The 69,748-nt window shown below is 38.5% G+C and overlaps 7 protein-coding genes, 1 long non-coding RNA gene, 1 other non-coding gene and 1 pseudogene across 11 annotated transcripts in view; 7 read left to right on the forward strand and 3 right to left on the reverse strand.

The window, feature by feature from the left end:
- The first annotated feature begins 9,583 nt into the window (after nt 1-9,583).
- Nucleotides 9,584-11,715, forward strand: LOC103453083 (3-dehydrosphinganine reductase TSC10A). Its single transcript, XM_008392621.4, has 3 exons — nt 9,584-10,435; nt 10,688-10,978; nt 11,473-11,715. The coding sequence occupies exons 1-3, from the start codon at nt 9,757-9,759 to the stop codon at nt 11,478-11,480; spliced, it is 978 nt and encodes a 325-aa protein (XP_008390843.3). The 5' UTR covers nt 9,584-9,756; the 3' UTR covers nt 11,481-11,715.
- Nucleotides 11,716-16,928: 5,213 nt separating this feature from the next.
- LOC103453084 (peroxiredoxin-2F, mitochondrial-like) lies at nt 16,929-18,751 on the forward strand. Its single transcript, XM_008392622.4, has 5 exons — nt 16,929-17,327; nt 17,427-17,456; nt 17,646-17,804; nt 18,226-18,320; nt 18,387-18,751. Exons 1-5 carry the CDS (start codon nt 17,112-17,114, stop codon nt 18,490-18,492), a joined length of 606 nt encoding a protein of 201 aa, XP_008390844.1. The 5' UTR covers nt 16,929-17,111; the 3' UTR covers nt 18,493-18,751.
- Nucleotides 18,752-19,120: 369 nt separating this feature from the next.
- Nucleotides 19,121-22,653, reverse strand: LOC103453085 (E3 ubiquitin-protein ligase RHF1A-like). Its single transcript, XM_008392623.4, has 8 exons — nt 21,942-22,653; nt 21,277-21,323; nt 21,079-21,141; nt 20,884-20,992; nt 20,514-20,800; nt 20,098-20,205; nt 19,665-20,022; nt 19,121-19,444 (listed from the first exon to the last, which is right to left on the reverse strand). The coding sequence occupies exons 1-8, from the start codon at nt 22,083-22,085 to the stop codon at nt 19,433-19,435; spliced, it is 1,128 nt and encodes a 375-aa protein (XP_008390845.1). The 5' UTR covers nt 22,086-22,653; the 3' UTR covers nt 19,121-19,432.
- Nucleotides 22,654-26,576: 3,923 nt separating this feature from the next.
- On the forward strand, nt 26,577-29,066 carry LOC103453086 (DEAD-box ATP-dependent RNA helicase 58, chloroplastic-like). 3 transcript variants are annotated; one of them, XR_011574674.1, is made up of 7 exons: nt 26,577-26,929; nt 27,003-27,116; nt 27,254-27,376; nt 27,513-27,616; nt 27,771-27,926; nt 28,025-28,378; nt 28,641-29,066. XR_011574674.1 is itself a non-coding variant. In XM_070810732.1 (5 exons), exons 1-4 carry the CDS (start codon nt 26,765-26,767, stop codon nt 27,576-27,578), a joined length of 468 nt encoding a protein of 155 aa, XP_070666833.1. In that variant the 5' UTR covers nt 26,577-26,764; the 3' UTR covers nt 27,579-27,616; nt 27,771-28,152. The 3 variants fall into 3 exon arrangements, 1 of the variants encoding a protein (XP_070666833.1); XR_011574675.1 differs by lacking the exon at nt 27,771-27,926 and having other exon boundaries at nt 28,289-28,378; XM_070810732.1 differs by lacking the exon at nt 28,641-29,066 and having other exon boundaries at nt 27,771-28,152.
- A 2,576-nt stretch (nt 29,067-31,642) lies between these two features.
- Nucleotides 31,643-32,646, forward strand: LOC114820378 (protein MIZU-KUSSEI 1-like; annotated as a pseudogene).
- A 9,641-nt stretch (nt 32,647-42,287) lies between these two features.
- Nucleotides 42,288-48,029, reverse strand: LOC103453087 (glucose-1-phosphate adenylyltransferase large subunit 3, chloroplastic/amyloplastic). The gene is made up of 15 exons (XM_029091606.2): nt 47,553-48,029; nt 46,658-46,771; nt 46,087-46,260; nt 45,828-45,920; nt 44,355-44,438; nt 44,207-44,262; nt 44,019-44,112; nt 43,816-43,928; nt 43,641-43,713; nt 43,420-43,500; nt 43,227-43,313; nt 43,025-43,129; nt 42,822-42,928; nt 42,670-42,730; nt 42,288-42,559 (listed from the first exon to the last, which is right to left on the reverse strand). Exons 1-15 carry the CDS (start codon nt 47,778-47,780, stop codon nt 42,458-42,460), a joined length of 1,572 nt encoding a protein of 523 aa, XP_028947439.1. The 5' UTR covers nt 47,781-48,029; the 3' UTR covers nt 42,288-42,457.
- A 4,103-nt stretch (nt 48,030-52,132) lies between these two features.
- On the forward strand, nt 52,133-56,345 carry LOC139190566 (uncharacterized). The gene is made up of 5 exons (XR_011574873.1): nt 52,133-52,387; nt 52,488-52,592; nt 52,694-52,770; nt 52,860-52,970; nt 56,074-56,345. It is a non-coding gene; the product is annotated as an uncharacterized lncRNA (long non-coding RNA).
- On the forward strand, nt 55,563-55,667 carry LOC114820791 (small nucleolar RNA R71). Its single transcript, XR_003768269.2, has one exon. It is a non-coding gene; the product is annotated as a small nucleolar RNA R71 (small nucleolar RNA).
- A 9,468-nt stretch (nt 56,346-65,813) lies between the features above and the next one.
- Nucleotides 65,814-67,949, forward strand: LOC103414645 (uncharacterized GPI-anchored protein At3g06035-like). Its single transcript, XM_008353009.4, has 2 exons — nt 65,814-66,198; nt 67,105-67,949. Exons 1-2 carry the CDS (start codon nt 66,114-66,116, stop codon nt 67,632-67,634), a joined length of 615 nt encoding a protein of 204 aa, XP_008351231.3. The 5' UTR covers nt 65,814-66,113; the 3' UTR covers nt 67,635-67,949.
- A 441-nt stretch (nt 67,950-68,390) lies between these two features.
- Nucleotides 68,391-69,748, reverse strand: part of LOC103453089 (peroxisomal adenine nucleotide carrier 1-like) — a 2,800-nt gene continuing 1,442 nt past the window's right edge. Inside the window, exons 3-5 of the mRNA XM_008392627.4 lie at nt 69,390-69,536; nt 69,124-69,284; nt 68,391-68,982 (exon numbers count right to left, since the gene is read on the reverse strand). Coding sequence (XP_008390849.3) covers nt 68,694-68,982; nt 69,124-69,284; nt 69,390-69,536 — 597 coding nt within the window. The 3' untranslated portion in view covers nt 68,391-68,693. The remainder of the gene's footprint in view (nt 68,983-69,123; nt 69,285-69,389; nt 69,537-69,748) is intronic.

Below are 69,748 nucleotides of genomic sequence, written 5' to 3' on the forward strand. Positions count from 1 at the left end.
AAACTTATAAAGTAACGGAATGTAATTATGTCCATTACAGGAGAGTACGTCTCTTCGTAATCAATTCCAGGTCTTTGTGAAAAACCATGTGCAACGAGTCGTGCTTTATATCTTGCAATCCCATTTTCTCGTTGTGTTTTCTTGTGAATACCCATTTGTAACCCACAGGGTTTACACCAGGCGGGGTTTGGATTACCGGTCCAAAAACACTTCGCCTTTCCAAGGAATTTAATTTTGCCTAGATTGCATATTTCCACTTAGGCCAATCTTGTCTCTATTTGCATTCATCAACAAAGGGGAGCTCAATATCATCGCTTAATATAATATCAGTGGCTACTGCAAATGCGAACATGTCGTCAATGATTATTTCATTTCGATCCCACAATTCGTTAATACTTGCATAATTTATGCATATTTCTTTGCTTTCATGTACTTCTATCTCTTCAGGGACATATGTCTCATCAATGACATTTTCTTTTTCTAGAAGTACAAAATCATGAATTATGGATTTATCATTCATTTTCTTTTCCTAAATGATTTCATTTAGATTCAGCTGTGCCCTCATCTTTCTCTTTGAAGGGGCTGAATCTTTTGAACCTAGGGGTCTACCACGCTTTAGGCGTGCACCAGATGAATCATTTGCTGCTACTTTATTTTGTCCAACAGGGACATCAATTCTTGCAGGTGCATTTGCAGCTAATATATGTGACTTTGTCACTTTCGAAGCATCATTAAATGCATCTGGCATTTGATTAGCCATACTTTGAAGGTGAACGATCATTTTCACTTCATTTTCACATTGAATGCTTCACGGATTAAAATGAAATAAGGTGGGAACAACCCATGTCAACTCTTGTCGTTCTTCTGGAACGGTCTTTTCTCCCCTAACGACGGGAATACTGTCTCATTAAAGCGACAATCAGCAAAATAAGCTGTAAACATATCACCTGTCAAGGGTTCCAAATATCTAATGATAGATGGTGAATCAAAACCCACATAAATTCCCAGTCTACAATGAGGTCCCATTTTAGTGCGTTTTGGCGGTGTAATAGGCACATAAATAGAACAACCAAAAACTCGTAAATGTGAAATGTTTGGCTGATTCCCAAACACGAGTTGCATTGATGAGTATTGGTGGTTAGCTATGGGTCTCAATTGAACCAATGGTGCAACATGTAAGATTGCATGTCCCCATGTAGAGACTGGCAATTTTGTTTTCATGAGCAGAGTGCGAGCTATTAATTGAAGCTGCTTGATAAATGCCTCTGCTAAACCATTTTGAGTATGGACATGAGGAACAGGGTGTTCAACATCAATGCCCAGTGTCATGCAGTAATCATCAAAGGTTTGAGATGTAAATTTGCCAGCGTTATCAAGTTGGATTGACTTAATGGGATGATCAGGGAACTGTGCTTGCAACTTAATTATTTGAGCAAAAAGTCTCGCAAAAGCTACATTTCGAGTAAATAATAGGTAAACCTTGTTGGGTATAAGTGCTCCCCTAGTTGAGTTGTCAAGCTTGATGGTTTTTGATTATTTGTGAATTCTAGGAGTTCACATGTACAAGTTGTACCACTCGTCTTCTGGTAGGTGGAATGAATGGTGAGTTGCTTTCATCACTTGGTTGGTGGTACGAAGATGAGTTCCTTCTTCACCTGGTTGGTGGCATGAGTAGCAAGTTGCCAAATGATATTAAAGTACAGGTTGTACATTTCATCACCTGGTTGGTGGCATGAAGAAGAGTATGAGTTGTACATTTTATCACCTGGTTGGTGGCATGAAGATGAGTTCCTTCTTCACCTGGTTGGTGGCATGAGTAGCAAGTTGCCAAATGATATTAGAGTACTGGTTGTACATTTCATCACCTGGTTGGTGGCATGAAGGAGAGTACGGGTTGTACATTTTATTACCTAGTTTGTGGCATGAAGATGAGTTTCTTCTTCACCTGGTTGGTGGCATGAATGGCAAGTTGCCAAATGATATTAGAGTACGGGTTGTAAATTTCATCACTTGGTTGGTGGCATGAAGACGAGTACGGGTTGTACATTTCATCACCTGGTTGGTGGCATGAAGATGAGTTCCTTCTTCACATTTCATCACCTGGTTGGTGAGAATAAGGGCAAGGTGTCGAGGCACATTGTAGTAAGTGTCGAAGACACAAAGTATGTTGAACGCTTTCGAAGCACAGTTGGCTTATGTATGGATGTGTTGGAATGTATGATGTTTATGTATGAATGTGTTGGAATGTACAATGTTTATGTTGATTGATATGAGTGATGCTTATGAATGTTTTGCTATGCATGAAGGGATCCATGCTTTTGATATGTGAACCATGTTGGTTGTAACACTTAGTATCACATACTTTGTGTCAAAGTACGCATGTTGAAGCTCTGAGTTGAAGTATAAGGGTAGGTCAACGTAGACCAAGTGTTCCAGTGCTAGGAAAGCAAAAGACCCAGAAGAAGTTGTCTGAATTCCCTTTTCTTTAAATATTTGCCGAATGGCTTGTGTGACAAAAGATCTCAAGCGGTTGACAGTCAAAACATTTGTAATGTGTATGCCTTCTTATAATAGCATTTCCTTCAGTACATAGTCCTCCATTTTGAAAGAGTGAGGCTTGGCCCTATAGTCATAATAGTCGATGGTACGTTCACCCTTGGTTGTCTTGATACGAACTTTTATCCCTCTTGTTGTAATGGGCCTGCTGAGAGTAAAAATCATTCCTCTTACCAAGAGACAGATACGTTTGGTGACTTAGCGAGTAGCTAAATGAGGCAGGAGATGATGCAATGGGTGTCTAAATGGCCAATATCTCATCACTTAGTAGAACTTGACTTCCACTTCCCATTTGTTGATAGGGGTTAACCATATGGGGGCTCCCTTGGTATGTCATTGCTTCGGCGAAGGCGTAGTTATAAGCTTGTGCCATCACCTCAGAGTACATCTTCCAAGTGTTGGCATTGATCATGTACTTGAAGAAACAATCACGTAGGCCTGCCGTGAAGGCCTTGAGGGCGGTCTTGTCATCTGCCTCAGCGCAACGAGAATACTCATGGCTGAAGCGACCGGCATACTCTCGTAGTGACTCGTCCGGCTTTTGGAAAATAGTGTACAAGTCATCTGCAGAATGCAAGTGATCGGTCTGGAAGATGTGTTGAGAGAGAAACAGTTTCCTCAATTCCTCAAATGAGTCTACTGTCTCAGGTGGAAGACGGCAATACCTGTTAAGAGCTCTGCTAGAGAGTATGAAGGGGAAGAGAAGACATCGCTCTTCGTCGGTGTGCATTCGATATGCCATGGTGGACTCAAAGAGGTTAAGGTGTTCAATTGGGTCCTCCATTCCAGTATAGAGTTGTAAACCAAGCTTTTGTTTTGTCTTCGCTTGAATAGGGTGTCGAGGATCCTTCTTGTGAGACGGCTAGGCCTGGGTTGGTTCCAGTCAGGTATCTCAGCTTGACGTTCGGCCTTCAACTTGTTTACTTCCTCAATGAGCTGTAGGACAAAGGGGTCCTGAGTGGAGTCATGTACTACTGGAATTTTCTTTCGTAAGTCTTCATCGTCTTTTGGAAGTAGGAAAGTTTGAGCAAGGGCATGTGGTTTTTTCTTGGACTCGCCGTACTGACTTTTAGGGCGAGTATGTTGGAATACCTCAGCGTCCCCCGTACCTTCATGTTCCTCTAGGACCTGTCGTTCATTCCCTAGATTGGCAACTGGCATGAGTCGTGGGAGGGGACTGAGTCTTTCAAAAACCCTTGGGTCATTGATCTTCGAGTATATGTGGATGGGATTCTCTCGACGTTGCTTTAGGAAGTCTTGGCAGTCACAATAAACGGCTTTCGATCCTTCCAACCCTTCTACAAAGAGGTGTATTCCTCCACTTCTTCTACTTCGGGTCGAAGCATCTGGGTTAAGAGAACTCTCATGTTGATCAATGTTTTGATGATTAGCTCGCTCCTCATCAGGGATACCCATGTCGAAGAGAGGTGACCCTCCGTGTTGGGGGGCACCTAGATGATGGTTAATGTCCACAGGGGCAACGAGCTCGCGTGTTTGAGTACGCCTAGTTTCGTGGAGCGTCTCAAAGAGCTTCTCATACTGCTCCTGGAGGACCTCATTCTTTATTGTTATCTTATTGTTCTGAGCTTCTAGCTCATCGACTTTAGCTTAAAGAGCAACCCTCTTTCCTTCATTCTTTCGTTGCTTCACACTAGGTGCAAAATGGGTGTCATTCTGTGTGTTATGGCTTCCTTCGCTCCCCATGTTAGAAAGGGATGCCTGGTCAAAAGAGAATGTACAAATGGTGGAAACCAGCTTGGCAAAGTTGAAGAGAGTGGGAATAAGTGTCGTTTTCACAGATGGCGCCAAATGTTGATGCACAAAATCAGTAAGGACTTTGGTACAACAGAAAGTGTTAAGTTTGTGACATTCGCTAGATTGCTCTGGTCACTAGTATGGATAAGTATGTAAATGGATAGAGACAGGGAAGCAAACACAAGATGTACGTGGTTCACCTAGATTGGCTACGTCCACGGAGTAGAGGAGTTCTCATTAATTGTGAAGAGTTTACACAAGTACATAGGTTCAAGCTTTCCTTTAGTGAGTACTAGTGAATGATTTAGTACAAATGACATTCATAAATATTGTGAGAGAATGATCTCTATTTATAAAAGCGAGTTTCTAGTTTCATTCTGACATTGACACGTGTCGTGTTGTGATTGGCTTCTGATGTTGACACGTGTCGTGCTATGATTGGCTTCTGATGTCGACATGTGTTATGCTGTGATTTGCCTCCTGGTTGGAGGGAAACTCTTCTAGGTCCTTGACAGTATAACGTTGACCGATACTCAATAGTTTCGGGATTGGTTAAGTATGGTACAAACAAATTGTATTATACATACATAAAGACAATTGAGGCACATACTATCATGAACCAGAAGTTCATTGATTCAAAAGTTTATATGCTTTGGCATGATCGTTTGAGTCATCCAGAATCTACCATAATGCGATGATCATTACCAACTATAATGGACATCCATTATTGAGCTGACACATTGTTATCTCAATTGATAACCCTTGTAAGGCTTGTTCCCAAGGGAAGTTGGTAACTAAACCATCACAGCTAAAAGTTGATGATAAATCCCCGTCATTTTTGCAAAGAATTCAAGGGGATATTTGGGGGCCTATTCAACCATCTTGTGGACCATTTCGATATTTTATGGTTTTGGTTTATGCATCTACCCAATGGTCACATGTTTGCCTATTGTCTACTCGAAATATAGCTTTTGCTAGACTTCTTACTCAAATAATTAAGTTGCAAGCACAGTTCCTAGATCACCCCATTAAGTCAATCCGACTTGATAACTTTGGTGAATTTACGTCTCAAACCTTTGATGATTATTGCATGACACTGGGCATTGATGTTGAACACCCTGTTCCTCATATCCATACTTAAAATGGTTTAGTAGAGGCATTTATCAAGCGACTTCAATTAATAGCTCGCACTCTGCTCATGAAAACAAAATTGCCAGTCTCTGCATGGGGCATGCCATCTTACATGCTGCATCATTGGTTTGATTGAGACCCACAGCCAACCACCAATACTCATCAATACAACTCGTGTTTGGGTATCAGCCAAATATTTCACATTTACGAGTTTTTGGTTGTGCTGTTTATGTGCTTATTGCACCGCCACAACGCACTAAAATAGGACCTCAGCGTTGACTGGGAATTTATGTGGGTTTTGATTCACCATCTATTCTTAGATATCTGGAACCCTTGACAGGTGACATATTTACAGCTCGTTTTACTGATTGTCATTTTGATAAGACAGGCTTCCCGTCATTAGGGGAAGAAAATACCATTCTAGAAGAACGGTAAGAGCTAACATAGGTTGATCCCACCTTATCTCATTTTGATCCACGAAGCATTTAATGTGAAAATTAAGTGAAAAGGATCGTTCACCTTCATAGTATTGCTAATCAAATGTCAAATGCATTTAATGATTCTTTGAAAGTTACAAAGTCACATATACCAGCTGCAAATGCACCTACAAGAATTAATGTCCCTGTTGGACAAAATAAAGTGGCAGCGAATGATTCATCTGGTGCACACCTGAAGCGTGGTAGCCCCCATGTTCAAAAGATTCAGCCCATCGAAAGAGAAAGATGATGGCACAGTTGAACCCAAATGAAATCATTCAAGAAAAGAAAATGAATGATAAATCCACAATTCATGATTCTGTACTTCCGAAAAAAAAAAATGTCCTTCATGAGACATATGTCCCTGAAGAGACATATTATCCTGTAATGGATGCAATTACGTTACGTTACTTAATAAGTTTGGTAGTTTCAGAAAAACTTGACATGCGACTTATAGATGTCATGACCGCGTATCTATATGGAGAATTAGATACTAACATATATATGATAGTCCTAGAAGGACTTAAGTTGCCTAAAACAACTAACAAACCATGAATTATGCTCTCAATCAAATTAAGGCGATCATTATGTGAGCTGAAACAATCTGAACGAATGTGGTATAATCGTCTAAGTGAGTATTTGATCAAAGAAGGATATACCAACAATGTCATCTGCCCTTGTGTGTTCATTAAGAAATCAAATACTGGATTTGCTATAGTGGCAATATATGTCGATGATATGAACCTAGTTGGAACCCCTGAAGAGCTCAATAAAACTGCTGAATATCTTAAAAGTGAATTTGAAATGAAAGACCTTAGGAAAACAAAATATTGTCTCGACCTGCAGATCGAGCATTGTGCTAATGGAATTTTGGTCTATCAATCAGCTTACATTGAAAAAATACTGAAGTGATTTGGCATGGACAAGGCTTATCCACTTAGCACTCCAATGGTCGTTCGTTCTTTGGACCTTAAAAATGATCCATTTTGTCTAAAATAAGATAATGAAATAGTCCTTGGTCCAGAAGTACCATATCTGAGTGCAGTATGTGCTTTATTGTATTTAGCATAATGTACTAGACCACATATAGCTTTTTCAGTCAACTTGTTAGCAAGGTATAGCTATGCTCCAACAATTCGTCATTGGAAGGGAGTTAAAGATGTATTACGATACCTTCGTGGAACAACAGACATGAGTCTCTTCTACTCAGGAAATCCACAAATGACCATATTCTTGTTGGATATGCAGACTCTGGTTTCCTTTTTGTTCCGCACAAAGCCCGTTCACAAACTGGATATATGTTCATTAATGGAGATACTGCAATTTCATGGTGCTCAACAAAGCAAACATTAGTTGCTTCATCTTTCAATCACTCGGAAGTAATTGCTTTACATGAAGCAAGTCATGAATGTTCTTGGTTAAGATCAATGATCCATTATATTCGGAATTCATGTGGTATACCTTCAAAAACAGACACTCCAACTGTCATCCATGAAGATAATACAGCCTGTGTTACCCAAATGAATGAAGGATTCATCAAGGGCGACAAGGCTAAACACATATCTCCAAGGCTTTTCAGTGCACATGAGTTTCAGAAGGCTAAAGTTATTGAAGTTAGACAAATCTATTCCAATAAAAATCTGGCAGACTTGTTCACCAAATCTCTACCAAAGTGCACATTTCTGAAGTTATGCAAGGAATCGAATTACTTCAGCTTACCAATTTGAAGAATGCGGAATCATGGGGAGATATGATTTAGGGGGAGCATCCATGATACATGCATGTTGTACTCTTTTTCCTTCGATTAGGATTTTTCCCACTGGGTTTTTCCTATTAAGGTTTTAACAAGGCAACATAAGCATGCTTAACACCATATCAACAATCTGTGTTAAGTTGTACTCTTTTTCCTTCGCTATGGTTTTTTCCCCATTAGGTCTTTCCAAGCAAGGTTTTAACGAGGCAACTGATGTTGATATGTGGGCATCTAAGGGGGAGTGTTGTAAATAGTGGGTATGTATGCCCACATGCATACAGTTAAATTTTCATATGCTTAATAGTGTAATTTGTTTGTTTTCAAGGTAGTTGCTCTATAAATAGAGCATTACGAGTGTTCAAAAGACACAACAAGAAAAGAAAGAGAAAAACAACTATTTCCAAGCAAGGTTTTAACGAGGCAACTGATGTTGATATGTGAGCATCCAAGGGGGAGTGTTGTAAATAGTGGGTATGTATGCCCACATGCTTACAGTAAAATTTTCATATGCTTAATAGTGTAATTTTTTTGTTTTCAAGGTAGTTGCTCTATAAATAGAGCATTACGAGTGTTCAAAAGACACAGCAAGAAAAGAAAGAGAAAAACAACTAATAGCAATAATATTCATCACTTCCTCTGCAATATTTTGTTAGTGTAATATTTTGCGACAGCCTCGCTCCTGTCCTTAGTAAATGTTATCTCTCTAAACTTTTGCCTATTTATAACAAAAACAAGTGGCAAGATCGATTGGCTGCCAAAATAGCCTACTTTGTTTCTCCATCATTGTCTCATTCATAATTTTATTTTATGCTTCCCTCCTTTTGTCTCCAAATTTAGTTTATTTATTTGTAAACCAATCTATTTACGATATAGAAAGATTGAAGATAATGGGATAATAATTTTTGTGCACCCAAAATTGGTATGATCTCTCTGTGGCCCTAATAAAAAATTTGACACATATTAAATTTAAGAAAGGTTAATATAATAATTAAGTGTCAGTGGGTCACAGAGAACCCACACTCATTTTGAATGCAGAAAATTTGGTCTCGAATAATGGAGGGTGGGAGTTACGGTTATGTTCAAGTGAATGATTTTGACTTTTGAGAGCTTGAGAATAGTAAGTTTGGGGCCTAAATAGTCATTTCATATTAGGGGTATAGTCATTTAATAAAAAACTTAAAGCTTAATTTTAGCCATGCACTCTGTAACTCTATTTTGATCTCACTTTACTCATGTAACTAAAAAAGTCACCATTTTACTCCCTGAAACTCAAGATTCGTTCCACTTTGACTCTTGGATTCTCTCTTCTCCCTAAAACTTATAGGTTGCCTTCTGAAACATATGTGGAACTCAACATCGAATAAGACTATGTTACATATGCAATAAACTTGGTTATAAATCTCTATTATGCGTTAACATTCAACAATCAAAGAATATTAAGTTTAAAATAAATTGAAAAGATGAAAAATATATAATAAAAAAAAATTGATTAGTCTGGCACGCCCAAGTCAAACCCACATAAGAAATGAACAAATCTAAGGTAATGTGAAGCGAATTTTGAGTTTTATAGAGACGACTTTCAAGTTTCAGAGGGCATAATAGGATCAAAATCGAGTTACAGGGGCAATATGAGGCGAACTATGAGTTTTAGGGAATAAAGTGGGATTGAAATCGAGTTTCAGAGGTGTAAGCCTAAGTTTAATTGGGAAAGTACTTAGGGTGGGTAGAAAGTATGTAATTAAGGTCTCATATGATTCGCCACTTTGTACTACGTATTATTTTTTAGTTGTAAATGACAGGTATTAGGTTCGAATTCAATTCTCCCTAAAACGAAATCGAATTAAATTATTATTGCTAACCAATTATAAAACTTATTCCAATATAATTATTAATATCATTAGGCCTGGTTGGACAACTTAAGACCCAAACTCTGGCCATATTTCAGTTCCGGTGGGCCAAGGCCTGAAAATGTATTTCCGGTCCGGGTCTGTGCGGCCTATATTTTAGCCGGAGAACACAATATAGTCACTTAACTGAATTACACAACGCAACACTCACACTATCAACGCTTTGGAATCTCCGTCAATGGTGGACCTCTCCTTCCTCGCCCTCCTCCTCCTCCTCCCGCTCGCCCTCCTTTTCCTCATTCTCTACGTCATAGTCCGGCCCTGCCCCGTCAATATCCCAATCAAGAACCGCCACGTGTTCATCACCGGAGGCTCCAGCGGAATCGGTCTCGCCCTGGCCCACCAGGCCGCCACGGAGGGCGCAAGAGTCTCCATCCTCGCGCGCTCCCTCGACAAGCTCGAGGAAGCAAAGAACTACATCCAGCTGTCCACCGGCATCGACGTGTCAATCTTCGCCGCCGACGTCCGCGACTACGACGCCGTTTTGAAGGCAGTGGAGGAGGCGGGTCCCATCGACTTGTTGATCGTGAACCAGGGGGTGTTCGTCGCCGAGGAGCTCGAGAAGCAGGGATTGGATGAGGTGAGGTTCATGGTGGACGTCAATCTGATTGGGAGCTTCAACATGATCAAAGCCGCTCTCCCCGAAATGAAGAAGGGAGAGGACCGTGGGCCCCGCTCGATCGCGCTGATGTCATCCCAGGCCGGCCAGGTCGGAATCTACGGCTACACGGCCTACTCCGCCAGCAAGTTCGGGCTCCGTGGCTTGGGCGAGGCTCTGCAGCAAGAGGTGATTTCTCACGACATTCACGTTTCTCTTGTATTCCCGCCGGACACAGACACCCCTGGTTTCGCTGAAGGTAAAACTGTAAAAGAGTTGTAAATGTTGGACGTGGAATTTGATTGTTTCGCCTTGATTTTTCGTACGAGCGATATTCTACTTTAAACTAATACAAACTGCTAAACATGGGGAGGGGGATTCGAACTTGGATGCATTGGAATGTTAAATGCAGGTAGGGAGATTCGAACTTTGGTGCATTGGGGGGCACATCCGCTCTAGACAACGTGGCTTCGCGTGATTTTGCTCTAATTTTGATATTCAATTGTTGTAGAGAACAAGAGGCGGCCGCCGCTGACTGGCATTATAGCGGAGTCGTCTGGGGCGATGAAAGCCGAAGATGTTGCGAAGAGGGCTTTGGATGGGATTAAGTCCGCTTCTTTTATTGTGCGTTGCAACTTTGAAGGGTTATTGTTGTCTATTGCCACTGCTGGGATGTCTCCTCAGAGGTCGTTCGTTATGGCATTTTTGGAGGTGGTTGCGGGTGGTTTGGTTCGTCTTGTTGCTCTGTGTTTTCAGTGGAGTTGGTATACCAGCATACACAAGTGGCAAGCACAGAGCAAGAGTAAGTATAGTTTCATATCGCGGTTTAACTGATTATGTTTTAGTTTTCGGTTTGATCTTACTGCATTAGAGATTGTATTTCCCACACACAATTGCCAATTGTCTGTATATTTCCTGTTGTTATCCAAACTGCCTAGTTTAATGAATGATGCTGCCGGGTTTAGATGTTTAATGCATTTGAATTACTCGTATTGCGTATCCAACTTTGCAATATGGTCCATGATCGGAGGGAATGCAGGACTAGCACCGGTGTAGCTGACTGAACGGTTGTCATTGCTAGTTAGTAGGAGATGAACTCATGAAAGTGAAATTATTCATCTGTCGTCGTAGAAAATATGCCCGAACAGTGGCATCTTAGATTCTTAAGAACCTCCTTTCCCTCCGATCTAACGCAACAGTCTGGGAATCCGATTCTTTTCTTTTTTCTGTGATGATTTCCTTGCATGTTTAGTTATGAATGAAACTTGACCATTTCCTATGATTTTTTAATTTCAGGGACCTGAGATTCGTGGTGCTTTGTATAGCACTTGGACTGCAGCTGTCGGTTGTGGGTTACTTTGGTCCGTCGAGTCTCTGACCTCATCCAGGGTCGAATCTAGTTGTAGAATAAAACAAGCATCGCTACAAGAATAAGGTAGTTGTAGTAAGAAACAAGATAATTGTAGTAAGAATACTCATGCAAGGTGTTTCCACAAGAATAATATTTCTTAATTGACTATTTAAAACAAAGTTTGGAAAGGGTTTGATTTTGAAATTTAAAATAATAATAACGAATTTAATAAAAAGACCCAAATGACTTTTTTTAAAGCTTGAGATATCCTGAACATATAGGCCGTTGTCAAGACACCTTCTTAGACACCAAAAAGCTTAATTAACCCCAAAATGTCACTTTGAGAGCACTACGCACTGCTTTCTTTATTTCATCACCATAAATTATCTACCTAGTAGAAAAATCTGAAACTTTTACACGAACATCCTTCAATTAGAATTACTTCAAAACTCGTCCATTTGATCAAAAATTGATCAAGAGGAAGTTGAATGTCCTACATTGAGAATATCAATCAAGGTATCAAAATTTCACTAAAATAATCAATAAATTATAACTAAAAGTAAAGTAAAATATATAGCATAATATCGACTCATCAATAGATGTCAGGAGTCTTAGGCTTAGGAATTTGAGACAACTCTTGAGATTTCTTTTGATACACTTTGAATTTTGTTTCTAGTCGATTTATTTCGTTGTTTATATAGATTACATGAGGACGGGTGTAAGCACGGTTGATCAACGAGTTTTTTTTTTTAAATGTGTTGTATTTCATTCCCCGCCAAAAATTCAATATGTTCAGATGAAATTGTTTGTTGCGGAACCGTATCCCCTCCGAACCTAATAAAACTGAGCCTATTACTGAGTAAGGGATTCGAACCATTGAAATTTGATCAAATGACTACAAACAGGGGCCCTCTAATAGTTATAATAATTGTAGCCGTTAAATCAAATTTCAACGGCCCGGATCCCTTACTCAGCAGGCTCAATATATTTGGGTCCGGAGGGATCCCCTTCCGTTTTTTGCCTCGTAATTTTGTTGTCGTAAATACTAAAGACGAGGTGGCATACGAAATTTTGGCTTGGACATTGTTTTAGCGTAAGAAATCATTTCTCCTTACCTGCAATTCACAAATTTGAAACATATGTGACAGTAAATTATTAGTCTAGAAAAAACTTTATGCACACATAGCAAATTATCATTTGTTTACAAGAATGAACGACTTTTTACACGTAAGGAACCAAATATTTTCTATGTTAAAATACAAACTTGTAAATAAATTATTGTAATCAAAAAGACGTTTCGACTAAACCAATACCTAAGAAAAGTTATTTTCCTGCACTTTTCCTTTCATTTTTTAAATTTTACACTGTGTTTGGATGAGGAAATTTAAAATTACTAAAAAAATTCCAAAATGATGGAAATAGAAATGACAGAATTTGTTTTTCTAGAATTAGTGAGTTTTTTTGTTTGATTAACCTAAAAGAATAATGAAATTTTGAATGCGGAATTTCATGTGTAGTCATTAATATGCGGAATTTTAAGCTTACTCTCATAGAAATTAGAAAATGACAAAGATTTACATAGAATTAGACTTGGAAATTGGAGGTCTCAAATTTCAAAATTTTTTTTTCATGCAAAAGTTCTAAATTATTACGTTAATGAATCTAAATAAGAAAATTGGTGCATATGAATTTTAAATTCTGATTTTTTAGAAAATTGGTGCATATGAATTTTAATCTAAATAAGAAAACTGGTGCATATGAATTTTAAATTCTGATTTTTTTTCCGAATTCTAAGTTTATTAGATCAATGACACACCCCGACCGAGATCAAGGCATGCTGGCCGTCACGTGAGAGTGACGTAGCCATGTGCACAGTGCGAAAACAATGAAGATAAGAATTATATGAATAATTAAAAACCGAAACAACTAGAGTGCACTACTAAACAGGAAGTGTTAGGAGTAAGATACAAAAGTAAACACTCCTAATCAGAGCATATAAAGTCTAGGTGCAGTCCAGTAGGACAAGTACTAATTATACAGTACCATAAGATGTTTTACAATTATTTAGATAGGTCAGAACCGTCGAAGTCCTCGCACCCAGCAATTGCAAACTTACTTAAAACCTGGAGGGGAGCAAAACAGAAAACGTGAGTGGGCAAAAACAAATGTTTTACAAAACCATTTCATTTATCAACATATCTAACCCCTCGCTATAAAACATATATAATTTTTCTCAGAATCAAGATATATGCATATACATAAATATATATGAAATTAGAGTAAACTGTCGGTTTACCCCCTGAACTTTCACCTCACTTTCGATTTCCCCCCTGAACTTTTCCATTGGAAAATTAAGGACTCAAACTAATTTTTTTAGCCAATTTGCCCCCTACCGTTAGTTTTTCATATATTCCATCCATATTTCCGTTAAGTGAGACCATGTGCACAACATGTGGGGGTAGTTAAGTTACTTCACTCTTAAAAATGATTAAAAAACTGAAAATAATAAAAAAAGCAAAACTTTCCCTCTATTTTTTCCCGCTAATTCCTATCCTCGATTTTATTTTTCCCTCTCATTCATATGCATGAGAAATGACATATGGTGTTATTGTCTACCATTTTTATTTTCTCTAACAAATTAATAATTTGACAAATGCTAATGGTGCTATTGTCTCAAAAGCAGTGCATTAATATAAGAAACCCTAGTCTTTTTTATGGACATGTTTCTTATATTAATGCACTGCTTTGGAGACAATAACACCATGAGCATTTGTCAAATTATTAATTTGTTAGAGAAAATAAAAATGGTAGTACATGCTTCAAAAAAAGATTAACTTAGCTACTTATGAAGACAATAACACCATATGTTATTTTTCATGCATAGGAATGAGAGGGAAAATTAAAATTGAGGATAGGAATTAGCGGAAAAAAATAGAGGAAAAATTATTATTATTATTATTATTTATTTTCAGTTTTTAATCATTTTTAAATTGAAATGACTTAACTATCCTTACATGTTATGCACATGGTCTCATTTAACGGAAATATGGATGGAATATATGAAAAACTAACGGTAGGGGGCAAATTGGCTAAAAAAATTAGTTTGAGTCCTTAATTTTCCAATAGAAAAATTCAGGGGGGAAATCGAAAGTGAGGTGAAAGTTCAGGGGGTAAACCGACAGTTTACCCTATGAAATTATATCAATTCAAATCATGCTTCACATAATCATATTTATATGTATGCCATGCCAAGATATAACAGAGTAAGCAATTTAGGTAAGAATAATTTCATATAAATATAACATGTTAGCCGAAACCCCTGTGGTAGTCTGTACGGCTGAATTCATAGCTCAAAATCAATCTAGCCAGAGTCACTACAATGACCTATACGGCAACATACTGCACAAGAGTTAGAACCAAAGGAAAAGGTCTGTACGACAATAATGGGTGTGATCTAATTATACTCAATACTACTCTCACATAATAGCTGGGCGATAAATCGCTAGTCACCTACGAGTCGGAACCACCTAAGATGGTCTATGCGACAAGACTGTGCACTTAAATTCGATCCAATATGAGCATATGGTGCGGGAGGTGACATAATAAACAGGTCTGTGCCATATCTCTGGCTAAATCACAATCACCCTAGGTGCAGTTTTATGAGCTCAACATTATTCAATTACATATCACATCATTGACAATTCACATAACCAAACATAACTCACCTGAGCTTGCCTGAGCGTCCACAGCACCATATATATATATATATATATATATATATATATATATATATATATATAAAGCATCATTTACCAATTCATATACGAATTATACTTATATGCATGGCATTTACGACATACTTTCATTTAAACACATATTTCTGGGAAAATATCAAGTATATAAATATATACTGAAAACCAAAAGCCCACTCACTGGTATGTCGAAGGGTCGTAGCCCCCGAGTCTCCCTTGAACACGCTCGTTCTTGGGATAAGTCTCACCTATATGCGAATTAACTATAAAAAACGTTATTTAAAGAACATAGGTAAAACTAGCTAATAACTTCTCATACAATGCTCAATTTTGGTATTTGAATATACCACAATGACCTACACAACTCCACGAACATCCCCATATTTTTAGAATAATTTTCTGACATCCCACCCGCCGCCACGCACCGGCCAAGGCACGGCAATATGCGCCCCCACGCGCGGCCACGTAACAGGCATACTGACGGTATCAGTCAACACCATCAGGAATATTCCGTGGAATATTTCGTCAAATAGTAACAAAATCTGTTAAATTTAACTGACGTCGTGGAATATTCCGTCAAACTTGACGGAATATTCCGTCAAACTTGACGGAATATTCCGTCATCCCTAACCTTGAACCTCCGGCGACCGTCGTCGACGCCTGAAACTGGGTAAAACTTTAAAACACTTATTCTCCTTCGTTTCTTCACCATTTTTCATGAAACTTGAACCATTGGAAAGCTGAAGATGAGAGGAACAACGTTATACCTATTTGAAGCCTCGAAAACCATTGAATCACGCCTGAGCAAGCTCGATAATTTCGGCCAAACTTGTAGTGCTTCGATTTCAGTCCTCCGACGTCCAATTCACTCTATTTTTTCTTCTCCGAGCCTCACAAGGACGTCCTAAAGCTTCCTATGTCCTGAAAATTCCCTGAAACACAAGATTTTACGTGTGCATGAACAATGCACAAAATCGGGGTTAGGGTTTCTCGGGTTTTTCACGGTTTCAAGTCCTAAGAATAGTATAGATGTACTCAGGGGCTTGCAAGGAACGAGAATCTCACCTTTAGAATGTCGATCCGTGCATGAGTGTGAGCTTTGTTACTTGTCCGTACGTGAGGGAAAGAGAGAGAGTCCGAGAGATGAGAGAGCACGGGAGAGAAGAGAGAGGGTGCGTGTGTTATGTGTGAGCTCCACATGGTCACCACCCAACCAAGGAAATAACATCTAAGTCTCCAAAATAAGTCTCACACACACTAAAATTTCAATATCCAAGGATAAAATCGTCATTTTACATCACTGATAATAATAATTTGGGACGGGCTGTGACAATCAAAACAAGATACTCAATACTACGATCTGGTGGTATTCCTTCTCACTTTGAAGTAAGAGGTTTTAGGTTCGAATATCGTGGACAGGGAATTCAATACCAAATTAGGCTACCAATTATATGGTTTCGCCGAACTCTCCCTCTTCTTAATATAAAAATATCGATATACTCCAAAGAAAAAAAAAATCAAAACAAAATCGATGGACAGAAACAAACCGATTCGTGCTGAGGAGAAAATGAGATGCCCATTCCGAAGACCAAAACAACGTTGTTTTTTTTTAATTTTTTTGGAAACTCCAAAACGACGTTGTTTCGCATTTCGGCCCATGAATGATCCAGACGTGACTCCCAGCCCAAGTGAGTAGAACCATCCAGACCGTTATCTTAGGGCTCTCTCCTCTGATAGGTCGTTACAATCGCCACCTTCCTCCAATTGGGGAACAACTTACCAACAAAGCGAAACGAATCGAGTGAGTCGACTCAGCTGCTCAGCACTCAGCAATGGCGTCCACACTTCTGAAGCGAACGAGCTTCTCCGCAATGAAATCAGTGGTCAGAGGCTTCCAAATCGGAGCTCAATCAAGAGCCTACGCGGCGGCTGCAGTCGGGACCGACTTAGTCTCCGCCGCACCCAATGTTTCCCTCCAGAAAGCTCGCACCTGGGACGAAGGTGTCTCCTCCAACTTCGCCACCACTCCTCTCAAAGACATTTTCAAGGTTTTATTTTTCAGTTATTTAATTTTTCTATTAGCTTTCTGGTTTCAGTAAAATTTCAAGATTCTGGAGGCTCAATATTTTGTGAAAATTGTGTTTCAGGGCAAGAAAGTCGTCATCTTTGGACTCCCTGTAAGTTAATCTCTCTGTTTATATCATACGTTTGATGTAATTAGATATATGTTAGTGAGAAATGCCAAATTTAGGGTCAGTAAAACACTGAAAAAATGAGTAAATTATGAATCAAAAGCACTGAACTTTTGAATCTTGTGAGTTTCTAGTAGAGGAATTTATGTGGTTATTTTGTTTTCGATATGTCAGGGTGCCTTCACTGGTGTTTGTTCTGCGCAACACGTGCCTAGTTACAAGAACCAAATTGATAAGTTTAAGGCTAAAGGGGTTGACTCTGTGATTTGTGTAGCTGTGAATGATCCATATGTTATGAAGGGCTGGGCAAACAACCTTGAAGCCAAAGAAGCTGTAAGTTTTCTCTTTATATTGAGTACTGCCCTTTTGTTTTTCGAAATAAGTACGTTTTCAGGTTACGCTGCTCTTAATGATTTCAATTGAATCAAAAGTAGATAGATGGATGTCTGAATCTTCAATCCTAAAATCAAATTCCAAATTGTAGCTAGTTGCATTCCTTGTCTAAGCGGCTAGCTTATAAGAGTTCATGAGTCAGTCTCGAGGCTAACTTACTTGGAGAACAATCGAGGTTTTTATAAAGGTGAATTTTTAATTTCTTTGTTAGTCTCAAGTAGTTTAAGTTGGATTACTCTTTTCACTTGTACATGGTACAAACCGCATCTGGCAATTCCTTCAAAGTTGAGCAACAGTGCTGTATTGATTCAATGTAAATTATTGCATCATCAGTTTTCTTATTTGAAATTTGGTTAAATAGATTGAGTTCTATGGGGACTTCGATGGCAGCTTCCACAAAAGCTTGGAATTGGATAAAGATCTCAGTGGTGCTTTGCTTGGACACCGCTCTCAAAGGTAATAACCATCAGTTGTATTTGTTTTTGTGCTTTGAAATTGAGTGTTTTTGGTCTCTTGATGCAGATGGTCAGCTTATGTGGTCGACGGGAAGGTAAAAACTCTAAATGTGGAGGAAGTCCCATCAGACTTCAAGGTTTCTGGCGGGGATGTAATTTTGGGACAGATCTAGAGCTCTTCGTTTTTATGACAATTTACACAGTGCTTGATCTATATGATGAGACATGTCATCCATCTGCATCCTTAATAATCGAGTTCTGTTGAGTTTAGTTTGTGAATAAGGTTATGAAGAAGCCCGAGTTTCGGCATGATATATCTCAGCTAGTTTGAAGTTTTCGCGTGTTATGTCTTTACGACTGGGGCATGTCCCGCCATTAGCTTTGTTTCCCATTTCATATTTTACCCAAGAATCCAACAATATTTTGCAATCACATTCCCCTGTTTTTGTTTATGTATTCCTAATTTATCCGTCAGGTTTAGTTTGGTTGGTTCGTCGCGCCCACTTTTGGTATGTAGCTTCCAAGGGTTTCATAATTGATCATTTAACTCATTTTGTATGGTGGGAATTGCCGTGGTTTTGGGCGCTGCTCTGTTATGCGACATTGATGGTGCTACCGTAGAAAATACTTTATATGAAGATTGTTGGGGTGCAGATGCCTGCTTAACTGAACTCAAGCAGAAGAAACTTATTCAAGGTCACACCAGTAATCACTTTTGGTTTGAAATCATTAGTTTTTAATTAAATAATTTTATTGATAGCTTCCAGGACGAATGAAAACAAAACTCGCAGGACATGTATGTTATAAAATAAGTTCAAGCAGTTGCGACAACTGCTATATATATATTAGGAATTCCCACCAGAATCCACTTAAATACGAAGCAACAAAGGAAAGGAAAATGTGCAGGTCAGGAGAAATAACTCATCAACTGCGGTTTCTATGTTTGCATAAATAGGCAACGAGCAGGACGCAAAACCAACCAGCGGTTTGGCTCTTCGCATAACGTCACTTGCTGAGGTGTCTAATGCTTGGCAGTTAAAACACAGGCCGTGCACTTTGGAGGTTAAAACACAAACCATTAGGAGTTGAGCCAAATCCAAACTCCGTATGGCATCAGTGTCCGCTCTGCAAGAAAAGCAGGTATACGTTAGGTGTTGCTTCACATGTAATACAAACGGAAATAAAGTTGGGCAAATGAAATGATAATGCACATTTGAGAAGGCTTCTTTGTATCAAAATGTTGTTCTTGGTTCTATATTTTGAAAAAAATGGTTTCAGATTTCAATATTATCTAGCAACAATCAATCAATAAAAAAAAATGGTCCAAAATGTAAATTTATAGAACCTGTGCAGAAGAAACTTCAACTCGGTCTGCCGTAGCAGCTTTGACACCAGAGGGTGCATCTGAACTTTCATCACCAACTCTCCCATTATTATTACAAGAATGAACAATAACAGTCTCTAGCACACCTTTTCCCTTGAAGGATAAGTTTGAAGTCCCTCCTCCGCTAGGGCCAGAAACAGGAGTAGGGGCTCCAGGTTTCTTTGGAGTAAGGTCGAAGCGCTCAAACATTCTTGCAACACCAGCAATTCCTGCATTCATCTCACGTTGAACTCCTTTGCTCAGCTCCTTGACTGAGTTGTTACGAGCAAGTAGCTTTTCCTTAAAGCCTCGAGTGCTTCTTGAGATTGACTCTTTGTATCTTTCACAATTTTCAAATATGAGTATAAGGAGTCAACATCAACTTCAAAGTGAAGTACAGCAGTATAATTTCTACCTTGCTGAGGCAGCAGACAACGTGGATTTGATAGAATCAGGCAAATTGATAGTCTCGGATGGGCTTGGTCTGTGTGGACCATCAGGTGATGGTCGGCCATAAAGCACTCTGGAATGACCAGGAAATGGTAAGCCACCGGAAGATAAAAAGAAGAGATGAATACTATAGACAACAAAGATGACAAAACAAGCTTAAATCATATTCATGTGCCACGAGATAACACCTTCTATCTATGCACTTCATATTATATTGCAAACTACATTCCAGGTGACCAGCACAAGCAGTAACTTTTTGCAAAATATTCATTTTGCATCCATGAGTTGGAACATATATCCACTTCTTGTGTATGTACTAGAATAAAATAAAATTTAAAGTGCATCCACATTAGGGAATAACTTTTGGCCTTAGTTGCATACCTTGGTTTGTAAGGGATATCACTATTGGCAGCAGTACTGCAGATAAAAGATGGTGGAGATTGAATAACTGATGGTCTTTGAGAAGTTGGCGAATCTTTTGGAGAAATTGGGTATGTTTGCTGGAAACCAGGCACATTTTCATGATTGGAAAAAACAAAAACATGGGAAGGACCTAGCCCAGATGATCTCTGTCTTTCCCTTCTGCGAGCATAACGAGCTCTGCTAGAAGCAGCAGCAAGATGCTGCATGATGCGCTCATCCAAATCGGAGTCATCTGAGAAAGATTCCTGAAAAGTTCAAGTTGGCTGTCAATGAAAGCCGTTCTCAGCAAGAAAAATTAAGTATTACCAAATTTGTTATAAAAACTCACGTGCTCAACATCAAAGTCCTCAGATGAATGATAAGTTTGGGGTGCCATGGAAGATGTTTTTCTTGACCTTGAGTTCCTCTCATTTTGTATAGCAGTTAGAAGCCCTTGGCTACGCCAAAAAATAAAAATTTCATTGAAACATAACAGAAAGAAATCAAGAAGTATCACATGCATGAGTTAGAGAAAGTTACATACCAAGCAGGATCCTTCAGGGAAAATAACTGCCAACAAATTGGGCATTCTTTACTTCTTTGTGACCTAAAAGAATATCAAGATCAATAAGAAAAAACCAGTCTCAATTAAGAAACAGCAAATTACAAATTTTCATGGGTAGACCAAGGAGGATGGATATAATTAAGACATTAACCTATATATAACGTAAAGTGGGGTTACCATTCTAATATACAGTGAAGATGATATTCGTGTTTGCAGCTGGTTATCTGAAACAAGAAGAAATTCTAAGGGTTAAACACTCAGATAAACGTCTAAATCTACGAGTGAAATACTTGCAGACAAAGAACATACACAAGATATCTAGTATCCATTCTGTGCTACAGTGATTTGGTACAACAACAAATACAAGATAACTAGTTTTCGTGAAATAACTTTAGCATGATCACAATCATCACTGTGCATTCTCGCTCGTTCATCTCTATTACATCCCACCAAACAATCCGAAAGATTGTTAATAAAGAATATACTTCACCGAATCATCATGCTTTATGATAACAATATACATCAAATCAAACACAAGATTACAGATTGTTTTTCCATCAACCATGTTTCTCAGCAACCGAAAGAACCCCAAAAATTCGGCTAAAATAAAACAAATTATCCTAATTGACAAATAGATCACAGTTTATTTCAGCTACCAAAAAGAATCACACAATCAGAAATCGCAAAAGCAAGCACTATAATCAGACCACCGAAAGCGATCTTAAATTCAAAATCCCAATCAGCATTACAAGACTGACCCAGTAAAGACTGTCAGTTGGGTAAGCACAAAACACTGAGTTCTACAAAAATACACAGGCTTTTCAGGTTTTCAAGGATCATACAGTTGCTGGGTCGTCGCAGTTGAAGGGCTCGAGGCAGATGCTGCAGGAGTCTTCGTTGGAGTCGTCGAGAAGATCCGGGGAGGACGAAGGCGCAGCTGAGACTGGTTTTGGGTTAAGAGAAGAAGAGGGAGCTAAAGACGCCATTTTTTAGCAATGCGGAGGGGAAGAGAGGTTTATGGAGGAGGTGGGGGTGAATGGTGTGAGGAGGAAGAAGAGAGGGAACCCTAGAAAAGTCTTGTTTGGGGGGGGGGGGGGGGTGGGAATGAAAGAGTAAAGGGTCAAAGTAAGGAATTTTAGGGAGGAGAGAGAGGAAAAGAGGATCACAAAACGCAGCAGCAAAGCAAAACACCGATTCACACGCTTTGGTTCGATGGAATCAGATGCTTGATTGATGAGAAAAATATATGGAAATTTAACGAAAAATTTGCGGGCATTATTTATTTTAACAAAAAATTACATTTTAATATTAAAAAATTAATTATAATACTAGTTATTTCATTTTTTATTTTGTCATTATTGTTAAAACTCAAAAGTTTTAAATCATTTTTTTTAGTTTTCCTAAAAATATAACCAGTCTCAATATTATCTAGTTCTTACATTTTTTTTCTTTTTCATTTGGTCATTTGGTTTTGGTTTATTGCTGGCAATGGCAAAGTCAAGTCAAGTTTTCTAGCAACCCACTAACTTTGCAATTTTCTTACCAAAAAACCAAACAAGTCTTATTGTCTAGTGGAAATAACTAAAAACGCGTTCTTACAATTGAAAGTGATGTTCAGCATAATTATTTAAGGGATGTGCTATCTACACATCCCATTTCACTTCTCACACACCCCATGATAATTTATGTCCGTTTATCTTTTTCAATTCATCCGATCTGACGGTCGAAAATTAAAAAGGTGTGTGAGAAGTAAAATACGGTGTGTGGATATCATACCCCTTATTTAAAAGTGCTTAAAAAGTGGGTTCTTACAACAAAGTAATGTTCGGCATAATAATTGCAGCTCATATTTCTAATAAGTGTTTATAAGTAAAATTAACTTAACCAAAAGTAGTGTGGGGGAGGAAATGACAATTTCACACTTCAACTTTCTTATATAGGCAATTACTAGTGAAAATGAGAAGAAAAAACTAGTCCTCTCTGTTGTCTCCCCTAAAAAACCCTAGCCTCCGCCTCTAGCTAAGGCTGGGGGCCGGTGGGCAACCAGTCCCTCATCTCCTTCTTCTCCTAGCCTTCCTCTCTTTCTCTCCTAGCCATCCCGTGTTCAGCCCTCCACCTTCCTGCTCCCATCTCGTGTTCTCCCTCCCGCCCAACCTTCAGATCCATACCTTACCCTCATGTGTCTCCTTGTTTTTAGGTCCGAATCGGTGTTACTGTTTGGTTTTGGTGTGTGGATGCCGGTATCCCACTGGCTGGGTGTAGGGGTGGTTCGGTATGGGATCTCATACCGAAACCCTTGTCCCGATTCCCAAACCGAAATTTTTGGGATTTCCAATTTTAATACCGATTCCAAACCAAATTTTCGGGAATCCCAATTTTCGGGAATCCCGAAATAATTTCGGGATTTCCGGGCAAATCGGGAATCCCAAAATGGTTTTGGGCTTTTGGACCCAATTTGACATAGTTTCATATGCATGCATGCTGCTAATATATAACCAAAGTAACAATCTGCCCACTGCCACAATAATGCCCATTTGAATCCCAAAATGGTTTCATATGCATGCATGTTGCTAATATATAACCAGTCTACCCATTGCCACAATAATCCCAATTTGACGTAGTTTCATACTTTCATAGTATATAACCAATCTGCCCACTGCCCACTGCCTATCTGTGCACAAATCTGTGATAAACAAGTAAATCTACAAATCATTATCATTAAGCTTAATGTTTAAACGAGGACGAGGATCTAAACGTTTTACTGTAAATGCCATTCCCATCCATTTGCATAACATCTACATTTGGTCACTAGCAGTAACTCAATGGGACTCTCACATATTCGTCAATTTCAAGGATGTTGCTCGCTCAACTAATCCTTTCATGAAAAAATTTATATTCACTTTTGTCTAAAATGTTACGATGTTAACAAAAAAGAATTGAAACTGAGTGATCTCGATTCACCCATCCTTTTTATGTGTGTACGTTTCAATAGCGATCAACAAAGAATAGAGGACCTTGTAGCAAAACTAATATCCCAGTCCATATGCAAAGGAACCCTCAAACATGAAAGAAGAAATGAGCAATAATAAAGATGCAACATGAAGGAAGATATGAGCAATAAAGAGATCAAAGCACCAACGAAAGATATGGAGCCAGAATTAAGATAACCTTTTAATAAAATCAAACAAGAAAACAAAAATAGTCAGTTTACGGAATAACAAAACCAAAAATTAAATCTTAAAACCATTTGAAAACTTCAAAGCATAATCTACCAACAGAAATTAGATTTCAAAACACTAAATTAATTACCTAATTTGGGGTGAGAGTGAGACTCGGACTCGGTGTGGTGGTGAGAGAGATCGCGAGAGAAAATCGCCCGAGAGAGAGATTGTGAGAGAGAGCGGTGGCTGTGTGGTGAAGGAAGGCTGTGTGGTGTGGTGGTGGGCCAGTGGTTGGCCAGAATTCGACACAGACAGATGAGAGATGAGGGGTCGGTGAAAGACGCCCAGGGGCTAGGATGTGCTGTGCTTGGAGTTAGATGGATGAAAATGGAACGGAACTGTGAAATGGATCTGACCTAAAACAAATCAACGGCACATATTAAATCTAAAACGGTGAACGGTTCAAATAATTTTCTTATAATTAAAAAATAATATATATATATATATATATTTTGGTTCGGTATGGGAATACCGAAAAAATGAAATGCAAAACCGAATCCCATACCAAAACTTTCGGTTTGGTTTGGGATTTTTGGGATTTTTTTCCAGCCCTAGCTGGGTGTGCCAGATTGTGGTTCCCTTCTTGGTTTCTTTCCCTTTGTTTCGCTTCGGGCGAGTTTTTGTAATTTTAGTTTAATTTAGTTTTCATTGTTTAGTCCTGGTATTCCTAGGAAAATTGCTCTATAGGGTTCCTAGGTCTCCTTAGGTTCTCTAGGAGAGTGCATGTCTGAAGATTGTATACGTTGTTTGGCGTCGAGTTACCCCTAAGTTGTTGGAGATATTTTCAGCTGGTGGTTCAAGCTAGTTTTGCAACGTGTGGAAAGGACTATGGAAGCCATGGTCTCATGCTTTGCCACAGGTTGACGCTCACATCACATCAATGGTTATACGCTACATGTTTGGTGGGTGGAAGATTCCCATGATTTGCTTAGGGATTTCTTTTAATTTGTTTATGTATTGACATTTGGGGATAGTTCCTTTCGTTGTGCGAGACACTTTTTTTCCTAGACTGGGTTCTTCGACAAGGTTTTATCGAGGCCCAATATGCACACTACCCTCAGTTTGTTGTCAATTTGTCCTTGTATTATTGCTTTGTTTGCAATGAATATCAAAATATCGTATTTCTCTCCAAAAAAATAAAAAAAATAAAAAAAACTAACATTTGATGGGGAAAAAAAACCCTCCATTATCCTAACTTTGGTTTTTCTTTTTAAGATGATCCATTAATTAGTGTAGTACTGATCTTGATTCTTCAACGACATGGTAGTTTTTAGTGATAAAAAAAAATGAGATTTTCCAAAATAAAAAGGACTTTGGAAGAAATATTGTGTGAGATCATGATATTCTAGGGTCGGTGTAAGGCTGATTAAAATACAACTACTTTGGAAGTTTGATCATTGACTCAACAACTTTCATCACAATGTTGCACATACGGATCAACGATGCGGCCATCATTTTGTTGCAAAGTAGTGGACGAAGTCCATCGATTTCATTGAGATTGACCATGTTTGTTTCGCAAGGTACGAAAACCTGATCCGATATGGAATCATTCAATTTCCCTATATTCTTGAAATTCCTACAATCTAAAGATTAACGTGCGCCGCAAGTAATCATAGTCCTAAGAGGATGCACTATCTACTCTAGACGTCTCAGGGATTCTCATAGTTTAATACGGATTATCGTAAAAAAACTATTTCTTGACTGGTATAAATACTCATTTAGAGTTCATCTCTAGTAACTTAATTATCGTACACTTATTATTTTGTCTAGTCTTTGAATCTCAAATATTACTTACTAACTTAAGTGTCAGATAACCTTTAACCATCACCTCATTGGTCCTTAAGTTGTTTGTTGTTTTACAAGTAAGCGAGTTTGTGTATCTCCACATTCTAAAAGGTGCGTGAAAATGATTACAACATGTGGTAAAGTGGAAGGGCCTATTGGAATAGGCCAATGATGTTAGATTTGATTAAAGCTTAATGAGGGATGACTCGTCATTGGATTGACCGTCCAACAACTCCAACCAGCAAGATCTCTATTTAGTAGCCTTAGTGGAAGAAATCCGGAGAGGATCTCTTTCCTTCTGCTCCAACCATACTCCTTCAAGCTGACGTGTTTCTCCCTGACCATTTCGCTTCTCACTCCAATTTTCTATTATTTATTACAAAATTAAAAGAAAACGGACACGAATACGACACCGTATCGTTTTTCCGCTTATATACGTTATCTTCCCTCTACAAGGCTCAATGTTTCTCTGTCAATGGCTACGCTTTCAGCTACTCAGCTCCTCCATCTTCCACTCCTACTGCCAACTCGGAATCCCCGCCATGCCCATTTTCCCTTTCCCTCACTAAACCCTAACCCTAGGCTCTTCTCCTTCAACGGCGTCGTATCTAGTTGTCGTCCATTACAGGCCATTCTCAACACTACCCTTGTCGCCACCGATGCCGAATCCGAACAAGAACCCCTCACTGTCTGTTAAATCTGCCAATCCCACGTGCCAACCACATGCTTTACATAATGGAAGAACTAGGGTTCGTCGCGCCGACGCCCGTATGCAGGCTCTGCCGACTCTATTTTTTGGCTGCGACTGCATACTCCACGCGCAGGTCAAAATTTTGGTGCCGTAGGTGTGTTTTGTAGCCAAAGTTTGAATCTTGTTATGTGATTTTTGGTAATTAGACAGGTTCTAGGAAGACGCTGACGTACCTACTTTTGATATTTTCTGCTATGAACACTCGGAGATCGGCTGTTCAAGCTCTCGTTGTGGTCCCCACTGGGGAACTTGGGATGCAAGTAAGACTTTCGGTGTTCGATTCTCTTGCACTGATTAAAAATGGCTGCATTGCATTTGCACTTTGTATGGAGTAAATTATGCTTATTTTGCGTAAGTGAGTTCAAGATGATGAATATATGCGTATTTTATGTGCAAGGTTACGAAGGTTGCTCGGATGTTGGCCGCGAAGCCTAAGGAAGTTGAATTGGAGCAGAAATTGTGTACTATTATGGCGTTTTTAGATGGAGGAATGTTGACCAGGCACAAGAGTTGGTTAAAAGTGCTGCATTTTAGTTTATATTGTTCATTTTGTTTTACATGTTTTCTATGACTTAGGTTTCTGTAGTTGTATGCTGTTACGAAGAGATATTGTATTTGAATGATGTGGTTTAATCGGTGCATCAATGCTGTTTCAGGCGGAGCCCCCTACTATTGTGGTGGCAACCATTGGGAGTTTGTCCAAATGCTTGAGAAACAGATGATTAAGCTTGAATCGATGCTAGTGCTGGTAATTGATGAGGTAATTTGGAATGCAATTTGGGGTTTAATTGCTCATTTAGCTAGTTTTGTGTGGCAGATGAGACTTTTATGAGTAGAGTGATATATTGTCCAAAAGGTTAATCAAGTTTATCTGAGAATAATGAACTAACGTCTTATATTCACTGTTTGGTTAGGTTGATTTCATGCTCAGCTCCAAACAAGTTACTTCTCTTTGAAAACTTTTGACATCCTACTTTTCAATCAATACCCGACAGACTGTTTTTGCTAGTGCTTCCATCCCTTAGCACAGACGATTTTTACATGAATGTATACAACAGAAATGGACCAAGGTTTGCTGATGTAGTTCTAGTTCCATGTCACCTTTATACGGGTTTCATACAATGCTCCCTAGTTTCATGTGTCCTAATAGTATGTATGTGTTTTACAGAATGATGCAATTCATGTCCATGTCAATCCAGTTTAGCCTATGCCGTTATGTTTTTACAGCATAGATTTGTTGTAAGAAAATTCTTAATTATGCAGCCGACTCCATCCTTCTTTCTGGTTTACTTGTCATTGAATCATGTAGTCATGTTATACATCTGCTTTTTCAGTACTTTTTTCAACAATTGTCTTCAGTCACATTACATAAGAGATGTCTTTGTTCATAATGATAGATTTCGAATATGCTAATTCTGTTAATACTTAACAGATATGCCGTAAAAACAGAAGGAACAAAGCCTTGCTGTCCTTATTACAGTCTGATGCACCGCAGTCTTCAATTATTTTTGTTGGAGAGCAGGTTTTCATCACATATCCCTCTTTGTGATTTTGTTTTCATGTTGAAGTAATCATATGGTATTGTCCTGCAGCTGGGCATAACTCCGATTTGAACTTAAGTATTACTCATAATTTTATTAATGGTTTACCCAGAAGGTAAACCTCTAATGAAGATGCCACTTAGGCGTGGTTCATACGCAAGTGCTAGAGATATATCTAAAAATTTAAAGCTTATAATCCGTAATTGTTGATTTAATTTTAAGTTTATATTCTGAATGATATAGGTGGGCTATCCATTCTATTAAGGTAATCTCCAACTAAGCCGGGCAAAGGGCCATAGGCCAAAACGTGGCTCGTTTTGACACAAAACTCATCTCCAATAGAGGGCTGGGCCAAAAAATTTGGGACTCATTGGGCCATAAATCAACCAAATGGCTAGCGAGCTGGAATAAGAAAGACAGCAAGCCAGCCCAATTTTTGAAAGCCCAAATGTGTCTAATGGTAGGTCATCTCCAACCGAAAGGGCTATGTTTAGCCCTTGTTCAGACTATAGATCTTCAAGAAATTTTTTTTTAATGAAAAGTGTCATGCCATATTTGTATACCATCTCCAACCGAAGGGGGCTAAAAAATAACCCCTCAATAATTTATTATTTTAAGTTTGTTCTTTAATTTATTGGTTAATTAAATTAAACTACGATATTAAAATAAGGTTTCCGAACATATTTTGAATGTCACTTGTTGCTAAATGAATAAGCTTGCGGATTTCTTGTCTTTACATAATTTCAATAACTTTTCGGATAGGATTTTGAGTGACACGTGTCGCTAAATTGAGCAACTCTCCATATTTCTTATCTTTATGTAATCTTAATAATTTTTTTGATAGAATTTCGAGTGCCACATGTCGAGAAGTAATTGGTTATGCAAATTTTAGATAGGATTCTTATCTACATCATACTTTTTATCTTCAACTTCCAATGTTAATAAATTGGCTAGATATTGGGGTAGAATTCATACACATTCATCTTTGTCCTCTCCAATATCTCTTGTCATTGTCTAAAATTTGTTATTTCAATTAAAGTTTACAATGAATTCCAACTTTGGGTTCTCTTCGCATTCTAAATGGGGTTTTCATTCAATTTCGAATTGGAAGATAAATGGGCAGAGCGAAGACGAGAAGATGAGAAGTTCGATGAAGAAGACGAAGCATGGCGCAATACAACATTTATGGCAGTAATGGTTGGGGCCATGGCGTGTGAGGAAATTCAAGAACAATCTCAATGGGGTGGTCTGTTGTTTGTCGCTCTTACAAACCATGAAAAAGATAGATCGCACATGAGACTCTGATGAACAACTATTTCAATTCAAACACAATGTAACCATAAGAGGATATCAGACATTGCTTCCGGATGAGGTGTCATGTCTTCAAGTGTTTGCATCATGATGTCCAACATGTCAATCTATACTTTCGGCAGAAGATTGATAGAGCATGTCGCTCTGGTTTCTCACCTCACCAAAAGGTTATTGTTGCACTTCGAATGCTGGCCAATACCTCCCCAACTGATGCGAGCGATGATACATATGGTATGTTTGAGTCTACATGTCTTGATAATCTTGCTCAATTTTGTCACACAATTGTTCAAATTTTCAAAAAGAAGTACCTTCATATCAAGCAGATCTTGCTCGGCTCATTTGCAAAGCTGAAGAATGTGGTTTTTTGGGCATGATATAGTCATTAAATTGCATGCATTGGCAATGGAAAAGCTATCCCACCATATGGCAATGAGGATTTAGCGGAAGATCAAGAAAGCCAACTATTGTGTTAGAGGCGGTTGCCACAGGGATTTGACATGCTTTCTTTGGAGTCCCAGGATCCCAAAATGACATTACAGTACTCATACATTCACCCCTCTTTAATAACCTGACGAATGGTGAATCACCTCAACAAGCGTCAACAATATGTGATATTACCTAGCAGATGACATCTACCTAAAATGGGTGATACTTGTCCAAGCAATTGCAAACCCTGTGGATGGCACCGAAAAGTGGTTTACCTTACAACAAGCGGCGTACCGGAAAGATGTTGAGAGATATTTTGGTATTCTATAAGCTTGATTGAAAATCATTAAAGAACCAATAAGAGGGTGGAGTCAAGATAAATTAAACTTCATCATGATGTCGCGCATTATATTACACAACATAATTGTGGAGGATGAGCAAGATGACTATATTGATGAAAAGTTTGATGACGACTAATATGATCCAAATAGGACAAGGAGGGCTCATGTGAGAATATATGATGGGCCTAATTTGCCTCTGTATGCAAGAACAACTAGCGTATCTTTAAATGAATACATAAGGCGTCATAGGATCATACATTCGCGTATCACAAACAAATACTTACAACAGGATCTTGTTGCACATCTTTGAGCCAAAAGAACAATGGAGTAGGCGTAATAAACCAAATGTTGTTTATGTTTCAATAACTCCCCTAAGTAATACTAGGGTGGAAATTATGTTATTATTTGTTAAATGTTGTTTAAGTTTCAATAACTCCCCCAAGCAGTACTTAAATATTAAAGACTACAATTGAAACTTAAATATTGTTTAAGTTTAATGCAAACATTTTCTTGCATTAAATAAAAGTCAAGACATCACCTTTCATCCACTAGCTTTTCTAGGTAAATGCTTCCAAAGTAAAAAAAGCAAGCGGACTCTTGCTTTTCTTTTGTAGCACTCCATATGGTCTACATCTTTCAATGCAGCCCGTCGAAAGGTGATCTCTCGACATGCTTTTCTTTTATACCACTCCACATGGTCTATGTTTATACCATATTTAGGGCCTTCGTATTTAGACCTCGTATAAATACTCGGGGGACTCAAATGTAATTATGTAATAAAGGAAGGGGTAAATATGTAATTAGGGGAGGAGCCCTTATTCTATAAAAGGGCATTTTCACCCTCACAATCCCTAAGCCTCTCCTATCTAGAACAAAGCTCTCACACTCTCTCCCTCACAAATACTCTCAGAGAAATATAATCAGTGTGGACGTAGCCCAAACCTTGAGGTGAACCACGATACATCTTGTGTTACTTACATTACTTGCAGATTCACGGTCGGATTTACGTTGTTCCAAGACCTCTGGAGTCGTGCATCAACATTTGGCGCCGTCTGTGGGAATCGAAAAGTTGTGTCGATTCTCCTTCATTTTTTCACCTCTACCGTGAATCTGCAAAACCTAGAGACACAGAAAAAGAAAATTGTCCGTGTCCTACAATACGAAACTATGGATTCGAGTGCCTCAGTTCTCTTGTCCTCTCCATCAAAGCTCGAAAACCATCAGGAAACCAATAGCCATATCCAAAAGGGAGGTATTGCTCCTTTCATTGACTCATCATATTTGCAAAAACAATCCCATGTCCCTACTGGTTTCATTTGGCCTGAACGACACTTGGTTGCTGCTCTTGAGGAGCTCAATGAACCATTGGTGGATCTTAAGGGTTTCTTCAAGGGTGATGCTGTGGCAACCGAGCATGCTGCCAAACGTATTAGGGCATCGACGCCAATGGCAGCCTCAGCACCTCATTGCGCCACGACCTGGACGACATCAATGCCGCCGCTACCAAAGCCCTAGATCCCCAGGACCAAGATTCTCAATCTTCTACCTTGCCCACCCCCAAAAAACGACTTCGTCTTGGTGGTTCTGCCTCAGCAACCCCGCCCCTCGAAATCCATAGTCATCGGCATAATCTTCGGCTACCGCTGCGACCACGTATGGTTTGCATCCACCACGACCGCCGCTCCACCAAACCCACCCTCCTCCTCGAGCTCTCGATCTCGACCCACCAGCTCGTCAATGAGATGCAATTAGGGCTCGTCCGCGTGACCCTCGAGTGCAACGAGTCAGACCACTCCTGACCGTCCCCATTTGGACCGTTCATTGCAACGGTCGTAAATTCGGGTTCGCGGCGAGAAGAAAAGCAAGTGAGAAGGTGAAATTGATGCTGAAGTTGATGCAGTCGGTGACGGTCGGAGCCGAGGGTAACGCCTGCTGGGTTCGCGCTTGGGTCAGAGGCGGAGTCACGTCAGGAGGTAATGTACATGATGGCAAATTACGATCACGTGGTGGGGAGCGCTGACTCGGAGTCGTGTTCGAGTCAAGAACTCAGTATCTTCCTGCTCCAGTCCAGGCACTCTTGGGGCTGGAGTACACCAGCTGGTTTTCAGACAGCAGAAAAAAGAAAAAGAGAAAAGAGAAAAGCAGATGTATGCCACCTGCTGGAAAAATGACCTCGGGGAAGGCTAGAACGTGCAGGAAAAGAAAAAAAAACTTCTGTATCAAAAGCTACAGCCTCCCCCAAAGGATAGTTGTGGAGCCATCCATCCATCAGCTTGTCGAAAAAGAAAACAAAAGCAAAAGCAAAGCAGAAAAAAATCGAGAAAAAACAGAAAGGGAGGCACATAGGGACACTGCAAAAGCAAGGAATAAACATCCCACCAGAAAGATGTGATTTACTTTTCTTATTTTTGAATGATGTGTTTTATTTTTCGTATCTTTCTGAGATATCTATATAAACCCCATCAGAGGGTAACAAAAAAAAAAAACGGCAAAGCCCAAAATAAATGGGCTGGCATGTTGTGGAGGGCGAAGCCCATAAGCCCAAAATAGCACCAACCAGGTGACCAAAAGTACGTCCAGTACTCCACAATTAGGCAACCTGCCTCTATTATCACCAACCAGGTGACCTAAAGTACGTCCAGTACTCCAAAATTATTTGGCAACATGCCGCTATTACCACCAACCAGGTGATGAAATGTACAACCCGTACTCCAATATCATTTGGCAACTAGCCATTCATGCCATCAACCAGGTGATGAAATGTACAACCCGTACTCTAATATCATTTGGCAACTAGCCATTCATTCCACCAACCAGGTGATGAAATGTACAACCCGTACTCTCCTTCATGCCACCAACCAGGTGATCAAAAGTACGCCTAGTACTCCAAATTATACATGAGCATTACTCATGTCATTCATACATAAACATTCATGAGCATCACTCATGACAATCATACATAAACATTCATGATCATCATTCATGTCAACATTCATGAGCATCACTCATGTTAACATTCATAAGCATCACTCATGACAACATCCATAAGCATCACTCATGTTAATCAACATAAACATTCATGAGCATCACTCATGACAATCAGCTTCAAAAGCTTCATTTACAGAGCTCTAGCTTTAAAGCTTCATTTGCAAAGCTTCACCTACAAAGCTTCAATGCAGGGTATACAAATACCACATCTGAACAACCGCCACTTCGGCCCATACATGGATTCAATTTTAAGTCTCCAGCCAACAGACTCTATTGACTGAAGACTTGGGGGACTACATTATGTACCATATATTAGGCCTCAACTGGGCCTCATGAAAAATACTTTGGGGACTTAGCCCATTATTTATGTATTAAGGAGCGAGCCCTTATTCTATAAAAGGGACTCCCTCACTTTCATTAGAGAGCACCCATTATTTATGTACTGATGAGCGAGCCCATATTTTATACAAGGGACTTCCTCACCTTCATTAGAGAGCAACGCCGCTAGCTGAGCAACCGCCTCACCGCGAGCATTACTCCTAGCCCATCACTTATATATTGAGAAGCGAGCCCTTATTCTATAAAAGGGACTCCCTCACCTTCATTAGAGAGCAACGTCGCCAGCTGAGCAACCGTCTCACTGCGAGCATCACTCCTAGCCCATCATTCATGTATTGAGGAGCAAACCCTTATTCTATAAAAGGGACTCCTTCACCATCATTAGAGAGCATCGCTGAGCAATTGTCTCGCTACGAGCATCGACTCTAGCCCATCATATATGTATTAAGGAGCGAGCTTTTATTCTATAAAAGGGACTCCCTCACTTCCAACGCCACAAACCGAGCCAACCAAGGCAACATAAGCCACAAGCAGAGCAGCCTCGCAACATGTGCTACTTTTGGTTGAGCATCATTTTGGATTAGGCACCACCTCATACCGAGTATCAGTCCTAGACAACATCTAGTTACTTCAGCCCACACATGGACTGAATTTCAAGTCTCTAGCCAAAAGACTCTATTGACTGAAGACTTGGGGGACTACTGTTTATACCATATTTAGGGCCTCCGTATTTAGACCTCGTATAAATAGTCGGGGGACTCAAATGTAATTATGTAATAAAGGAAGGGGCAAATATGTAATTAGGGGATGAACCCTTATTCTATAAAAGGGCCTCTTCACCCTCACAATCCCTAAGCCTCTCCTATCTAGAGCAAAGCTCTCACACTTTCTTCCTCATAAATACTCTCAGAGAAATATAATCAGTGTGGACGTAGCCCAAACATTGAGGTGAACCACGATACATCTTGTGTTATTTACATTTCTTGCAAATTCACGGTCGGATTTACGTTGTTCCAAGACCTCCGGTTTTGTGCATCAACAGTCTACATCTTCAAACAACATGTGAAGGGAAAACATTTTGTGAGAGTTTTTCATTACTTGTTAAAACGCTAATAGAAATTACTGACACAGAAAAATCTTGTATTTTATTTCATTTTCAATTTAAAGACAATAACAACTTAAATATTAAAGACTTCAACAACTTAAATTTAAAAACTACAACAACTTAAATTTAAAGGCTACAACAAATGATTATAATAATGATCTTCATCCGTCATTGTAGGAGTATAGTCGGATGTTGTAAACAACTCCTGTCGGGCCATAATTTTCCTTTTTTTCCTATCAAAATATGCCTTACTCATTGGAGTATAATTCATACTATCCATTTCCATGTTCTTATCATCCATCTCTTCTTGTATTTGTTTTGCCCGTTCTTTATGTCTACGCTTCATTTCTTCCGCGACAATGACATTTTGCTCCGCCATTAATCGCATTGAGGAGACCATTTCCTCTCGAAAGGTTAACTCTTCATTTTCCATGCCCTTTTCCTTAATTTTCTAGCCTTGTTTCATCTCATAGCCTTAGGTATGGAAGATTGACCTGGAGACGGATTTTCTAGTCTTGTTTCTTCAATGATAGGAGATACTTATTCATCCCCAATTGTATTTGAGGAAACATTTCCGAACACTGACGTAGGACCAAATCTTTCTTGAGGTGAATTTTGAAATAACATCCACTTTTTACAAATTTTCCAACAACCTTGATGAGTAAAGGGTTATTTCATGTCATCCATATACAATTGCTCCGCTTGGCGTTCCTAGAAAATATAATTACAAAAATTAATTTATGAAACTAATATTTAAAAAACTTGTGACAATACTTACTTTGTCGTATAGATTGGCTCTGCTTTCATGTCTCATTTCGGCCGTTATCATGTCTTGATGCCATTTATTCAACCTTGGATGAAGATGTTTTTTCCATTGTGAAGAACAACTCTCATGGTTTCTGGGGTTCGGTGGAGTGATGCCTTTGTAGAACTCATAGTGCTTTTTGGATGTACGAGTCAGATTCCTTCATTTGTTTGAGAAATACCATTGACACTATCTTCCGAAACTCATCTATAAGCCTTGCAAAGAGTTTCCATCTTCTTTTCGGATCCAAACCTTTCTTTTGGTTGAAGATGTGGTCATTTGAAAATTATTGAAAAAATTAAAAGAAAGATTATTGGAGAGGTAAGAGAATAGAATGTGAAGAATTGAAATAAAATGGTATAAGATGGTATGGAATGGTGAAAATGATGCGAGAAATGGCTTAGGTATTTATTAAAAAAAAATTAGAGTTTAAATTTCATCTTTTTTTTTTAATTCCAACGGTTACATGACGTCAACTAGCCGTTTCTAGTTGGCATCAAGATGACATCATGTTTGGCCATCCCCAATTGAGCTGGCCAAAGGGTTATAGGCCAAAACATAGCCCGTTTTGACACAAAACTCATCTTCATATAGGATTGGGGTAAAAAAAATTGGGACGCACTGGGCCATAAATTAGCCAAATGGTTAGCGGGCTGGCCAAAGAAAGCCAACTAGCCCGATTTTTGAAAGCCAAGAATTGAATAGTTGCCTGGCCGTAATTTATTCTTGAATTTTCTTATCAAATTAAAGTAAAGTTGTGTTCTTAATTTGCGAGACATCAAAATAAAAGTTTTAGAGAAATTAAGGGCGTGTTCGGTAACTTAATGCAAAACAATTTTTGAACAACTGTTGTGTAAAACGAAAAGGGCAAATAAAATTTTACATTTTTATGATTTCTTTTGCTAGTTTAATATCTTAGAATGAGTTTTGAGAATAAAAACTTTGAAAACGCATATGGTACCAATACTTATAATGTCATAAAAATATAAACTTGTGTGTTGGTAGTAATGGTGCTATTGGTGGCAGTGATGGTGGTTGAGATGAGAGTGGCAGTGGCAGATCCAGGAAATAATATTAGGGGGGGTCAGTAAGAATAGTGCTTGCAACGCGCAAATTTTTTTTACCAAAAATAGCATGCATATCGCCATTTCATCGAGTCTTGTTAGGCGTGAAGTTATTTGGAAATGTATACTGCACACTTGTTAATGCTTCATTTGCGAGGGTAACTAACATGTTCCAAGACTGCTCCCATATAAATGCTTAACAAATAAACAAATTTATCTTGAACACACTAATAATGTTTGATATCATTGCATCCCATTAATATGTTTGTCCAAAAATGATGATGTTGGAGGGCATGTATGAAGCCAACTCTAATCTTCAAAAGGGCAGCATCCAAGGTATCCATAGACATTCATCGAAGTTCGGAAGGTCAGCAACCAAGGTATCCATGAACGTTCACCGAAGTTCGAGGCATTTGCCACTAGAGACTGGTGTTGGTAGCAATGGTGGTTGGAGTGGTGGTAAGAGTGAGGGTAAATAGTGAAGGTGGTAGTGGCCATGATCAGGGTAATGGGGTGGAGAATGTGGTGGGACGTGGTGGTGGTAATGAAGGTGGCCGCAACAGTGAAACAGCTGAGGTGGTGGTGGCGACGAGGTGCATGTGGTGTAGTCAAGGTGAGATTGTGGCGGTGGTGTTGGCTGCAATAATGAGACCGTAGAGGTGGTGGTGTCCATGGTTGTGACTTGCGAGGGTGATAATGATGGTTGACATGATCACGGTCGTGATACTCTAACTTTGTTTTATAATGTATCTTTTTTTTCTTATTTTGAAAATTGATGTTGGGTATGGTCTGCCACTTTTGGTGTTACGTTATGTTTCAACGTGCAACTTCTTTAATATCAATCTAATCTCAGCCGCCGTATTTGATCCAACTGTCTTAAAACGCAGTGCACAAGACATTTTGCCTAAAAGGGTCCGCTATTCCCAGTTTGAGTTTGCCACTATTTTCTCCCTCCACTTCCTCCAAAAATCAAAATTAACGTTAAATCTTATCACGTGCACACCACCTGACTCTCCTTTGAGGACCAAAGCGTCACTTCGCTAGCCCTTCAGACACAAAAACTATAGAATCATACATATTTGCATATTTTTACATTTTAGAAATTTAAGGTTTTCAATTATTTTAAAGAATGAAGCGTTTGAACTACCCTCACATGTTGTGCACATGCTTCCATTTAACAAAAATTTGGATGGAATGAATGAAAAATTAATAGCATGGGGCAAATTAGCAAAAAACTAAAATAAAATTTAAGTCTATAATTTTTGTAATTACATTTTCTAGGAATGCCAAGCGGAGCAATTGTAAATGAATGACATGAAAAAACCCTTTACTCATCAAGGTTGTTAGGAAATTTGTAAAGGGTGGGTGTTATTTCAAGCTCCACCTCAAGAAATATTTGGTCATACGCCGGTGTTCGGAAATGTGTCCTCAAATACAGTTGGGGATGAAGAAGCTTCCCCTATCATTGAAAAAAAAATTAAGGCTAGAAAATCCGTCTTCGGGTCAATCTTCCATACCTAAGGCTATGACACGAAACAAGGCTAAAAAATTGAAGAAAAAGTTCAAGGAAAATGAGGAGTTAACTTTTCAAGAGGAAATGGCATCCTCGTTGCGATTAATGGCGGATCAAAATGCCATTACCGCTAAAGAAAGGAAGGGTAGACACGAAGAACGGGCAAAACAAATATAAGAAGAGATAGATGATAGGAGCATGGAAATGGACAATATGAATTATACTTCAATGAGTACGGCATATTTTGATAGGAAAATGAGAGAAATTATGGCCCGACGGGAGTTGTTTACAACATCCGACTATACTCCTACAAAGGCGGATAAAGATCATTATTATAATTAGTTGTTGTAGTCTTTAATATTTAAGTTGTAGTCTTTAAATTTAAATTGTAGTTTTAATATTTAAGTTGTACTCTTTAATATTTAAGTTGTTATGGTCTTTAAATTGAAACTTAAACAAGTAATGAAACTTTAACAACATGAAACAAAATACAAGATTTTTCTGTATCAGTAATTTCTATCAGCGTTTTAACAAGTAATGGAAAACTTTCACAAAATGTTTTCCTTTCACATCAACAAGCATGCTGTTTGAAGATGCAGACCATGTGGAGTGCTACAAAAGAAAGGATAAGGATCCTCTCCTGAGCAGATGGAGAGGATCCTCCTGACCAGGCTCATCGGGCCATTCATTTTTTATCCAACGGTTATAATTATTATAACTTTTAGAGGGGCCCCCTGTTTGTAGCCGTTGGATAAAAAATGAACGGCCCGATGGGCCTGGTCAGGAGGATCCTCTCCATCTGCTCAGGAGAGGATCCTGGTCCCAAAAGAAAAGCAAGAGTAGGCTTGCTTTTTGACTTTGGGAACATTTATCTAGAGAAGCTAGTGGATGAAATGTGATGTCTTGCCTTTTATTTAATGCAAGAAAATGCTTGCATTAAATTTAAACAACATTTAAGTTTCAATTGTAGTCTTTAATATTTAAGTACTACTTGGGGGAGTTATTGAAACTTAAACAACATTTAACAAATAACAACATAACCTCCACCTTAGTAATACTTGGGGAAGTTATTAGAACTTAAACAACATTTGGTTTATTATGCCTACCCCATTGTTTTTTTAACCCAAAGATGTGCAACAAGATCCTATTGTAGGTACTTGTTTGTGGTACGCGAACGTATCATCCTATGACGCCTCATGTATTCATTTCAAATTAGGCCCATCATATATTATCGCACTAGCCCTTCTTGACTTATTTGGATCATATTGGTCGTCATCATACTCTCCATCAATATAGTCGTCTCGCTCATCCTCCACAATCATGTTGTGTAATATGATGCACGACATCATGATGAAGTTTAGTTTACCTTGACTCCACCTTCTTGCCAGTTTCTTAATGATTTTTCACTATGCTTGTAGAATACCGAAAGCTCTCTCAACATCTTTCCAGTACGCCTCTTGGTGTAAGGTAAACCACCTTTCGGTGTCATCCACAAGGTTTGCAATTGCTTGGACAAGTGTCGCCCACTCTGGGTAGATGCCATTTGCTAGGTAATACCCCATATTGTACTGACGCCTGTTGAGGTGATTTACCCTCCGTCGGGTCATTAAAGATGGGTGAACGCCCGAGTACTATAATGTTTGGGATCCTATGACTCCAAAGAAAGCATGTCAGATTCATATGTCAAACGAGGTAACCGCTTCTAAAACAATAGTTAGCTTTCTCGATCTTCCACTAAATCCTCTTTACCATCCGGTAGAACAGCTCTTCCACTGCCAATGCATACAATCTAATAACCCTATCATGTCCGGAAAGTCACGTTTTTCAACTTTACGAATGAGCCGAGCAAGATCTGCTTGATTTGGTTCACGAAGGTACTCCTTTTTGTAAATCTGAACAAATTGTGTGACAACATTGTGCAAGATTATCAAGGCATGTAGACTCAGACATACCATATGTTTCATCCATCGCATTAGCTGGAGAGGCATAGGCCAATATTCGAAATGCAATAGTAACCTTTTTATGAGGTAAGAAACCAGAATAGCTTGCTCTATCAATCTTTTTCCGAAAGTATGGATTGACATGTTAGACATCATGAAGCAAACACTCGAAGACATGACGCACCATTCAGAAGCGACGTCTGAAATCCTCTTCTGGGTACACTGTGTTGGAGTTGAAGTAGTTGTTCATCAAAGTTTCATGCAGATCTCTCTTTTTCGTGGTCTGTAAGAGCGACCAACAACAAAGCCACCCAATTGAGATTGTTATTGAGTTTCCTCACATGCCATGGCCCCAGCCATTGCTACCATAAATGTTGTGTTGCGCCATGCTTCGTCTTCTTCATCGGACTCCTCATCTTCTCGTCTCCGCTCAGCCCATTTATCTTCCAGTTTAGAATTGGATGAGGACCCTCAGTTGGAATTCATTGCAAACTTGAATTGAAATAACAAATTTTAGTCAATAACAAGAGATATTGGAGAGGGCAAAGATGAAGGTGCGAATTCTACCCCAATATCTAGCCAATTTATTAACATTGGAAGCTGAAGATAAGAAGTGTCACGTAGATAATAATCTTATCTAAAATTTGTATAACCAATTACATCTCGACACGTGGCAGTCAAAATCCTATCTAAAAAATTATAAGATTACATAAAGATAAGATATATGGAGAGTTACTCACTTTAGCCACACGTGTCATTCGAAATCCTATCCTAAAAATTATTGAGATTATATAAGGATAAGAAATCCAGAAGCTTATTCATTTAGGAACAAGTCACACTCAAAATATGTCCGAAAACCTTATTTTAATATGGTAGTTTAATTCAATTAACCAATAAATTAAAGAACAAACTTAAAATAATAAATTATTGAGGGGCCTGACACTGTTCAATAAAAAAAAATTCTTGTAGGGCTATAATTTGAACGGGGGCTAAACATTGTTCTTTCGGTTGAAGATGATCTACTATATATTTCTTATCTATTTGGTTAGTCTGAGAAGTCATAGAAGGCTGGAAATGCTCCATCAACAACACTATTAATTGATTTCTTGAAGGCTTGGTACAAGGGATATTCAGACATCCTCCTTTTGGAAGAAGACATGAATTTCAATTCACGAGCTGCTTCTCTATCTATAAGTTATATGGTTTTCTCTTCTGGTCTGACTCAGTAAATCATTGTTCAATTCCTCGAAAGTAATATTAGTTCTAACGGAAATGCTCAACAGGAATGAATTTTCTGTTTTCAAGATTCCGAAGTACCTCTTGAAAACATCCAAAATTTCCAATTCTACGACAATATACGCTTGGTCTTTGGTATGCCATTTTCGAGTTGATATCTTGTGATGTATCTGTATTCTATTAACTTACTTTTAGGAAATCTGACAACGTGGAAGTTATCTCCTTGTTTCAACGGATATAGCAGCCAGAGGGGTTGACCTGCCAGACACTACTCATATATACAACTTTGATCTGCCAAGAACTGCTGTTGATTATCTTCATCGAGCTGGAAGAACAGGTAGGAAACCGTTTTCAGACAAGAAATGCTCTGTTACCAACATTATAATGTCCGAGGAGCGGTTTGCTTTGCAAAAATATGAAAACGAGTTGATGTTGAACTGTGAAGAGGTAATTGTATAGAATCAGTGGAAGTCTCAGTCTGTAGCTCTAGGAGTAGATTATGTATCCCTTTCCTCGTACAAGGAAAATAGTACAATGAGAAAGGGTAAAGTGAGAACAATTCCGGTAGATAACCACAAAGCAATCATAAATGCTTCATAGCATAAGAGCATTTGTGGATGCTCGATTAGTCCTTTCTCTTAATCTTCAGGTTTCATGAATATGTAAATCTTTGCACGCTAGACAGTCAATATACATTGTCTTAACTTTTTGATGGACACGCATACAGTTAGACTGAATCATAACTCGTTCTCGGAAGTGGATTCACAGAATTCGCGTGCAAGGGAGTTGTTACTTGATTCGGTTATTTTAGGAACAATGAAATGGCATAGTTGCTTATAGCTGCTTGATGTTTGCAAAATAACAAGGTTTATACACATCCGGAACATGATTGTCTTGCTCTACTGACATGAGTATATATGGTGATTGCTATTGCATTTTCTCTTTAACTTCCATCCTGGTATACCCAAAAACTACAAGGATGGAGGGATGTTTTAGATCACAAGTCCGTCAACAATGGTCGAATTTTTCAATAGGATGGTTATACCAGAGCGGATGTAGAACCCTTCCAACGATCTGTCAGCTTCCTGCACGCCCTGAAAATCCATGCATAAACGTTGAGAACAAATAGACTAATGCGCGTGGACGATTTACAGCCGTTAATTGTTAGAGGTTACTATTAACAGAGACAGAGGGCACGTCGTACCTCCGAGTTTGCAATAACAACGTTCTTCCCGATCCTTGCGTTCTTGTCGATGATGCAGTCTCTGCACATGACATCAAGAGCCATGATAAGCAAATTATTTTGTTGAACACTGTAAAATTCATAAAAGATAGGGAGGTTTAAGCAGGTTGTACTTGATTTTCGTGTTCTCTCCAATTCCGACGGGAACTCTTCCTTCAGCTAACAGCGTCACTCTCTCAGAATCGGTTTCGTAGTAATCAGCACCGAGCATTACTGTATCCTGCGTGCATTTTGACAATTTGCAGTTTGAGTTGCTCTTTCGCGTTGAATTTTAACAGATTGAGATTAACATTCTGTGGAATTTTATGGGACTGACCTTCAAGTGAACGTTCGAGTTTATTCGCGATCTGATGCCGACAACGCTGTGCTCTATGAAGCTGTCAGTTAAGAAACTTCCATGCGATATGATGGAGTCAACAATCTGCACAAAAAGGAGGCAGATTAATGTTTTATATATGTTGGCGTTTCAGTAATTTTGCTGGGAGCTTCAAGTGCATATCAAAGACAGAGCTGACAACCTTGCTGTTGTCAATCTTCGATGGAGGCAAGTTTCTTCTTGAAGTATACATCGGCTTTGCTGCATCGTAGAAACTAAACTTATTTGGCTGAAAGGTCGGGAAAAGAAGGGTACGTTAGATTCTATCTGTTACAGCAGAAGCTGCTTCTGCCACCATAGAAACAACCACCATTCGGAGGATCAGCTTTGCTTACATGCTCAGTGAGGGCAAGGTTGGCCTCGAAGAAGGATCGGATGGTTCCAATGTCTTCCCAGTAATCATTGAAGAGATAAGCCTGCACAGCGTTTTCACATGAAGAAACGTCATGGAATGCTGAATGAACCCTCCAGGCAGAGCCAAAACACAAAGTGATAAGCAAAGGTAATTGAGTTCAAGTTAACGTAGAATACTCCCAGACAGAGATTTGATATCGACCTTTATGAAGAATTCCTTAGCTGAGGCAGGGATTATCTCTGATCCAAAGTCATTTGCAGTCGGAAAACGCCATCTGACTCAAATAGTTAGTGTAGTTTTCTCAAATTTCTTTTACACAGGGTGCGTGTTTGTGCGTTTGTGATTTATAAATTTTAATTCATAATACGACTGGCACCTTAAGAGATTCAGAAGTATCTCCTTCTTGAAGACATACACTCCCATGGAAGCAATGTATGGTTTCTTCAGAGCTTCCTCCACCGAAAGTCCCAAAACGGTCGTATCTACTGCCTGCAGATTGATGTATGTACCAAATCCAGCATACAGGTATTCATATTCCAATGTCAATTCAGATTATTGTAGCTTACGCATGAGTATTACCATTGCCTTCAGGTCGTCTCCCTTAGGCTTTTCGCTGAATGATAGGACCCTTCCCTTCTTGTCTATCTTCATCAGACCGAAATCTGAGGCTCGGCTATCAGCGAAAGAGAGGAAAGTCTCAAAAGGTTGATGGTCAATTGCTATAACAGAAACTGGAGTTGAAAAGAAATGTGTTGCGCAAGCTATACCTGTCATCCATCGGTAAACAAGAAATGGTAATATCTGCGCCGCTCTGCCTGTGATTCTGCAGTTTAATTGAGAGGTAAAGTTTGACGTATTTGAGAATTGACCTTTCGAATGTTTTCAGTTGAAGCAAAATTAATTGTTCCGCCTTACTTGAACGTAGTCCAAGTAGTCCATTCGATACAAATGATCTCCGGATAGAATCAGCACATCCTCAATGTCCTTGCTTCTTGCATCCTGCAGCATGAAAAGCCATGCTGAAGTTTATAACGCCTCCCAAATTTAGGTCATCTGACTCGAATTTTATACAAGATATGAAAAATAACTTCGACGGGAAAGGGAGAAAGACAGTAACTTCCACTCTTTAATTCTTAATTTAATGCTTAGTCCTTAATGGCTCTTGCTCTTTAATATAACCCATAGCTCTCCAGATGTTCCCTCAGGAACGATTGAAGATCTTGATCTTAACTGATTCCGTTTTCTAAAGAAAAATGGCCATCTAGCATTGTTTCCTAATCCTACAAGCTTTCGGGTTTGTCAACGGTTCCCTGGCAAAGACGAAGTTAATGAAAGGAAATTCTCTGGGAAACGTACTAAGTAGGGTACAGCTATTGTATCCCTCACGGTCCCTGACAAAAACGGAAAGCTGGCTGACACTGTCTTAGGGTTCGAATCGGTTAAGGATTACATGAACAGTTCCTCTCCCTTTGGTGACATTGTTGGACGGGTTGCTAGCAGGATACGCGGCGCTGCATTTCCCCTCTGAATGGAACTCTTTACAATATAGTTCCTAACGATGGTAACAACAGGATTCATGGTGGTCCAAAAGGATTCAGTCTTGTGATTTGGAAGGCAAAAAGATATGAACAAGAGAGCGCTAACCCTAGCATCCATTTCTCATATCACTGCTCTGATGGCGAAGGAGGATTTCTGGGTGATCTCCTTGTTAGTGTGATGAACAAACTCATTCGAAACAACCAAATGATTGTAACAATGAAAGCCACAGCTCTAAACAAGCCTACTCCAGTGAATCTAGCCGAACATGCTTTCTGGAACCCAGGTGGTCACAGCAGCAACATTTTCACCATTATGTACAGATTTTCAGATCCCATTTTACACCGGTGGATAGCCAGTTTATTCTACTGGTAAAATTGTGTCGGTGAACGAAACACCCTTGATTTCACCTCATCTCACAGCATCAGAAGCAGGATCAAGAAACTGCCTAACGGTTATGATATCAACTATGTGCTGGATGGTTTTAAGGGTGACAAAAAAAATCCGGAAGAGTGTTGGAGCTGGGGACAGATGCTCCAAGCATGCGGTTCTACACCGGTAACAACTTGAAGGGTGTGAAGGGAAAATGTGGATGCGTTTATAACCTACACACAGATCTATGTTTGGAGACTCGAGGCTTCCCTACCGCGGTAAATCATAGAAATTTCCCTTCACAAATTGTGACCAAATGGGAAAGCCTTACTATGCTGTTCAAGTTTACTACTTCTCCACAGCTTAGTTTTACATGGAATTTTCTGTCCTTGATATGTATTAGCTTTTTCTTGAAGCTCAAGAAACAAAGAACCATTTTGAATTTTTTTTCCTGTTTACTAAATTGCTGTTTGTGAGTACCTCAAAAAGCCAATGGAACTGTCTGACGGCATCTGCAGTACCCTGGAACCACCTCTGCCCTGCCTCGCCGGGAGTTTGAGTAGCTGCTAGAACCTGGCATAGAGCGAAAGAATGATAGGTGATCTTGCAGAACATACATTGGCATAAATATAAATTCTAAATGCAGGCAGGCTAATCTTTACAGGGTTTGCGTAACATTTTGTACTTGATATACTTGGTGCTGATTAAGTCGGGATTAATTATGTTAATCGAAATGTACCTCTACATATCCGTCCCCGAAGGAGGTGCTGCTGCCAAAGTTGTACGCTCTGGAAATGTGTCTGTTGAGTGATGCTGAGTTGAACTGAGTGAGGATATAAACTTTGTTGATTCCACTGTTGATGCAGTTACTCATTGGTACATCAATCAGCCTGTATGCTCCTCCTATTGGAACCTAAAATGAAGAAGAACAAATGTAGAACAAGTAAGGGCAACATCCTCAACACCTTAGCGCCGGTTTAGTAACCATTTCGTTTTTTGTTTTTTTTTTTTCGGAAATAAAATTTGTCATACACTATTATGCTAGCAGTAACGCGTTAAACGTATGATCACTGGTTGGACTTACAAAGTCGCATTTAATAGATATTGTTTAAAACACAATGCGCACAAACTAGAGCAGAGTGCATCACATCTGCTATTTGCATTCATATTGTATCGATAATATATGGATATGTATATTTGTTATAACCATTATAAATGACACGTTAATTGTGTATTATTTAAAGAATGGACGCCTGTTTCATAGTCGGATGGAGTAAAGCTTGAAGTTTTGTAACAAGGAAGAGACTTACAGCAGGTTTTGCACGCCTCTTGGTGAGTGGGAAAAGCCGAGTACCAGCTCCGCCTCCCAGTATGATTGCAACGACCGTCCGTGGATTCCTCTTCCCAATATCTATGTCCCCCAACTGTCATATCCACCCAAAGCCCGTATATTAACTCCATATCATATGCAATGTTAATTGGGTAAGTATTAACATATCAAAGGCTTCTTATCAAGCCTAATTTGACAATGTTTAAATTTTCGTTTAATAATGCTAAGTTTATCGTCACATAACATTAAAGTCTAGTGGTATTATTCTTAACTTGTGATTGAGTTATCTTTGAATATTAAGGATAACGAGTTTGATACCAATTTATTTCCCCGCTCCATAAAAAAAAATCTCAGGCCACTGTATAAATATATGGTTGTACCAAACAAAATATTATTGCTCATTTGTACAAAATTTCAATACCATATTATGTGAAATGTGATTATTAAATTAACATTTATTGAAATAAATGATTTATTGACCTGACATGTATGTATTGTTTGTCATATAAAAAAATGCGGTTTGACTTGCATTATTGCTTTCGTTATTACTAAAATAAAAAATACAGTAGTTTTGGCACTCATCTTTTAGCCATATGTACTCGTAATGCATTTTTTTGAAAGTTTTTCTACGCTTGCAGAAGGCAGTAGGAGGCTAAAGAAAACGTGTTAAAATCACTAACCAAGAAAAAACGTGAACATTGAATAATGCCAAGCAATCTAAAGCCCAAGTAAACTTCAGAATTCAAGTGATGATTTTGTGGAGAGAAAATCTCATAAAGACACAGCAAATCATGCATAAAATCAAATTTATGATTGGGAAGTAGCAAATTAATCAGTAAGTAATGCTTATTTACGTGGCGAGTTTAAGAGCTCACTTTGGCCTCGCCAGCTATATCAACAGCAATTGACATGCAAACATGCTTCCCAACCCTACTAGTCTTACCACCTCCAAGTTGTAGCTGAGGCAGGTTCAGTTTCTTCCCCATCATCTCTCCACTACAAAACTTCACAAGCCTCTTGTTCCTCCCCGGCGCTCCCGCCGCACGGTGCCATTGGCTGGGGGCGGAGAGCGAAATCCGGCAATGATCAGCTGACACGGCCATTTTTTGCCCTTGGATGTAAATTCCCGGAAGGGGAAGGAAGCAATAGAGCTTGAATGTTTCTACATGGTATGCTTGTTAGCTGTTGGAGGATTAGGCCACGTTATCCGGACTCAATAGCATCCACCAGTTACATATTGTGTTTGTCTTCTAGTCACGAAGAAAAACTTGTAATTGCAGACTAGTCCCTCGTGACTTCTTTGAATTTATGAATCCGAGAAGAATATGCTTATGAGGGGCAGCCCTCGGCACGAGATTTTTGTGCATGCATGCACTATATTGATAGAAAAAGAAAAAAAAATTAAGTCTGTTCAAATCGCTGTCATTGAAAAATATGTCTTAAATTTGATTTCTCTTACCTTATTGAAGTGTTAATGATAATTTTCTAATTAAATTCAATCTGAAACGAAAAGAGTTATTTATAAAAGTTATTTGGGCTTGGCTTCAATTATTTGGATGTTTTACCATTAAATTTGATTTCAAAAATTTTAATTTTTTTTATATTTTCAGTCGCCACCGTTCATGGTTATTTAATCAAGATCGCTTGAGCTCAACTACCAAAATAGTACTAGTGGGAAAAGAAAAATGGAAAAAGTATTAGAACGTCATGGTTTGGAAGGAATTTAATGATCGAGAGGATGAAGGATATGTGTCAAAGCCTAAGAAATTCCCTTCTTTCTGACATCAAATTCAATTCTCATTCACAAGTAAATCCAGATCCTTTTCCTATAGATCCTAGAGATACCGTGATCGTGACCGTTCATTGTACATCGTGCAGTTAATTTTCGTTAGGTATTATTTATATTTAATTTTAAATTTTAAATTTTGGAATGATTTTTGACCGCACGAAATACGATGAACGGTCACGATCACGGAATTCCTAGGATCCCTAAGAAAATGATCTGGTGAGGATCCTTTTCCATTTTCTCTTTGTCTAATATATTATAAATATTGTCTCCCAACAAAATAGAAAGTGCCCCTACATGTAATTTCTCTCTTCCACTAGGTATGTGATAGGATTTTTACTACTCATGTGAACGGGCTTAAATCTCCTATTTTACTTGCAAGAATCACAAGGTTATTGTAGTATAAACGGATCTCGCAATGTCGTCTCCACAGGGACTATTAAATAATTCGAAACTAATCAGATTCCATTTAATTATTGTAAAGTAGAAGTTTAGGTGATTGATTTTATAACCTAATTAAAATAAAAACGAAATTAATGAATTAAAATAAACAATCTGCAATATTAGAGCTAGAGAGAAAAGAAAACAGTTTTGGGAGAATAAAATTAAGAAAGCACTGGGGTTCCACCATCACCTAGCAATCCTATGAATTTTTACCAATTACTTATGATCTACATATGCCACTTTGAAGGTTAGATTTTCCTAATTCATATTCTACTTGGAACCTCCAACATAGAACGTATATCTAACATGCAACCCGTCCGGACGTTCGGATCAAATTTGAACATGAAAGACTCATTATGCTTTATGAAAATCCTTTGAAAAACCATGCAATCCTTAAGACGTGATATTCATCATAAGTGAAATTACAATTATTAATCACAAGAAGCCAGCGTCAATTTCAGGGAAACTTCCGACCAAAATTGCATCAAATTACTTTTCTAAAGATTCTAATGGTGATCAGGCATTAAGACAATTAGATAGTTTTTATCCTAGTAATTAACAATTCAAAGTATGCATGCAATCAATCATAAGCAATTAAATAAAAATCACATATTCATGCTAAGGCTCAAGGCTTCGCCCTAGCAAAAGAAATTAGTTCCGCATACTCATAATTGAAATCATAGAAAATATATTCAAGAAAATGATTGAAAACACCTTCAAGTAGAAAATCTCTAAAACCCTAACAATTCTCTCTGTCTCCAAAGTTGCATAAAATAAAGCGTAGAGAAAAATTGTAGACGGCCAAGCAATAAATCTGCTAAGCCCCCACACAAACCCTAGGAAACTAAAATTAATAAAAAAAACCAATAAATTAGGAAACATAACCTTAAATTAAATGGTAAAATTCGTCTAAAATCTGAACAGCCACGTTTTTTTACCCATAAGCTGCTCCAAAACTGGCCCAATATAGCTGGATTTAATGTTTGGAATATTCTGAACACTTCTCCATAAGGCCACGAACCCATCCGAGGTCATCTTGGGCTCCAAAAATGCAATTTAAGCCCAAAAACGTCATTTTCCAACACTGCGCACTGCTTCTTTATTTTATCGCCACAAAATAACCGCCTGGTGAAAAAATCCCAAATTTTGATATGATCAAGCTAAGTGACTCACGAACGTCCTCCAACTGGAATTACTCCAAAATTTGTCCATTTGATCCTGTTTTGCTCCAGAGGAACTCGAGAGTCCTATATTGAAAATACAATTCAAAGTATCAAAATTCTTCCAATATATTAACCAAAATATACTAAGATTAGGGTAAAATATATAATATAAAATCTATTCATCAAATACCCCCAAACTTAGCTTTTTGCTTGTCCTCAAGCAAAACAGAATAAAAAAAAAACAACAATGAAACAATAGACCTTCCATAAATTAACCTCAAAGCAATCTAGGGACGGTCACCAAACTTAAGAGAATTAAACAATTTTCAAAATAAAATTAACCAAACCTTACACAACATTCTCAAGCGTAATGAGTGACATAACCAATATCAATACAACTTACTCAACCCGGATAGGTATATGCAAACCAAAGCTTCCACTTCAAATCCTCTACCATGAATATCACTCACAAAGGAATCACACATTAAAGGGTAGAGTGTTTCACTCAAATCATGATAAGCAATATAAAACCCCATAAGCTTGCTCTTCATCTCATCTCTTCACTAATGTAAATCAATGCAACACCAAAGATCAAAGGTCTTTACAAGGGTTGTAACATTAGGCTAGGGTATGGGCTATCAAAGAAAGGATAGGGAAAAACTAAAACTTAAGAAATACCAAGATATCTTCATAATGTAATTCAGTCGGCCCTCTTTTGAAACTTGAATCTTCTATTATTGGCGTCCAGGACTCATGTCATAAAGATGGAACAATTTCGAACTCTTCTTTTCTAATTTTTTTTTTTAAAGAATAAAAATAATACTAGACATGGTACCTCGGTACACGCCACTTCTTATTGTAGAACCCAACCTTTATCTTCCTTGATGTCCACTTGGTATCCCTTAAGTTATAGGGTATGGCTAAAATAGGTTAAATGTGTAGGGATGAATGTGGGTGATGAAAGAAAAGGCTAAGTGTTTGGCTTCAAAAGGGTAACTAGGGAAAATGAAACATAAAAAGGTGGTTAGAAAGGCTCAAACGATCCAAACATGGCCTTTATCATCTCTCTAATGTTGCATGACTTAGGATTTCGCCTCGAGAGATATTGAAGCAAGTTCTAGTGAATGATAATGCTATCATGAAACTCACAAGAAAGAATATGCAAGAGGCTCAAAATCTCACAAGGGTTCAATAAGTTTTCACTTTAAATCCATATATAGTTCTCTAAGTAAGAGATAATCATATTGACATTGGTTATTGGTTTAAAATAAACTTGAGAATGATCATGTAAGAATCAGATTAACCATATAAAACAATTGAATTTCCACAAAAGAAGAACCAATTCAAATAAGTTTGTTGACCTAGAAGAAAGCGAATTATTATCATTGACTTATGGAAGGTCTAACTAAACGACTAAAGAAAAAGAAAATCTTTTTGGATTTTTGACATATTTCAATTTTTTTTCCTTCTTTCCAGCCATATAAAAACCATGAAAAACTAAGATTTACTTTCCCACCCCCAAAACTTATTTCACACTTTGTCCTCAAGGTGTGGAAAAATAAAAGAAACTAAATAAACTAAAAAGAAACAAAACTAGAAAAGACAAAACAACAACCTAGACTAAATAAACTAGAAAAAAAAAATTATAAAAGAATCACCTGATTCGAAATCTAGACCTAGGGCCATGGGAAAAGATCATGGTGTGACCACCTTTTAGCCTTGACAAAGAACACGTGGCAGCCATAGGGTTTGAAACCCAACGTGCAAAACAAAGGTCCAATATGAACATTTGATTCCCTTGAGATGAATGGGATGCAGCTGGCATCCTTGAGCACCGAGCCGAACGGCTCTTCTCCCCCTTTAATTCAAACCAAGTCTATCAGACATGGGACAACTCCAGCTGTGTACACGTAGCGCACATCACTGCATTAAGCTCCTTAGGATTCCAAAAGAACGGCTAGATCACTCTTACTTTTCTGAAGGCTTTGTAAACCGCAGGTCTCTCGCATTTCAACAGAGACCGAAAGAAGTCTTTCATTTCTCTCAGCCCCTATGTCGTTACAAAATGAAAAATAGCTCTCCATCTCTCACAGTTTTCTCTCATTTCCCCAATTCATCTATGCTCTCTTCTTCATTACTCTCAAAAACGCAAGAACCTTCTATCTCTTTAGAAAATCAGCCTCCTCCTCTCTCGTAATAGCACCAACCTTGCACCCTAAACCACACAACGATACTCACTCTTCTCGGCAAGAACCCCAAACCCACGCCTCTATCATAGAAATGGTAGCACATTTGAAGCTCAAATCTTCCCACAAAGGTAATCTTCGTCCGTGTTCCCTTTTTTTTTTCTTTTTTTTTGAGTCTTTGAGTAACTGGTTGAACACCATGGTTCTGTGACTGATGCATATTGGTCTCAGGTCTGTGTATAGTATGAATGTGCAAATGTCCATGACCTGAAAGCTCTGCAACGGCTATGGAAAAGGAACAACAACAAAGACTGTGCAGATCCGGTTCCTGCAAAGGTAAAAATCTTGTACTCCGTTCATGATGGGTTCCATTCCGTGAGACCGTTGCTTCATTATGCCTGCATGTAAGTATACTAGTGTCGTATTTGTGTGCACAGGTTTTCGATCTAGAAGCTTAACCCTGACAAGGAAAATTCAAACCAGCTGCAACCTTGCAAATCCAAATCTTGCAAAGGTAAAATTTTATTCTGATGACCCCCCATTTGTGAAAATGCTGCCCATTACCCCCTGGATGTAATTAGACTGGTGTGGTATTTTGTGCAGAACAAGCGGATCCATGATAAATCCGAGGGAAAGAAGAGGGTGGACAAATATCAGTTTCAATAGACAAAAACGGCACAAGCTTCCAAGAGCCCAGATCGGTGCATCTGGGAGGTAAAATTTCATAACCTTGCAAGTTTAATTGTTGTAGATCTGGTAATAATAGTTGTACTCAGTTCTGTGGTGTATGGATCTGTGATTTAACTGTGCCTCTCCTCCATGCATCGTAAAACTGAGCTGCAGAAAATGAACTGCTCAAAATTATGTTTCTGTGCTAGATCTGCAACAATCACCCCCAAACTTGCATCTATGAATGACTGCTTTAAATTTCCAGCATAGTGTAGATGTGGGTGATGTTAATGTAGATTTGCTGCTGGGTGCATGATTCCAATATATGATGCTCTTTATTTTCCACGTTGGCAACCTGCAATTAACAAAGATGCGTTAAAATAAAATAAAATAAACTAAAATAAACTGGGTAAATAAAATCAACCTGCAATTTTCCATTTTTGAATTTTTTTTGTTGTTTTTTTTTTTTGTTTTTCATTTTTTTTTTGTGTGTGTTTTTGTTAAAGTCAAAATCAAACGAAAAATAAGATTAGGAAAGAGTTTAGAAAAATTGGGTTGCCTCCCAATTAGCGCTTTATTTTAAGTCTGTAGCTAGACGTTGCGGAAGTCCGGTGGCTAGATCATTGGTTCGTTCAGAGTCAAAGACTCGTATGCACCAAATTTCCCTATGCATGGTTTTAGTTGATGTTTGGTAACCTTGAATGAGAAATCTGTGCCCTCAGCCTTGATGTCCACATTACCATTCTGAAAAACTTTAGTAACTAGAAAATGACCTTTCCATCGAGACTTTTGTTTTCCTGGAGATGATTTGAAATAAGAACTTAACAACCACACTTTTTTACCAAGCTTTATTTTTGCACAACTTGGACTGCTTTGCAATTTTTTATTGCCCTTGACATTCAAATGTTTTTGGTCAATCTGGTGGCAAATCACATTTTGAGTCTTTATGGGCAGCTTGCTAGTAGATGATCTGGTCACAAAATTGGCATGTGGTAAACCATTTAATACATCAACACGCATGCATTCTTGCTTGTCACTTGAATGTATGCTTGCTTCAAACAACTTGAAAACAACAGTTTGATCTTCAACCCGGAATGTTAATGTTCCGGCTTCCACATCAATAAGAGTTCGGGCTGTTGCTAGGAATAGGCGGCCCAAAATGATGAGTGTTGTCAAATCCTCATCCATGTCCAACACCATAAAATCAGCCGGTAAATATAAATTGTCAACCTTCACAATAACATCTTCAATGACTCTTCTAGGGTAGATAATTGAACGGTCAGCCAATTGAATAATACTGGAGGTTGGCTTCAGCTCACCTTCACCTAAACGTTTAAAAACAGAATAAGGCATTAAGTTTACACTAGCACCTAAATCAATTAAAGCACTTTTAAAATCAGAATTGCCAATAGTACAAGAGATAGTAAAACTCCCTAGATCTTTTTTCTTTAGAGGCAATTTATGCAATAAGACCGCACTGCATTGTTCTATTAGAATTACTTTCTCAGAATCCACAAGCTTCTTTTTCTTTGTACAAACGTCCTTCAAAAACTTGGCATAAGATGGAATGTTCTTGATTGCATCAATTAATGGAAGATTAATTTGAACTTTAGCTAAAGTCTTTATGAAATCTGTCAACTGTTGATCTTTAGTTTTAGGTTTCAACCTTTCGGGATAAGGCATAGGAGGCACATAAACACGTTCTGTAGTTTTTGTGATAGCTTCTGCAGTATTTTCGGATCTGTCTTGTGGCTGCCCAGAAGCTGCTGAAATTGCAGAATCTGCAAAAATTACAATTTTAGTTTGGGGCAGTTCTGCTGCCCGCGAATTTCCAACAGAATTTTCATGTCCGTTGTCATAACTTTTGCCAGACCGTAAAGTCCGAACCGCGTTGCATTCTTCTCGCCCTCTTGGATTAGGTACTGTTTGACTAGGAAATGTACCCGGTGCTCTTTCTGAAACCTGCAAAGCAATCTGCCCAATTTGTTTTTCCATGTTTTTCATTGCTGCCTGTAGATTTTGGATTTCTTGAGTGGTAGTATTTGCTAATTTTTCAATTGCAACCTCCCAAGCAACCTTTGGTGCAGCAGGTTGTTGTACCAACTGTTGAAATTGAGGCCTAGAGTGCTGATCTTTGTCCCACTTTAAATTAGGATGATCTCTCCAACCTGAATTGTAGAAATTTAAATACGGGTCATATCTGGGACGCTGGAAATTGTTAAATGCAATAACCTACTCTGCTGTAAAATCTGGACAAACGTCTTTATGTGGGCAGCTCGTAAAATCGTGAGTTATCATGTTGCAAATGCTACAAGCAACTTGTAAGGGCTGCTGTACAGCAACCTGTGAACCTGGTATTCTTTGTAATAACATGTCAAATTTTGCATCAAGCCTTTTCTCCATTTTTTCAATTTGTGCTGCAATATATGGAGAGCCGTTAGACATCTCAAAAACAGACCTAGATTGTGGCTGCTCAACTGTCCACGGTTGTGTATCTGCTGCCATTCTTTCAAATAACAAACAAGCCTCTTGTGCATTTTTATCTTTGTGCGAACCTCCGCATGAAGCGTTGACAAGAGTTTTTATAGTCATATTCAACCCTCTGAAAAATATATGCATTTGATCAGTAGTGTTAATACCCGAATGTGGACATTTTGTAATCAACTCTTTGAACCGTTCCCACGCCTCATGAAACTCTTCATTTGGTTTTTGGGCAAATGATAAAATCTGAGTTCTTATGTCAAGAGTCTTTGAAGCTGGATAATACTTGTTTAAAAAAATTTCACTGAGTTGGGCCCAAGTTGTAATGCTTCCAGATAGGAGTGTGAGAAGCCATCTCCTTGCTTGATCTTTCAGAGTGTAAGGAAGTCAACGGAGCTTAATAGATTCGGCTGAAAATCCTCTCACCAAAATATTTTTTGCACCCCATTAAAAATTCTGCAATATGCATGTTTGGATCATCAGATGATAACCCATGAAATGTAGGTAGAATATTCAACATGTGTTGCTTTATTTCAAATGTAGACCCTTCCTCCACTGCCGAATAAGTAATACAATTTGGTATATTTGTGGTATGGGCTGTCAGTGAATCACGCAGGGGCAGACCAGCCTCTAGAATTACAAATGTCATTTTTTCTTTGCTGTGCAGGTCTCCAAAATTTAAAGACTGTAGAAAAGTTCCCTGCAGAGGAGGAACCCTCTGCAAAGTTTGCTCCCTGCGTTTCCTCCTTAAATTCTGCTCAAGTTCTGGATCAAGTGGAATCAATTTCTGCACTGTTGAACGGGTGCTGACCATGCACAGATTTATGAAATCTGCACTACTGTACTGTTGTAATCTGTAAATATAAAATAAAAACGAAAATTAATTTTTTTTATATGTATAAACAGCAATAACTAATCGAAAATCTGATTAGAAGGAATTATTTTGAATAATCCCCGGCAACGGCGCCATTTTCTTGATAGGGATTTTACTACTCATGTGAATGCGATAAAAACCTCCTATTATACTTGCAAGAATCACAAGGTTGTTGTAGTATAAACGGATCTCGCAAGATCATTCTCCACAGGGATTATTGAATAATTCGAAACTAACCAAATTCCAATTACTTATTGTAAAGTAGAAATTGAGATGATTGATTTTATAACCTAATTAAAATAAAAACAAAATTAATGAATAAAATAAACAATCTGCAATATTAGAGCTAGAGAGAAAAGAAAACAGTTTTGGGAGAATAAAATTAAGAAAGCACTAGGGTTCCACCATCACCTAGCAATCCTATGAATTTTTACCAATTACTTATGATCTACACATGCCACTTTGAAGGTTAGATTTTCCTAATTCATATTCTACTTGGAACCTCCAACATAGAACGTATATCTAACATGCAATCCGTCTGGACGTTCGGATCAAATCTGAACATGAAAGACTCATTATGCTTTATGAAAATCCTTTGAAAAACCATGCAATCCTTAAGACGTGATATTCATCATAAGTGAAATTACAATTATTAATCACAAGAAGCCAGCGTCAATTTCAGGGAACCTTCCGACCAAAATTGCATCAAATTACTTTTCTAAAGATTCTAATGGTGATCAGGCATTAAGACAATTAGATAGTTTTTATCCCGGTAATTAACAATTCAAAGTATGCATGCAATCAATCATAAGCAATTAAATAAAAATCACATATTCATGTTAAGGCTCAAGGCTTCGCCCTAACAAAAGAAATTAGTTCCGCATACTCGTAATTGAAATCATAGAAAATATATTCAAGAAAATGATTGAAAACACCTTCAAGTAGAAAATCTCCAAAACCCTAACAATTCTCTCTGTCTCCAAAGTTGCATAAAATAAAGCGTAGAGAAAAATTGTAGACGGCCAAGCAATAAATCTGCTAAGCTCCCACACAAACCCTAGGAAACTAAAATTAATAAAAAAAAACCAATAAATTAGGAAACATAACCCTAAATTAAATGGTAAAATTCGTCTAAAATCTGAACAGCCACGTTTTTTACCCATAAACTGCCCCAAAACTGGCCCAATATAGCTGGATTTAATGTTTGGAATATTCTGAACACTTCTCCAGAAGGCCACGAACCCATCCGATGTCATCTTGGGCTCCAAAAACGCAGTTTAAGCCCAAAAATGTCATTTTCCGGCACTGCACACTGTTTCTTTATTTTATCGCCAGAAAATAACCGCTTGATGGAAAAATCCCAAATTTTGATAAGATCAAGCTAAGTGACTCATGAACGTCCTCCAACTGGAATTACTCCAAAATTCGTCCATTTGATCATGTTTTGCTTCAGAGGAACTCGAGAGTCCTATATTGAAAATACAATTCAAAGTATCAAAATTCTTCCAATATATTAACCAAAATATACTAAGATTAGGGTAAAATATATAATATAAAATCTACTCATCAGTATGCAAGTCGCAAAATAGAATTTTATTGGCCAAATTTTGTTCGTGATTCTTGTGGTGATACTCTACTTTTGAATAGACCCATGCGGTGAAAAAGCTATTAATTGTAATCATGTGGTGAAATTCGTTATCAATCATAGTCCAAATTGGATTTTTCCTCATTCTTCTGTCATTTGTAGGGGCAAAATTGTTCTTTTCGTTTTTATGGATTCCATCAATCAATCATAAAGCGCCATATGGACATGATTTTTTTTATTTTTAAAACTTTTAGAGCTACAATAAAAGAATAAATAAACAATAAAATTATAAGATTCATATTATCAGACTTTCTCATTTCAAGAGAGTCAGGAGTCCAAATTCATGATTTAAAAAATCACAAAGTACCTCGCCGCGTTTAGGTTAGAATATAAGTTATTATGCAAACATTGAATATAGTTTCATTTTAAGAACAATGGTGGACATGATGGCTAGGGTAGGAAGGTAGTGGGTGGTCTCTATGGCTATGGCTGACAAGGGTAGGGATTGGGGAGGGATTTCCTTCTTTTTTTTTTCCTTCTATGTTTGTTGATTATAAAAATGTGGAATTACCAAAAAGAATGGAATGACCTTTTTACCCCTGCATGCAGATGAGATTTTGATAGAAATTTCAATTTGGATTACGATTAATAACAAACTTCACCACAGGGTTAAGATTAACATTTTTTTCACCACAAGGGTCGATAGCAGCTCTAAAATCCTTTTTGTAAGGATTTTAAAGATCAGCTTATCAGTCATATTGTGATTAAAATTTATTTTAAATTTTTTATTTAAAATTGAACACAAACATTACTTAATAAAAGTTGATCGCATAGATGATGAATGGCGAAGATAGAGAATCCTCGTTCGAACATCACAACCCTTAACCAGTATGAAAGCCGTTTGTTTGACCAGATTAGAGGGGACTGAACTAGACTAGACTAATTGCTAGTGTAGCCTCATGTTTGGTTTGCACAAGGATTAGGTTTAATGGGATTAGGGGGACTCGCTCGGATTAATGGCTTCGCTAGGAGTTCTTAGCGAAGAACCCCAAATTTGACCGGACTCGTAAGACCTTCACGAGAGAGAACCTCACTCATCCTGCGAGAGAGAATCGTTGCACATCGCTCCATGCTTGCCCTGCTCCCTCATCCTTGTCCTCCTCACCCTTATCTCTGCGTCCTGTTTGCCCTCATCTACATCATGCTCGCCCTCATCTGCTCCTCTTGCCTGGTAAACTTCGAATCTTCGATTTGTTTTGCAAATCGTGATATTACTGAGCTTTATTTGATTTAGTTGTTTTGGGTTTGAGAAATTTTCAATAATAGACCTCTGTACTTGAACAAATTAGGATTTTGCTTTTTAATAGACCTCTGCACTTGAACAAATTAGGATTTTGCTTTTTAGGGTCAAATTGCAGATTGAGATTGGACAGTTTGGAATTAGTTGATGTCTAATTTTTTATGTTTGAGATTCTTCCATTTGGTTTTGTTTTCTCACTTGGGTTGTAGATCGTGATTCGTACTAGATAAGATGTAGAAGTTATGCCTTTACCTTTGTTGTAGTTCTACTCTTTTCAGGTAATTTATCCAAAAACTAGGAATCCATTCATTCTGCTTTTGAGTTTTCTTCTTTGGGAGTAACTAATTCTTTTGATCCTAATTTTTGAAATTATTAGATTGGAGCCAAAGGCTTAAATCTTGATGCCTTTTTTTTCTGGGTTTTAATTCCCTTGGAACCCATTCCAGTTACATTTATTTGTGTGGGAGCAAAGTGGGTTTGTGTTGGATTTTAGGGTATTTTTGGTATTTTGCTTATTAGGGTTTGCTTGAGAGTTTACCATATAAACCATGCTTTGTATTAGGGTTTGATCAATCATCGAATAAAATGTTCTTTCTTATACTGTTTGACTTGGTATCAAGAGCAGTCCGTTTGGACCTGTCTCTGAACCACTGCGCTGCCTAGATCACGCCACCACTATCGGAACATCACTGCACTGCACCGCACTGACGAAGCCCAGATCACTGATCGCACCACCACCATCGGAATGTCACTGCACTGCACTTCTGTCCTTTCTCTGATGAAGCCTAGGTCGCTGATCGCACTACCTTGATGCTATTTGTTGTTCCTGCCTGTCTGAACTAATTGTCGACTTGTTGCTGCTACTACCTGATTAACCACCGCCACCAGATTTGAATTTGTACCGGCCTGCACAACCAACACATCAGGTATCTCTTTGTTACGACCTTCATTGTGAACATGGCATCCTCAAAAGATGATTCCCTGCAAGCTATTGGTGTGAAATTACATGGAAATAATTATGTGTATTGGGCATATGTGATGAAGAATTTTCTGATTGGAAAAGGATTGTGGGGCTATGTGTCTGGAAAGGTTTCCATTCCAGACAAACCCAAAGATGAAAAATATGATGAACTGCTTACTGCTTGGGAGATGAATAATTCAAAGATTATTACTTGGATTAATAACTCTGTTGATATGGCTATTGGAATACAACTTGCTAAGTTCTCTACATCTAAGGAAGTTTGGGATCACTTAGCAAAGTTGTATACCAAGGCCAATTTTGCAAAGCGTTACCAGTTAGAAATGGAGATTCGTGCAATCCAGCAAGGTGAAAAGAGTATTCAAGATTTTTATAATGAGATGACTAGTCTTTGTGACCAACTTGCACTGACTGAACCTAAAGAACTTAGTATTGTGGAGGTCTATTGTCAGTATAGAGAAGAACAACGCCTTGTTCAGTTCTTGATGCCTCTTCGAGATGAGTTTGAGACTCTTCGTAGCTCTATACTACATCGGACTCCTCTTCCATCTGTTGATTCCGTACTCCATGAGTTACAAGCCGAAGAAGTCCGTGTGCAATCACATTCACATAGGCTTTCTTCGGCTTTGTCGAACTCTTCAGCATTGGCTATGACGACGAGATCGAGACCTTGTGGTAAAAGGGTTATTGGTATGGATGAGTGTGCCTATTGCAAGGGAAAAGGGCATTGGAAGGTGAATTGTCCAAAGTTGCTCAATGACAATAAGAAACAGCTTGCAACCGAGACTAATCCACCAAAAGCATTGGCCATGTTGACTCTGGAAACTACTACAATTGACCGTGTTGATGATTTTGACTTTGGTTGGTGAGGCTCGATCATTAGTTTCGTTCCAGTCCAGTTAAGTTTGCAAGTCAAGTCAAGTTCGTAAGTTGGTAAGTTTGCAAGTCAAGTCAAGTCAAGACAAGTTAAGTCAAGTTCGTCAATTCGCTAGTTCGTCCATGTAGCAAGGCTTGCATGCTCGCTTGATGGGGTTTGAATCCACATTTGCTTGTAGACAAACTCATGTCGTATACCGTCATGAGTTTGACGACATGAGTTTGACGGGGGATGTTGGATTTTAGGGTATTTTTGGTATTTTGCTTATTAGGGTTTGCTTGAGAGTTTACCATATAAACCATGCTTTGTATTAGGGTTTGATCAATCATCGAATAAAATGTTCTTTCTTATACTGTTTGACTGTTTGTAACTGTTTGAAGTAAGTTGCTTAATTAGCATGTGGCCAGTGGAGGATCCAGAATTTCAAGATTGGGGGGTCTCAAGATAAAAGTTCAAAAAAATATATTAGACTAGTTTGGTTCCATATCACTATTTTTTATTGAATTTGGTTCATTGAATAATCAAAATTAATCAACCACATCAAGTGGCCCAGTAGTAAGGGCACAGATTTCAGCTCTCAAAATACAAAAAACAGGGAGGTCCCAGGTTCAAGGCTCCAAGCTGTGAGTCTACTTGACTATGGTCAGGAGAAAGCTGAAATGCCTCTGTAAGTCTTCCAGGCCTCTAGAAGGGGTGGATAACCGTGACTTGCCACTAGTTGTCCTGCTTTAAAAGAAATAATAATAATAATCAAGATTAATCTCAAAGGTAATAAAACCAACAAATTCTCCTCAGCAACATAACGCATCAATTAATGACTCTACAAAGATGAAATTTATATATTACAATTGGGAGTTGAGACTAGAGTCTAGGATTGAAAAACTTAAATGAATTGGGAAGAAATAAAATTAGGTAGCTAGAGGTGGTGGAACGGCAAATGGTGCTGGGGGATGGGGTAACTTGAGTTTAAAGTTGGGAGGTTGCGGCGATTTGGGGTTGGGAATTCTTAAATATAATTTGGGGATACTAGAAATGACCGGGGTTCTCGGGCTCTGTATAAAGAAACAAAGATATTTTAGTTTTTAAATCTTTTATAATTACCTGGCCAAAAAACGTTGTCGTTTCGGCTAGGTCTTTTAAAACAAAAATTAGAAACCTCTTCTTCTTTGTTATAAGCAATGCTACATGCACATCCATGGAGGCAAAAAGCCTCTCCACTGCACCTGCCCAAATTGTTGGAGGGTCTCGAATGTCGATCACAAGTGTTTCTTCGGGCTTCCGGAGGGTCCCGGGACCTCCCGAGTCCCTATATGGATCCGCCCATGCATGTGGCTGCTTAATTATCATGTAGCTCCATGCATCAAATAATTTGTATTTTTGTATGTATACTTTGTGGCGTGCAATTTAACTTTCTTTGCTACCTGGATGAGGGAGGAGCTTATAGGAGGTTAAATGGGTTCCTGTTATGGGGTTGTGCAGTTATAGCTTCCTTTGTGCCTTCACATCACATGTTATGGTTGTATGCCGTAAGGAGTTTAATTGTTGAAGTATGTTTTTATCTTAATCAGGATAATGCTATTTTACAAATATGAGCATCTTGAGATGAGATTAGGTTGCACTTATCTATACTGGACCAAACATGTCAATAGCATTGATAAAAAGTACAAAGCCAATTAATCATCTGGTGGAAAGGAGATTCTTTGCATGCATTTGAGCACAATAACGATGATCTTTGCATGCTATTTGCATCCGGTGGAAAGGAGATTCTTTGCATGCTAGTTGTTTTGGTATGCAATCACGTTAAAATGCATGAAGAATCTCATAATGATGATGATCTTTGCAATGTAGGATTGAGCATAATCATGCGCATACACATAAGCACGCACAGATCACACACAATTGCTTTGTAATGACGATGATCTCTAGTTCTAAAAATTGAGAGCAAGTAACTTGTATCTTTGTGATCTAGTTGCTTTGTATCATGAATTCTTTTGATCTAGTTCATTGGGTATCATAATCACTTCATTTCCATCACCCTTAATAATAGTAATATTACATATATCATGTCCTCAAATTTTTTCCTTTTTTTTTTAGTTTGGATAGATATGGATCAAAGGAAGCTGTTATTGATCTTATTGTTAGAGATGTCTCATTTAGAGACAATTTGCATTTGTACGATTCTTGTGTTGCTATGCTAAGGGCCAAACAGAGACATGTTGAACGATGCACTTTGACTAACAGTTCACTTGTTAGATGACAGATTAGTTTGTGTTATCTGAATGGTATAATAGGGAATACTGATATTGAATGTGTCAACGAATTGAGAATGGATAGAAGGACTTTTGGCATATTATTTGACTTACTTCGTCAAGATAGGAGGGTAAAAGATGATGGTTTGGTGTCTCTGGAGGAGCAGGTGTGTGACTTTACAAATACTAGCATATCATACTAAGAATCGTAGTATTGGTGCTAGATTTTATAGGTCGGGAGAGACTATAAGTAGGTATTTCAATAGTGTATTGCAAGGAATTTTGCGATTACAAGGTATCCTACTAAAAGTCCCACATCATGTGCCTATTGATTCTACAGATCATAGGTGGCGGTGTTTTAAGGTATGTTGATAATTTTTTCAATTTTCTCTAAGCTTTAACTAGATATTCCCTTTGTATAAATTAACAAAAGCTTTTTTTTTCTTTTAGAATTGCTTGGGAGCATTAGATGGAACGCGCATTGATGTGCATGTACCTGAAATTGACAAACCTAGATACCGAACAAGAAAGGGTCGAGTCACAACTAATGTGTTAGGTGTGTGTTCAGGGGATATGCAATTCATATATGTGTTTCCGGGGTGGGAGGGCTCCATATCAGACTCTAGAGTGCTACATGATGCAATTACTAGGCCTAATAATTTAAAGGTACCAGCATGTAAGACTATTAGTTTGTCTCAAATTTGTAAGTTAGGTCTAATTTTGTTTGTGAACTACAAATACTAATAGGTCTTATTATTATTATTATTATTATTATTATTATTATTATTATTATTACCTTGTAGATGGTGGTTATACAAATGGTGAAGGATTCCTTGCACCCTATAGAGGAATACCTTATCATTTATTTGAATGGGAGGGACGAACACCGTCCATTAAGGAGGAATATTTTAACATGAAGCATTCTAAGGCAAGAAATGTAATTGAACGCTGTTTTGACTTGCTAAAAGGAAGGTGGGCGATACTAAGGAGTTCATCTTTCTATCCAATAAGGACACAAAGTCGAATAATTACCGCTTGTTGCCTACTACACAATCTTATTAGGCAAGAGATGTCTGTAGATCCAATGGAAAATTTTCCAATAATAGAAGATGGACAAAATACGAAAGAAGGTGAATATGTTGGTGGTGTTGGAACATCTGACCAATGGACTATAACACGGAATGCCATGGCTCAGGAAATGAATAATGAGTGGAGAGCAATTAGGAACCAACAACTGAACTAGTTATATGCGTTAATGATAACATTTTGTTTCAGTTTTCCTATTTTAGTTTTCCTTTTTATCATGCATATGTTGGACATTAGCAAAATGATTGGATTGCTCATCATTGATTGTAATTCAATTTATTGATTGGATAGTATGCAAATTGATTGGATATTATGCAAATTGATTCTTTGTATTGTACTTTAGTACATTCAAATATTTTTTGTTTAGGTATGGATAACGACAATAATTTGAATGCTGCTCAAGTGCCAAAAGGAAGGAGGTGTAAATGGGAAGCATTTGGGAAAGAAGCATTACTATCTGTTCTTGAGGATTTTGTTGCTCGAAGGCAACGGTGTGACATAGGTGCTTTCAAATAAGGTACTTTGATTGAAGTAGCGAAAGCTATCAATGTGTTATGTCCCAATTCAAATATAAAGGCAATGTGTCAATGTGGTGCCTTTTGACATGAGATGTATTTTGTTAATCATACAATATTAATTAGGATTTTGTAAATTATAGGGATCTAATAAGAAGCAGGATTTTGTAAATTAAGCCAACTAGTAATTTTGTGTATGCCAAGCAACAACAGTTTCTCAAGCACTCATCCTCACATTGTTTCCAACTCGCATTCGTATCCACCAGTGCCCCTGATGTGTAAGGAGTTCTCACGTTGGCAACTTTGATGAAACCTTCGCCATTTCCGCATGCCTCGTGCTTCCTCACACAACCACTCGATGCATTTTCATGTTCCACTCAACTTCCACCAAGGGTTGAAACCCTGGGAAGCATTTGCACTCAAACTCACTCAAGCCGTAAGTTCCTAAGGGGTCACATATGCTGAATGCTCCACACCAGCCATAAAACTCGCATTTGCTCAAGGGTTCAGACCAAACTAGGTTCCACCCCTGATTTTGTCGATACTGTGTAAATTCTTTGATTAATGCAAAACTATCCATCACTATTATTCTTGAGATGATCGAAGGGTTGACAACGTCCCACATCAATGTGATCTTATTCTTGTCATTTGTAGTGTAGATTTTAAGTCCACCTTGCACTATGGCTGTGCCATTCCACCACCCTCTATTCACATTCTAGTTTCCCCCTATTCACAATTCGCAAATGTGAACTAGAATTTTCATTAGTTTCCAAAAAAAAAAAATAGAATTTTCATTATCCTACTTCTTAGTCCAACACTGCATCAAATGTTTCACTAAATTAATCCAACTTAGTCTAGTCTAAATCAGTCTAGCTTGATCACTGCAGCTAATCCAGTCTGATCAGTCCGATGCAACAAACTTGGGTTCTTCCAATATCACATGTGACCTTAAACACAGCGGGTTCGGACGGCGAAGGCTCACCAAAACGTTAAAAATTACCCGTAGTTGCAATGGTATACTTTTGACTCCATAAACACAGTAGGTTCAGACCGCGAAGGCTCACCAAAAAGTCGTCGTCACGTTCAGTTAGGACATCTCTACGGCAGCAGAGTTTGCTTCTAGTTTCAGCTTCTACTTAAAGCAACAGAGAGAAAAGCACGCTCCCACAAACCAAACATTCTCTGCACCACCACCGTCATTAATCTGATCTCGCAAGAAATCCACCGGAAGCTCCGCCGACAATGGCGTCTCCGCTGCGTCTCCTCCTCCTCCCACTATTTCTTTCCTGCATTGTTTTGTTGAGCCACCAGGTCAAATGCGATGGAGGTAAAGTTTTGTCCCTTTGCTCAACAGCTTTAGTTAACTTCCAAATCTTGAGGCTTTGTGACAGTGGTGGAGTTTATGAAATCTGTTTCTGTTTTTATACATTCATGATTTTATTTCCATTTTGGTTTTGTTTCTAATTTATCAATATTGTGTTCAAACCCCCATTTCAGATGAGATCTGATTAGGGGATATTAAACTGGGTTTAATTAATTTGGATCAAGAAAAAACAACATAGAATGTGTATTAGCTTACTGGATCTTGTGGATTTAGTTTTTTGCAAATAGTGTTGTTGGAAAACTACAAATTAACTCTATGCATCTCCCTGGAGGAATCAATGATCTGAATTTTACTAGGAAGAGATCCTAAAGACTTGTACCATTGTATGAGACTCTTTTCTGGAGTTTCATTCCCCTTCGGGAACATCCGATAAAATTGGAAGGATACAAAATAGGTTCACGTTCAAAAAATAGGCATAGTTTGGGAATTCGATAGAATTGGAACGATGCAAAATAGGCGTAGTTCGCGGGACTTGTAGTTCTAAAGTTGTGTAGGATCCAAGGTTGTCAATATTGGTCAGAGAGTTGCATTGTCAGTAAAAATTGTTGTGCTATATTGTTTCTAGCTTTAGTTCCATTAACTGTGGAAAGATAGGAACATATTCTTGGGGCTAATTCTATACAAGACTGCTTGTCGAAAAGATAAAGCGGAATAGACCAACCACAAAACACTACATTGCTTGCCTAACTAAAGAATATTCAGGCCAAGACTCGAAGCAAAACTCTGGTTTGAAAGCCGAAAGTTAACTTGATATGCTGCCGCATGATGGTCTAGTGGAAGACTGGGAGTAATATCTCCCTGTGGACTTGTAGATCTTGCTAATGAAACTTCCTTTTCTCTTTTCTGCAGTAGATGAGGAGGATAGTCTTCTTCAAGGCATCAACGGCTATAGGGCTTCTACCTTGAACTTAATGGCCCTTACAAAGAATGCCAACGCAGAGTGCCTTGCCAAGGAGATAGCTGAGCAATTCAAAAATCAACCCTGTACAAACACAACAGGCTCCAACACAGTACCAGGCACTGAACCTAATTTTCCTGACTATCCAAAACTTTTAGCCAAATGCCACTTGAATGTCTCTAACACAAGAGAGGGGGTCATAATGCCTGCTTGTGTTCCCAGCCTCGTTCCTAGTCTGGTCCTTACCAACTTCACACAGTCTCAGTACTCTGGTAATCTTAACGACACCAAGTTTACCGGAATTGGAATTGGCTCTGAAGAGAACTGGATTGTTGCTGTCCTGACCACGAGCACACCAGAAGGAAGCTTTGTGACTGCACAAAGTTCACCAGATGCACAAGATTCCGCAAGTTCAGCTTCCAAGGTCAGTCTGGTTCCCTACTTGCTATTTCTGCTAATGGGTTTTATCTTTCATTTGTAAACCAAGAGGATCTCCATACAGTTCATATTTTCTTGGCTATTGCTGCATTTACGGAGAAACCTCAATCGAAGGTTGCTATAAGATAAGTTTTCTGCTTTTTCGACATAGGAGATGCATGAATTTCCAATGACAGCTGCTTTGTTGGTGGAAAGATTATATTTCATTCTTGCATAACTTGATGTGTCCTGTAACTGATAGTATCACCGTTGTTATTGAGCTTTCAATTTTTTGTAGATTTGTGATAATACATGAACCGTGCTCATTTTCTCCGTTGTAATCAGTATTTAAATAAAATTTGCACTCAGTTATATTATACATCAAGTCACAACAATGCGGTATGATTCGACCAACAAGAATTTAGTGGGTTATGGCCGACCATAATTTTGTGCTAACCAAAACAGGACCAATCGACAGATTATATTATCATCAATTATTTCTGATCGATATAAGATTTCAACTATGACAACCTTGGATTAGAGTTTCTTATCTCAATCCCATCCGTCAGATTGTTATCTTTTGATCCTTTCACTGTAAAAGTGAGGTCTCTATCTCTTTCGCTTTCACCCTCTTTTCTGAATACATCATTCAAACCCTCAAATTACTCTTCCCAATTATCAAACTACAATGGCACAACAAGGATATGATAGCTAATCCTCCGATGAGGAACCAGGAGAACCAAGCTACGGTGATGATACTGGCTGTGTACGAGGAATGACAAAGGATTCAGAGGAAAAAAAGCCACAAGGCAAAGCATGGTGGTGCATAATCAACCGAAAATGCATTCCAAGACGTATCTGGCCCAAGCGGACTGAAGTCCAAAGGTGATGAGATAATGTGTATATGTGATTGAACAGGATAACTAAAAAGGCCAAAATACATCAAAGTAAAAAATCTCCTCTCTAATCCATATTTTCCTTGCTGATATGAAACTAAACGTTTCCAGCTTCGACCAATATTGTTGCATCCGATGTGAAGAACTCCAAATGTGAACAAATCCAATGATACACTTTTGATACGAGGACTCGCTTCATGTATTCAATTCTCGTTGTCATCAGTAATTCAAGCGCTCTTTAATCTGCTCTTGTTGACAAACAAATACCTCCTCACAGCAAGCAATATGACCCATGTTGTCTTTGTGATCTTTTCCTTTATCAACAAAAGCAATGCCGAGCTTAGCACAGTTTTCAGTATCTGAGCCTGTAATCCCTTGAAGAAACCCAACAGCCCCTCTCGTTTCCAAATGGCATAAAATGCACCTGAAACGGTCCTTTGGGACTTTTGAGATTCGCTTTGAGCTCCGTTGCTGCCTTCTTCCTCTTCTTCTGCAGCTTGAATCATGACCTTGCACCTGTCGCATTAAATAAAGGCCATATATGAAGGGAGGTACGATATGCATCAATTCTAAAAACCTGTGTTGCCCTTTTCTGTGAAAAACTAAAAATAAGGTATATGCGTGCTGCATAGGGGATCGATAGAACTGAATATCCACCTGATGGCTGGGTATGTCAAGCAAGATGCAATACACTTTGAGACAGCACCCAATACAAAAGCAGAAAAGGCAGAAAGAGCTTCTGGAGATGACTTTGTACCTGTTCTTTTGCTCAGCTGTCCTCTCAAAAGCCTTTGTTTGAGCTGATCAAATACCGTGTGCTGTACAAAAAGCAGCTCAAGATTCAAATTAAGTTGTCGTTTTAGCATCTACAATTATAATAGCCTGTATATGGTATATCGTAACCTGAGCGTACACTCGAGTACCTGGATAGATGGGTTAGATGTCAAAAGAAGAGATATGCCAAGACCGTCAAATGCCTCAATCCAAGTCCCCTCTGAAAGCGTCTTCCAGAGTCCTTTGGATTTCCCAAACTCACTTGTCTGCATCTCTGAGGATGCTGTATCCAAGGGCTGCAAGTAAACACCAGAAACTTGAACATCTTATAGCAAGGACTAAAATTAGTAACTAAAAAGATAAAAATACGAGGCCTTTGCTTTGTGACAGAATACGATTTGGAACTGTTATTTGATTCTTAATGGATTAGGACTAACAGGCATTTCTTTGGTCGTACCCAGTGCACAAGGCTCCCGCTTTACGCAGGGTCTGGGAGAGGTGAATGTCG

Source organism: Malus domestica, chromosome 13 (assembly GCF_042453785.1).
Source record: "Malus domestica chromosome 13, GDT2T_hap1".
NCBI lineage: Eukaryota > Viridiplantae > Streptophyta > Magnoliopsida > Rosales > Rosaceae > Malus > Malus domestica.

Excerpts from the sequence above, each read along its gene's own strand:
- LOC103453083 (XM_008392621.4), top strand. The coding sequence starts at position 9,757 with ATGGTGGACCTCTCCTTCCTCGCCCTCCTCCTCCTCCTCCCGCTCGCC. Across the intron at positions 10,436-10,687 it reads CACCCCTGGTTTCGCTGAAG|AGAACAAGAGGCGGCCGCCG; the intron begins GTAAAACTGTAA and ends CAATTGTTGTAG.
- LOC103453084 (XM_008392622.4), top strand. The coding sequence starts at position 17,112 with ATGGCGTCCACACTTCTGAAGCGAACGAGCTTCTCCGCAATGAAATCA. Across the intron at positions 17,328-17,426 it reads CTCTCAAAGACATTTTCAAG|GGCAAGAAAGTCGTCATCTT; the intron begins GTTTTATTTTTC and ends ATTGTGTTTCAG. Across the intron at positions 17,457-17,645 it reads TCGTCATCTTTGGACTCCCT|GGTGCCTTCACTGGTGTTTG; the intron begins GTAAGTTAATCT and ends TCGATATGTCAG.
- LOC103453085 (XM_008392623.4), bottom strand. The coding sequence starts at position 22,085 with ATGGCGTCTTTAGCTCCCTCTTCTTCTCTTAACCCAAAACCAGTCTCA. Across the intron at positions 21,324-21,941 it reads ACTGCGACGACCCAGCAACT|ATAACCAGCTGCAAACACGA; the intron begins GTATGATCCTTG and ends TTCTTGTTTCAG. Across the intron at positions 20,993-21,078 it reads TCCCTGAAGGATCCTGCTTG|CCAAGGGCTTCTAACTGCTA; the intron begins GTATGTAACTTT and ends TTTTTGGCGTAG.
- LOC103453086 (XM_070810732.1), top strand. The coding sequence starts at position 26,765 with ATGCCGAATCCGAACAAGAACCCCTCACTGTCTGTTAAATCTGCCAAT. Across the intron at positions 27,117-27,253 it reads CTGGGGAACTTGGGATGCAA|GTTACGAAGGTTGCTCGGAT; the intron begins GTAAGACTTTCG and ends TTTATGTGCAAG. Across the intron at positions 27,377-27,512 it reads GGCACAAGAGTTGGTTAAAA|GCGGAGCCCCCTACTATTGT; the intron begins GTGCTGCATTTT and ends ATGCTGTTTCAG.
- LOC103453087 (XM_029091606.2), bottom strand. The coding sequence starts at position 47,780 with ATGGCCGTGTCAGCTGATCATTGCCGGATTTCGCTCTCCGCCCCCAGC. Across the intron at positions 45,921-46,086 it reads TCGGGGACGGATATGTAGAG|GTTCTAGCAGCTACTCAAAC; the intron begins GTACATTTCGAT and ends GCTCTATGCCAG. Across the intron at positions 42,560-42,669 it reads TTGTTATTGCAAACTCGGAG|GGCGTGCAGGAAGCTGACAG; the intron begins GTACGACGTGCC and ends ATGGATTTTCAG.
- LOC103414645 (XM_008353009.4), top strand. The coding sequence starts at position 66,114 with ATGGCGTCTCCGCTGCGTCTCCTCCTCCTCCCACTATTTCTTTCCTGC. Across the intron at positions 66,199-67,104 it reads CCAGGTCAAATGCGATGGAG|TAGATGAGGAGGATAGTCTT; the intron begins GTAAAGTTTTGT and ends TCTTTTCTGCAG.